This window comes from Martes martes (genome assembly GCF_963455335.1).
Source record: "Martes martes genome assembly, chromosome: 9".
Taxonomy (NCBI): domain Eukaryota; kingdom Metazoa; phylum Chordata; class Mammalia; order Carnivora; family Mustelidae; genus Martes; species Martes martes.
Genome location: NC_137896.1, coordinates 101,946,256 through 102,016,471, shown reverse-complemented (window position 1 = coordinate 102,016,471; position 70,216 = coordinate 101,946,256). Strand labels below are relative to the sequence as shown.

General features: G+C 48.2%; 2 protein-coding genes and 1 long non-coding RNA gene across 5 annotated transcripts in view; 2 read left to right on the top strand and 1 right to left on the bottom strand.

Annotated features, from left to right (window-relative positions):
- The window catches only part of IL1F10 (interleukin 1 family member 10), a gene marked incomplete at its 5' end in the record, with an annotated part of 7,041 nt that extends 3,348 nt beyond the window's left edge, over nucleotides 1–3,693 (top strand). Inside the window, 4 exons of the mRNA XM_080813885.1 lie at nucleotides 104–163; nucleotides 2,205–2,290; nucleotides 2,587–2,714; nucleotides 2,998–3,693. Coding sequence (XP_080670011.1) covers nucleotides 104–163; nucleotides 2,205–2,290; nucleotides 2,587–2,714; nucleotides 2,998–3,210 — 487 coding nt within the window. The 3' untranslated portion in view covers nucleotides 3,211–3,693. The remainder of the gene's footprint in view (nucleotides 1–103; nucleotides 164–2,204; nucleotides 2,291–2,586; nucleotides 2,715–2,997) is intronic.
- A 34,472-nt stretch (nucleotides 3,694–38,165) lies between these two features.
- On the top strand, nucleotides 38,166–51,543 carry IL1RN (interleukin 1 receptor antagonist). 3 transcript variants are annotated; one of them, XM_080813883.1, is made up of 5 exons: nucleotides 38,166–38,238; nucleotides 46,514–46,565; nucleotides 47,831–47,919; nucleotides 49,004–49,116; nucleotides 50,257–51,543. In XM_080813883.1, exons 1-5 carry the CDS (start codon nucleotides 38,229–38,231, stop codon nucleotides 50,467–50,469), a joined length of 477 nt encoding a protein of 158 aa, XP_080670009.1. In that variant the 5' UTR covers nucleotides 38,166–38,228; the 3' UTR covers nucleotides 50,470–51,543. The 3 variants fall into 3 exon arrangements, with proteins under 3 accessions (XP_080670009.1, XP_080670008.1, XP_080670007.1); XM_080813882.1 differs by lacking the exon at nucleotides 38,166–38,238 and adding an exon at nucleotides 46,231–46,371; XM_080813881.1 differs by lacking the exon at nucleotides 38,166–38,238 and having other exon boundaries at nucleotides 46,338–46,565.
- LOC308349285 lies at nucleotides 43,170–46,810 on the bottom strand. The gene is made up of 4 exons (XR_013967434.1): nucleotides 46,480–46,810; nucleotides 44,149–44,250; nucleotides 43,727–43,847; nucleotides 43,170–43,521 (listed from the first exon to the last, which is right to left on the bottom strand). It is a non-coding gene; the product is annotated as an uncharacterized lncRNA (long non-coding RNA).
- Nucleotides 51,544–70,216: the final 18,673 nt, after the last annotated feature.

Genomic DNA, 70,216 nt, shown 5'->3' with positions numbered 1-70,216 from the left:
GATTTTTCTACCCTGTGGTTTGGTGGTTTGGGGGTTCCCCAGGAGATCTGCCCCCCAGCTCTACCCACCCTTCTCTGATAGCCCTTCTCTCCTTCCCCCTCAGCAAGGACCAGTCGCCCACAACCACAGGAATGTGCTCCCTCCCCATGGCAAGATACTACACGTAAGTCTTCCTGGAGTCCTCACTTTCTGAACCAGGGGTCTGGGGATGATGTGGGAAGACAGAAAGAAGGCTGAGGGGAGGGAGGCGACTCCTTCTCATCAAGAAATCTCAAGTGTCCCATAATTAAGCTTAATCATCACCATCATAACAATAGCTCTCTTCCCTGACCATAGGCAGGATGCCAGCCTTTCTGTTACCTTGCCTCCCTCCTGAGTAACCTACAAGAGGGGCATGACTGAGTCCATTCAGATTTGGAAACCGAAGCTCAAAGGGGTTAAATAAATTACTGCATGTCACACAGAGCCAGGACTCACCCTCTGTGCTGCTCTGTCCTTTCCCCAAGAGCTCAGAAACAATTTTGAATCTCAGTGATGGCATTTATAGGTTGGCCTCTGTGGCCTTTCCTCCCTGTCTGCACTCCCAACTCTCCCTTTTACCTCATTTGACATTTGAGACTTTCCTTATAGGTTACACATTATTGCCTATGATTTTTTACTGTAAACTGCCTCCAGCCCTTTGAGAAATGAGCGAATAAAACAGGACTGACTTCTAGGCCACATTTCCTCAGCTCCTCCATGGGCCTGCCCTGTCCTAGACACCAGGGGGCCAGTCAGGGCCTCTGGAAGTTACAACGTGCCTGAGAGGACAAGACATGTGTGCACAGAACACCCACATGACGACAGATGTCAGCTTTTTGGGGTATCTCACTTGGGTTCTGGTCTCCAAAGAGAATGTTGCCCGCAGATGAATTTCCCCCAAGCCCTGGTTGTCCAGGTTGGAGAGGGAGGCCTGGCTAGTAAGCCCAGGCTCTTTCCAGATCTTTCTTTTTATTATACCAGTGAACCTACTTCACATACATACAGTCGTTAGCTAAGGGTAGTATAATTAGCTGTTACTGAGAGAGAAAAATCTCCTGGAGGCGATGGCGTTGACCCCAAGGTTCTGCCCTTGGGAGATCGGGAGGGCTCCCTAGGTCCTGAGAGCAGGTGACAGACATTTTGAAACCAGCCAAGCCACTGAGCTAATAACCTGCGTGACTTTGATGTTGCACACACTCTCCATGGTTTCCTCCCTGCTCCCAGCATGTATTTACCCTCCCAGGCTGATCGTTGGAACCACCGCCAGCCCCAAATGACTGTAATCATGCCCTGCTCTGGCTCTTCACCAACCTCCTAAACTTGGCACCCATAATGCAGGGCCGCCCCAGAACACACCTCACATGGAATGGGGTGGGGGCATGCTGGCACACCTGCTGTCACATAGGATATACTTTTTTCCTGATTTGTGGATTTTGTTCTATAGAAAAGCCTTTAAAATATTTGAAAAGCATACCACACTTTATTTTTTTCAAGATTTTATTCATTTATTTATGTTTTATTTATTTATTTTAGAGCAAGTAAGCGCACAAGGAAGGGGCAGAAGGAGAGGGAGAGAGGAACTGAGGCAGACTCTGTGCTAAGCACAGAGGCTGACATGGGGCTCGATCTCATGACTCTGAGATCAAGACTGGAGCCGAAATCATGAGTTGGACGCTTAGCTGACGGAGGCACCCAGGCACCCCACAAACCACACTTTATTATACATTCAAGTAATCCTCGTTGCTGAAGAAAATGAAACATTTTTGTGAAACTGGGTCAGGCCCAGAAAAACTGGGATAAGGCTCACTATATCCTAGAGACGTCTGAGCCTCATTAGGAAATTTCTCAGGAAGGTCACGAGAAGGGAGTAACACAATCAGGAAAACTCTGTCTGCCCATCAGTGAGAAGGTACTAGCTTTCCTCACTGCCCCGGGGGCCCTGACCAAGGCCAACGCTTGGTAAATGGAGCCTCTGAGAATTGCAAGTTCCAGAAGACCTTCCCTTGCCTTAGGGCTGACCTGGTTTCACTCGCTCTTGGGTGGGGTCATGCACCTACTTCTCACTTGTAGGAGAAGAACACCTGAGTGCTCTGTGTGGTACGCAAGAGCATGGAGGTGGGAAGACTTTGGGGCTTGGTGGTGCCTGATGGGAGCAGGCCATCAGCACCACTATCTTGTTACAGAATTAAGGATGTGGATCAGAAGGCTCTCTACTTAAGAGGTGACCAGCTCCTGGTGGGAGATCCCAGTGTGGACAATTGCTGTGCAGGTGAGCATGTGGGGTCCCCCTCCCCTCAGACACACCCATGCTCCACCTGCTGTCAGCTCTCCCCTTCCCTCCTGCCTCTGGTGACAGTAAGAAGAGGCAGGGAGCAGCTGAGGACCTCTCCTTCTGAGGGTGTCATGACCGCTGCAAGGGTCCCAGTCTGCCCAGCAGCCTCCATGCAGGGGCCAGGCCAGGTATGCCCTGGCGCAGCTCTTGTCTTCCCGGACTTAGCTCACTGAGAGCTTGCCATCTTGGTCAGTCCGTTATCTCCTGGCTCTCTTCTCTCTCTTTCCTCCCAGAGAAGATCTGCATACTTCCCAACAGAGGCCTGGACCGCACCAAAGTCCCCATCTTCCTGGGGATCCAGGGAGGCCGTCGCTGCCTAGCCTGTGTGGAGACAGAAGCGGGGCCTACCCTGCAGCTGGAGGTGAGAAACCACGTTGTGTTCTGGGGGGCCCCGTGGACATGGCCTGGCTTCCAGGGTGCTCTGGCCTCTCGGCACCCATTTGTGGACTCCCAGCCAGATCCACGCCTGCCTCCCCTTCCCTCTGCACCTAGTGCCGAGACCCCTGCCCTCCAGAACCTGCCGGAGGCACTGCCCTGGGTACAGACCCTCCCTGTAAAGTCCCTCATTGCCCCCCTCAGGGGGCTTCTAGGGCTGATATCTCAACCAGTGGCCTCATCCTGCAGCAGCCCCCTTACCCCCACAGGATGTGAACATCGAGGACCTGTACAAGGGTGGTGAAGAGGCCACACGCTTCACCTTCTTCCAGAGAAGCTTGGGCTCAGCCTTCAGGCTTGAGGCCGCTGCCTGGCCTGGCTGGTTTCTCTGTGGCCCAGCTGAGCCCCAGCAGCCAGTACAACTTGTCCAGGAGAGTGAGCCATTGGCCCGCACTGAGTTCTACTTTGAACAGAGTCGGTAGGGAGGCAGGAGGCTGAGTTCCAGGCTGATCCCTCAAAGCAACCTCCTCCTGCTCAGGATCTGTGTGGTAGGCAGAATAATGCCCCCAAAGATGTCCACATCCTAACCCTCAGAATCTGTGAATGCTTTACCTCACAAGGCAAAGGGAACTTGGCAAACGTGATTAAGGTAAGGATCTTGAGATGGGGAGACCATCCTGGATTATCCCAGTGGGCCCAGTGTAACCACAAGGGTCCTCATAAGAGTGAGACAGGAGGGTGAGAGCCAGAGACTAGAAAATGCTATGCTGCTAATTTCAAATGTAGTAGATGGGGGCTACCGGTCAGCGAATGCTGGTGGTTTCCAGAAGCTGGAAAAGGCAAGGGAAAAGATTCTCCCCGAGAGCTTCTATGAGAAACAATTGAATTTTAGTCCATTGAAACCCATTTCAGACACCAGACCTCCAGAGCTGTAAAATAATAAATGTGTGTTGCTTTAAGCCACCAAATTTGTGGTAATTTGTTACAGCAGCAGTAGAAAATTAGTACGAGGCCTTAGGAGGCTCCTGTGAACAGTGTTTAATGAAAGGTGCATGGGTCACTCGGTGTGTTCTTGGAAGGCTGCCCACAGCTTCTCCTGTAGCCCACCTGCTCCAGAGCTTCTAGAAGTAGCCAGAAGCTGCAGGAAGAACCCAGCTCTCCCCCACCCATCCATGCATGGACAACATCTCGGGCCGCTCACAATTGTAGTTCTAGTTCAAGTCTTGTGATTTACCTATCAGATATTTCACAGTGAATCTGTCATTCAGCCGATTGACCCATGCCACTGGTTGTCTGCTAGTGGACGTGTGAGGAGCAGTGAGGGAGAGATGGCGAGTTTGTCCTGGGCATGTTGAGTTTAAGGCTGTGGTGAGACTGATGGGCTCAGGTCAGGTGACTTGTCCCAGCCAGCAATACAGGGCTGGAACTCGGCTGAGAGTTTGAGAATAGGACTGACACTCGTCCTGGGAGCCTGAATCCCTCTCCATTTCACAGACAATTGGGGTCAGGAGCAGGCTAGGGCAGAGAGCCCATGATGTCAGTGCTCAGAGCAGTGGGCTGCCAGCCCTCTTCCTCCTTTGTGGGACTACTCTGCATCCATCCAACATGCCAGACCAGGCCAGGGGCCAGGCCGTTCAAGGACAGATTGTCTTCACCCTCAGAACCAGCCTGCACGGCAAGCCTTTTACCCATTTGACAGATGAGGACACTGAACTAGAAGGGGTGAAATAACTTAGGGAAGGTCGCATGATGGAACTCGAGGTCATCGTGGCCCATCTGACTGCAATATCATTCCGCACATTTTTATTCCACTCTTATTCTGAGAGTTGGGGACAGCCTGGCAAGTAAGAACAAGCTTCCTTGGAGGTGATAATGGAGCGGGAGAAACACTAAACAGGCAACTAACCAAAGAAGAAAACAAACAAGAGCAGTTTACATGATAGAGGGTGGGCGGGGTAGGTATGGAAAGACTTGGGAGAAGGTGGTCAGGGGAGGTGACTCTTCTTGGGGAGCTGACATCTGAGCTGAGGCTGAAGGACAGGAGGGAGTGGGCCTGGGAGTGACGAGGTGGAGGAATAGCAAGCCTGCACGCTCTGAGACAGAAGGGGCTTGGTGTGTCCAAACAGCAGTGGGAGGCAGGGGTGCTGGAGCCTGGAGAACAAGGGAGAGGGTTACGAGGTGAGCAAGACCAGCAGGGGCTGGGACATGGGGGCCTTAAAGGCAAAGTGAAGGCTTCAGGTTATCTTTACGTGTGAAGGGAGGCTACGGGAAGGGTTTTAGCAGAGGGGAGACATGCTGGCCTGATGCCTTTAGTAAGTGTAGATGCTTATCCTGCCTCCCCGTGGCCTGCATATGCCCTGATTCCTTTGTCACCTGGATTTCAGGTCATACCTGTGTGTTTATGTGTTGAGACGACTCTGTGCTTTTGGAGGGCATGTTAGGTTCAGTTTCAGGTCACCAGTACCCAGAGTAGATGCTGGAACACCAAAGGTGCTGAAGAGGTACAGAGTCTCGAATGGATTAGTGGATGATCACTTGGGTCTTGCCGATCATTCAGGATTATACAGTCTAAGGAGAGCCATGGTAGCAAGGTGGATGGTCCCCATTGTGGGACAGAGGCGGAGCTGGCAGAGAGGGCTGGACAGAGCTTCAAAAGCGAAAGGGCACTTAGTCTGGGCCTCAAGGAAAGAGTAGTTTCCCAGGCAGAAAATGTGGGCCTGGACATTTCTAGGCAGAGAGAATTACTTGGGAGGGCATGATGGAGAAGCACTCCTAGCACCTCTGGGATGTGATGAGGCATCACGTGCTGGGACTCAGGGCTTGTAGCTGAGGAGTTGTTGAAAATGAAGATGGGAAGTTAGGTGGGGCCTGGCTAGGAATGCCCTGTGCGGGAGGTTATCTTTATCCAGGAGACCTGGAGGAGTCATCCAAGTATTTCAAGCAGGACATGGATTTTAAGCCTGGGCCTCTAAGGTCAACTTTAGACCAACCCAGCTGCTACTAGGACCTCACCCATCTTCCTCTTCACTCCCCCTCTCGTCCCACCTGCCCTCTGTTTGGTAATGCCCTGGGATCAGCTTTGGTGCTTTGGTTCCAAGGTTTACTTAGCCCTGTCGCCTCCTCTTGCCTGCTCATCTCCTTCACTCATGGGAACTCAACTTGATCCAACGTGGTGCAGGGCCCGTGACTGGGAGGAGGACTGGGTCTGTCTGGGTGGTCATGAGCATGGTTCACAAGAGAAAGGTAAATTGGATCAAGTTCTCTATTTGAGTAAAAAAAAAAAAAATTATTTTTGAACATCTAATATATGCCAATCCTATGTTAGTGCTAGGGAGATGAAGAGGACACAGGAGGTTTAGGAGACACAGTACCTACCCTTTAAAGGTATAGATACTGTAGTGTGGGGAAACTAGATGTCAGAGATAACAGCCGACCTGTATTGACTGCTGCCTGCAGAATGACTAGAAGACACTTCAAACAGCAGTCAGGGAGCCTTGGACTCAAATTCTGCAGGGTTCTGTTCCGAATAATGATGGGATGTTCTGATGCTGGGATTTAAGAGTGGGAAATGAAAGTAACTTCTGACATATACAGCTCAGAGCTGCCAGGAATATTCTTCCTCCACCTCCCAAGACTTGTTTTTTAAATTCCTCCTCCTCCCTGGCAACTGCACCAAAGGTTTCATTCGGAAACCAGCCAATCAGAGCTGCGACTGTGTAAATTTCTGGGAGAGGCACAACTCAGGTCTCATTCACTATGTACAACTGGTAGTTGGGATCCAGAGATCAGTAAACAAGTGATTGGAAGACAGTGTCGTAACCTCTTATTCAGGCAGCATCAGGGAGGCGGGCTGGTGGGGAGGGCAAGCGGTCCCATCCAAAGGGGTTAGGTCCCAACCCAAGGGAGTTTAGAGGCAGTGAGGCATGCATGGGGGCCAGCCAAGTGAGGGGCAGGGGGAGCTCTGGGAGCAGGGCGAGACATTTCAGGCAGAAGAGGCAGCCACATGGCTGCAGGAAGTCCTGAGTGTGGCTGCATGTGTGTGTGTGTGTTAGTGTCCACGTGTATGTGTGTGCCTGCGAGCACGTACGTGTGCACACGTATGTATGGTGTGCCTGTGTGCGTGCATGAGCTGGTGTCTGCATGTGTGCCTATGTGCATTGTATGTATGCATGAATGTCTGGGTGTGTGTTCTCTGTGTATCTGCAAGAGGGGCCGGACAGCTAGGCAGCTGTTGATAAAGGACCTTGTCTTTATTCCAAGAAGGCTTGGAGCAATCTTAGACAAGAGAATAATGTGTTCAGGGTTTCCTGTAACCCATGTGCCGTTCCAACCAGGATTTAGCATCTAGTCACACTTACCTTTTGACCCCAGTTTTCATCTCATTCCACTCCTGCGTTTTATCACAGCCCCTACAAACCATGGCTCAAAACGTTGGACACAAACCCCAGGCTACACAACATATGGCAGTTCTAGGCACGTCTAAACCTGGATTCAGGGAGGGAAATAAAAGTGAGGAAGAAGTCTCTAACGGGAGCCAAGGGTTTCCTGGATACCATTCTGCTAACATGTACGACTGCTTCTTCAATGAGCACCACAGAAATGAACAAAAGTGAGCGTAGACAGAGAAGTGAACATCTCAGAAGCACTGGCATTTGAGTTATTTGATAACATTGCCGGTTGAATTTTACATTTGTGTAACTAAGAAGGTTCACTAGCGATTCTGCCAAAACAAAGTCTGTGTATCCTTAAAGCAAATTCCAAGTGCTGTCCCTAAAAGGCACAAACTCCAAGCAATCCCAGATCCGGTCCCCAGAGTCCATCTTCTGAGGCCAGCTGCCTGCAGTAAGGCCTTTGGGCTGCAGGTGGCAACAAAGATCAGCCTTCCTCACTGCCTTTTTGAAGCTTCGAACCGTGCATTTAATTCCTCCTGTGCTTGGTATCCCCTGTGTGTGAGCCCCTGCACACCAGATCTCTGCCTCCCTTCCAATAGATGCTTCCTTCTCAAACGATGTGTGAGCACAGATCCAAATCACGTGAAGACGTTATGGAGCTCCGCATGCTCCTTCCTTCTGACAAATTTCCTGACACCTTCTTCGTGCTCTAGGAGCGTGGAGCCTAGGAGGGAAGACAGATAGTAAATGCATACTCACTTCTACTCCCTGTGTATATATGGGAAGGAGTAAAACATGTATGCCTGATCCCTTCTCCCGGGGACACCGATGCCTCTCTCATACTCATCCACTCCATCCCCCTTGGGACTCCCCCCAAGTTCTGATCATAGAAGTAGAGCGACAAAGAAAGCTGGAAGCCTGGAGTTCTGGCAGAGGCTTCTCCCACTGACACTTTCTGAGGGCCCATTGCCAGAGGACCTGAGCTAAAAAAAAAAAAAAAAGGAAAAGAAAAAAGTCATGGTCCTGTGACCCTGTCTACTCAGAGGATTAGAGACTCAGGTATCTCCTAGCTAAGTATTTTCTAGACTTCTTCCAGGGAGCACTAGTCCAACAAATGCTCATGGGTTTATGGGGAAAAAGGTGTATTTTAATTCCATGTGCCAAATCAACTGAGCTAAGTAAAGCATTATTTCTGGGAGTGTCTGTGGGGAGTGTTTCTGGAAGAGATTAGCATTTGAATTGGTAGGATGAGTAAAGAAGATGGCCTTCATCCATGAGCTTCATCCAATCCACTGAGAGCCCCAATAGAAAAAGGAAGCAGAGGAAAGGTGAATATTCTCTTTCTTTTCTTGGGCCGGGATATCCATCTTCTCAAGCCCTTGGACGCTGGAGCTCCAGACTGTAGGGCCTTTGGACTCCAGACTGGGTTCTGCCATTGGCTTTCCTGGTTCTCCTACTTGTGGACGGCAGACTGTGGAACTTCCTGGCTTCCATAACTGTATGAGTGCATTCCTATAATAAATCTTTCCCTCTCTCTTTTTCTCTCTCTATAGATAAATATAGCTATTTATATCTCTGTATCTCTGTATTTCCATAACTATCTATCTATCAATCTATCTAATCTGTCCAATTGGTTCTGTTTCTCTGGAGAGCCATAATACAGTTATCTCTGATGTACTACCCTATATTCCTTTCTCTATTCACTCTCTGTTCAGCCACACCAGGCTCCTCACTGCTCTCCAAAGACAAACACTCCAGGTTTGATGCCACCCCAGGGCCTTTGCACTAGCCTTCTGTCTTTAAGTCTCAATTCCTCAATGAGGGCTACTCTGATCACTTCATTTAAAATAGCAACATGTACCCTTCTCCAAATCCCAGTACTCCCAAATCCTTTATAATACTATCATATTCTAGCATACTCTATGATTTAGTTTTTGTTTTACCTTTTTCCTTCTTGTTCCACTAGAATGCAAGTCACACAGAGCAGAAGTTTTAGTCTGTTTTGTTTGTTTATATATCATGAGCATTCAAAAGTGTTTATAGTGTGTCAGGTACTTAGCAACATTTGCTGCATGAATACAGTAAGTTGGGGGAATATTCATTATTCAGGTCGCTGTAGAACTCAATCCCCAGAAACTCAAGTACGATTTCTCCAAATGGTCCAATTTGGATATCAGAACCTAGGAAGAATAGCGCCAGGACACCTGTCCAGATTTGTTAGGAAGGACTGACAGTAGGTGGGAGTAGCGGAGAAAGGGTCTAGTTTCCAGGAGGGCTGGTATGGGTGGATGGGGTCTCAGGGCTTCCAGTCAGTGTCTGAAGTGCTTCTCATGGTACCTCAGTTACCTATTTCTGTGTAACAACCAACCGACACTTAGAAATTTTTTTGTTTTTTAAAGATTTTATTTATCTATTTGACAGGGAGACAGTGAGAGAGGGGATACAAGCAGGGGGAGTGGGAGAGGGAGAATCAGGCCTCTCATTGAGCAGGGAGCCCGATGAGGGGCTCGATCCCAGGACCCTGGGATCATGACCTGAGCTGAAGGCAGTCACTTAACCAACTGAGCCCCCCGGCACCCCAACCAAGACTTAGGAACTTAAAACAATAACAATTTATTATTTTTCAAGATTTTGTGTATTGGTTGGTGGGTCCTCTGCTGGTTTTTACTGGGTTCACACACATTCAGCTAAAGGTTATCTGGGCTAGAAGGTCCAAGATGGTCCCTTTCATATGTCTGACAGTGGATATGGACTGTTGGTTGGGAGCCTTGGCTCTCCTCTGTGTGTCCTCCAGCAGGCTAGAGTGATTTCCTTATGTGGCAATCTCAGGGAAGCTGTTCAAAAGGGGAAAGGTAGAAGCTATACACCCTCATGAAGCCTCGGCTCTAGAACTCACATTGTCACTCTTGCCATATTCTACTGGTCAAAGCAGCTCACAAGGCCAGCCCAGATTTAAGGGAATGGGGGTGGAGAAATAACTCCACTTTTTAATGGGAAGCCCTGCAAAAAATTTGTCCCCAAAGTCACTAGAGGAAAATAAGGGGTTAGATCCAGACTGAACGAACATTCTTGACCTTCCCATTACCCTGCCTTCGCAACAAATTCAATGGGCTGTGTAGGGCAGTAAACTCTTCATTCATTCATCCATTCACTCATTCATTCATTGACCACTACTGAGCACCCATGATGTAGTGTTGGCATGGCGGGATACAGAAATGAGTGGTGTCTAGCCCTTGGTACGTCTAAAGAAAATGGGAAAGCCACCTTGATCGAGTCCTCTCAGATGTTCTTCATTTTGCTTAGTGACTTTAAGGCTAACTGGGAACCCAAGGAAGAGTGTTAGCCCTTGGGACGATGTCCAGAGGAAAGTGAGATCCAGTTGGAGCCCTTGTCTATGGGAGGCAGACTGGTAGAAGGGAGGGTAGGATTTAAGGCATATCACTAAAGCTGGGGAGAAATAGACCTAAGAGAGAAGAGGAAAATCAAAAACCAAAGGGCCTGTGGCCCCAGCAATGGGTTCTGAAATAGGAAAATACTATGTGCTTTGAAGTCATTGACCTCTGGTGCCCTGGCAATATTATGATAAAGGTACGCATGCTGTTCTTTGATGTTTTCTTCCTCCTTTTTTTTCTTCCTTCCCTCTCTTCCATTTGTATTTACTGAATCCTACTTTAGATTCTGTTAGGAGGATATCTGTAAGTTTTTACTTCCTAGCCTTCTCAAGCTCATACTTTTCTCCTGCTCTCCCAAACCCTGAGTTCAGTGTTGAGCACATGGTGAGGACTTAGTCAACGGCTTGGGATGATTCTAAGTTGCAAAGGTAAACTGAGAGGAAGGTCAAAGAATATCTTCACAGATACCCTAAGAAGTAGGTGACCCTCATCCAAGACTATCTCCCCCTCACATCATACAGCTCCTAGAATACTGATCACCTTGTAGGTAGCACAGATTTGCATGTTTACTTTGTTCTCAGAGCACGAGGAGTTCTCCAAATCTCTTGACCACTTATATCAGGATCATCTAGTTAAAAATGAAGACTCCTAAGTCCCCCTCAAACCAACTGGTACAGAGTTGTGGGGCTAAGTCCAGAAACCTGAGTTTCAAGGGAGCCTGTGGGTGATTTTTCAGAAGTCTCTGAGGATCCCCAGTGTAAACGAAACTTCACTTCCTCCGCAACCAGCCCCATAGAAATAAATCCCATCAGGGCACGTGGCACTCCGTCTGTGTATATTTCCATGACAAAAAAGGGAATAACTGAAACAGGAAGTTGAGAATCAGAACATAACTCTCTAATAAAAAAAACATGTGCCATGATTGTGACCTAAAATGTCATTCTCTGCTCAGGCTCATTAGTCATAGAAGATCATGGAAAATCATCCTCATTACGAGGGGCTGCTTATTAGTTGTTACTTCCCCCAGACACCCTGTGAGAGAGGCAAAGTGGGTGCCCAGCGTGAAAGTTCAGGGAAGCATGGGTTCTGAGAATTCACTAGCACAGACTCTATTAGGGTAGGAGATGCTTTGCCTAGGATTGGCTAGTATGGGGGGTAGGAGCATGGTTTTTAGGTGAGGGGTCAAGGTTGATGTTACTACCTTTCTCATTCTGGAAGTTGGGTGTCTCTTCTAATTGTGTTATCCTTGGGTACACTTTTGCTTTACTTTGTAGGTGGCACTTCCTAGGCCTGACCAATCACCTAACTGTAGGGGTGGGAGCTCCTGCTCTGTAGAGGTCCTGACAAGAGAATATTGGAATAACAGAGCCCATACCACATACACTGCTGGTGGCAGGTGAATGCTTGACCCTTTATCAACATTATTATTAAAAAGCACCAGACTGTGAGCTTCTTAAAGGGCAGAGATTTGATATTTTTATTTCTATACATTCATAAATGAGCACAAAGTTTCTAACATCACCTCATATGGGCATGTAGGTTTTACACTGATTCTAGAGGACACCACTCACATTTTGATACCATTGACTTGAATATTTATTATGACAATGTTATGGTCATTGACAATAAAGTGACTGTATTAAAAAAACAACAACAGTATTTCTAATGCCTTTCTAGCTGATAAGAATAAAAAAATAAAGCTTTATGCCAATCCATTCCAAGGATGAGTGGTTTGAGCAGAGTACAAGGAAAGGGGTTTAGGCAAGAGATGTGGCTCACAGGAAAACAGGGGCCAGATCATGAAATTTATTAAGGCTATACAGAATGTGCAGAATGAAGGTGTAATTGTTGAGATTGATCAACAAATTTCTTTTTTTTGTCTATTGATGCACGTTTCTACTGATGGGTAGTGAATCTGGCTTTTTAAAAGATTTACTTATTTATTTATTTATTTGAGAGAGAGAGAGAGAGAGGTGGGGGAGGGGCAGAGGGAGAGAATCTTTAAGCAGATTCCCCACTGAGTGCAGAGCCTGGTGTGGGGCTAGATCCCATGATCCCAAGATCATGATGTGGGGCCCAAACCAAGAGTTGGTCACCCAACCATCTGAGCCACCGAGGTGCCCCCAGTAGGGAATCTATTGATGGATGGCAGTTTCATTCACTGACATAAGGACTGATGGAGAAGAAAGTGGCAGCTTTGGGAGAAAGATGATAAGCTTTGTTTTTGACTATGTTGAATTTTGAGGTATATATAAACTCCAGATAGAGGTGCTCAGTGGGCAGCTATCTATGTGGATCTGGTATTCAAGAGAGGAATCAGAAATGGAAGTTTAAATTTTGTATTTAGAGAGATATTTAGGAGATAATTGAACTTGTGGGGTGAATAAAATGGAAAGAAAGATTAGTTTAAAAGAGAAAATAGTCTAGGACAGAGACATGTTTGGTAGGTGGAGGACACAGAGCCTTCAGTGGAGGCTTGGAAGGAGAGGCTGAAGAGGCAAAAGGAAGATGTGGAGGCATGGAGTATGGAAGTCTAGAAAAGAAATGTTTTTTTTTTTTTAAATTTATTTATTTGTTAGAGAGAGAGAGAGAGCACAGGCAGACAGAGTGGTAGGCAGAGGCAGAGGGAGAAGCAGGCTCCCTGCCGAGCAAGGAGCCCGATGTGGGACTCGATCCCAGGACGCTGGGATCATGACCTGAGCCGAAGGCAGCCGCTTAACCAACTGAGCCACCCAGGCGTCCCAAGAAATGTTTTCAAAGTGAGAATCAACAGTGTCAAACACTAGCAGTACATTAAGGTCAAACACTAGCAGTACATTAAGGCTGGTAAAGTTTGAGAAGTGTACATTGGATCTAGGAGCTGGGTGACCCTAGAGCAAAAGTTGAAATAAGGGGTCTTCTGGAGTGAGTGGAGGGTGAGAACAGAGGGTCAGTGAGTAGAGATAATTTTTTAATAGATTTGTTTGTGAAGGGGAGAGAAAGGGGGGTATAGTTAGAGGGAGACATGTGGCTAAGGAAAGAATTTTTCAAGATGTGACAGATTTAAACAAGTGTAAAAGCTTCGAGGAAGACCCTAATGGAGAAGGATGGGTTGAAAGAAGCAGAGAGAGGTGGGTTTGTGGGTAAGTGTGTGGGCTCTGGAGTAAGTCTGGGCAACTCTAAATTTCTGTTCTGCTCTTTCTCCTGTGAGTAAACTGAATGAAATAGGCATACTCAAGTTATTTTTAAGATTATGTAGCAGAGTCATATGCTTTTTTCTTTCCATGATGCATCTGTGAGAAAAAAAAGTGCCAAGGATCTTCTTCAGATTTAACAAGAAATCTTTTAAGTCTTTATGCCATTTAAGGATATGGAAATGCTTTTTTCATCATTATTCCCAAGGCAACTGTTCCATTTATCTATTATGATGAAATAAAGTATCCAGAAACTTAGTAACTTAAAAAAAAAAAAAAGAAGACAATCTTATTTTGCATGTGAATCTGCAGTTGAACATGGCTCAGTCTTATCTCTGATCCACCCAGCATCACCTGCGGGGGGTCAAAGGGTAAGAGCTGGGGTCATCTGATGGCTCCTTTACTAACAGGTCTGAAGGTAATACTGGTTCTCTGGTGGGACGGTAGTGGGCTGTTGATCAAATCACCTTCACATGACCTCTCCACACAGAGTGGGCTTCTCCTCAACATGGTGACTGGGTTCCAAGAGTGATTGTCTTGAGAGAGAGAGAGCCAGGCAGAAGCTATATAATTTCAAAAATCATTCGGCATGGGGAGGGTATGTGCTATGATGAGTGCTGTGAAATGTGTAAACCTGGCGATTCACAGACCTGTACCCCTGGGGATAAAAATACATTATATGTTTATTAAAATAAATTAATTAATTAAAAAAAATCATTTGGCATCACTTTTGCCTTGTTCTGTTCATTATAAGTGTGTCACTAACGTCAGCCTGCATCAAAAAAGAGGGAAATTAGATTCCACCTCCTAATGAGAAAAGTGTCAAAGAATGTGTGGGCATGTTTTAAAACCACAACAGCAACACATTGCCAATTAAGACAAATTAAAACTATAGATTTCTTTTTCAGGGTTTCTTTTACAGGACATGACTTCTGAAGCCTTCAGTGTTTTATAAGACCCTTTTGTTCAAATAATACTTGCAAGGGTATATTTGTTTTAACTAAGAATAGAAAAGTTTGTGATAGTAATGAATATTCATACAGGTCCTCCTAATGCACAGAACAAGAGTGATAGTCTTATGGCTGTTCTTAATTTAATGTTGCTTAAAATGGATTCTTTGAACTAGTTTAGGCTGCAGAACCATATCTCTCTCACTGAAGCTGAAAGGAAGAGGGGATACCTCCCATATTGCTGGGATTTTTGTTTGTTTGTTTGTTAGTTATGAGGACTAGTACTGTAGGCAGTACTATTTGTATGATAAGCAAACAGTAGGCCCTTGGATTTAATTTTAACAGCAGAACGGAAAAAGAACTAAATAGGATTTTATTTAATGATAGTGGAATAAGGAACATAGAGAGTTTTTCTTCCATTTGATGTAAACTTGGGCAAATAAAGTGCATGTACACTAATGGTGACCACCACATCATAGCCTCATAACCTTTTGGGGGAGGACTGAGTAAGTTAATGCATGCTAAGCTCTTGGCATGGGGCCAGGCACACAGAGTGCTCACTTGATGATTGAGAATGGTAGGTGATGTCAGAACCTTGATGAGGCTGAATGTGCCAGTAAAGCTAAAGTGGTGGGACTAACCTTGGGTAAGAGCAGAACTATTGCTTCTGTTGGATGAGAGGGAATAAGGAAAGGATAAAGGTTCAATGGATTTTAATGTGGGCTGATGGGGAGTTGAGAAAGTCTACCAGCTTCTGTTACTTTGCTATAACTAAAGGAAGAGAAGGCTGGATAGGAGATTGAAGAAAGTAAGGAAGATTTGAAATATTTTCTGTGAAGATGGGACAGCTAGCAAATTATAGGAACAAGAAAAGGGTTCTAAGCTACTGTGAAAGCCAGCTGGTTGGCTATTGTCAAGGTGCCATTGTACAGATCTGCCATGTTTTCTTGAGCTTCTTGGTGACTTTGGTGTAGAATCCAAGGAGGAAAACATTGGACAGATCCAGAGCTTTGCCAAGAGGTGCAATGGGTGAACAGAGGGGCCTCATGGGGGTAATATCGGCAAAAGAATGGTTCAAGTAGGGATTGGAAAGAAGTGAAGATAGGAGGAGATGATAGAATGAACTTGAGTAGGTCAAAGGACTGGAGGTCTCTGGTGGTTGAAATATATAAGCAGCAGGGGAAAATGGACAGCGAGGGATGAGCAGAGGGAGAGAGAAAGAGAAAGGAGGAAAGGAGAAACAAGCCATAAAGTCTGTCTTTTGTGGTCAGAGCAGGATGTTTGAACTTTTCAGAAGTGAAGAGGTTATGGGAAATGATAAGTCATAGGGTATGGCCATGAGTGTTGGTAAAAAAAAGAGAGTAGATGGAGAGGAGAAGGGAGTTGAGGGAAATTGGAAGGGGAGGTGAACCATGAGAGACTATGGACGCTGAAAAACAACCTGAGGGTTTTGAAGGGGCGGGGTGGGAGGGTGGGGGAACCAGGTGGTGGGTATTAGGGAGGGCACAGATTGCATGGAGCACTGGGTGTGGTGAAAAAACAATGAATACTGTTACGCTGAAAATAAATAAAAAATTTAATTAAAAAAAAAAAGAGTAGAGATGCAAGTCACTGGAAGTGAGAAAGTTAAGAGACTGAGAGGTAATGGTGTAAGTCATCCAAATGGGTTTCAAGGTGCAAATGGAGTTTAGGGCAAAGAAAAGGACTTGGTTCCAGGTACCAGATATTTAATAAATGGAGGGGAATGATAAGGAGGTCAGTAGCTGAAAGCTACACTGAGAGTTACAGGATGGTATAAACTTCAAAGGATGGGGTTTGCATTTGTTTGTTTTCTTTGGTTGTTCATTTAACAAAGGTTACAGATGTTACAATATGATGTCAGTAGAGAGGTGACCCAATGTTGGCCCCAACTTCCTGGCCGTGAAATATCTGGGTGTATGAGATTGAGTTCTTTCTCCTTGAGAAAGTGGCAGGGAAAGCAGTGTCCGCCAAGGACAGTTGGGGCTCAGCCAACACAAGAACTGGGGGACTATTTAGAAAAGAGAATGGAAAGATAGCAGCTGCTATGGGTATGTTTTGGGCACTGGGATACATCCATGAATAAGACATATTAAAGAACTTACATGGGGCACCTGGGTGGCTCAGTCAGGTAAGCATCCAATTCTTAATTTTGGATCAGCTCGTGATCTGAGGCCCCCTGTTCAGTGGGGAGTCTCCTTGTTTCCTTCTCCCTCTGCCCCTTCCCTACCTCAAATAAATAAATAAATATTTTTTAAAAAGGAATTTACATTCTAGTAGCAAGAGACAGAGAAATAAACACCTGAGCAAATGCATACTCAATACAATTTTGGATAATGATACAGGATATGAAGGAGAAAAATAGGGCTATTAGATGGAAAGCAGAGGGTATGTGGAAGAAGTGGGGACTTATCTGTCACAAATTATGTCCTCCAAAGGGGATGGAGGGTGCAGTGGGAGTTGTGTCAACAGTAAGCCTAGATAGATTTTACAGAATGAGTGTTTGTTAGAATAAAGAGTTTGGTTGAATAGCAGTCAGAGGAAAGCACATTAGGGTTTGCAAACCATCACTGTGAGATGTGTGGTTTTGCAAAATAACTGCCGAGGTTTTTACAGCAATTCTTTCCCATTGTGGCCCCTTGGGAAATCTATGGCCATGGCGTGACCTTTCCTATCTTCTTGACCTCAAGGCCAAGGACAGACACTTGGGATTCCTGCCCACAGGCCCCACAGTTCCCACAGGTCACTGAACTACTGGAAACTAGAGCAGACGCTTACTGTGTGGGAATTGGAGGCAGCCTCTAGGGCAAGACAGTTTGCATGCAGCTCAGGAAGCCATGGTGTTCTTGATGTTGGACAAAGGGAAGTGGCTAGCCCATCAGACATGATATTCATCGAGGCTTAGAGGACACTTTCTTAGGACAAAGAAAAGGAAGTTTTCTTTTACTGGGGTTAATAAATATAGGAAATTTACTTTCTTAATGGATCTCTAAATAAAGATAGAGGAAGAACAGGAACAATACCTAGAGAAGAGAGCTGTAACGGATGGTTAATGAGAATGGGGGTTGAGAGGAAGCCTCCTCATTCCAGGTGGCCCCATGAGCAGCCTTGGGCTCTTGCCTTCCTCTCTGGTGCCCTGGTTGGCCAGGGCATTGGGAATGCCACTTGGGTCCAGATTGCTCTCACCTTGCCTGATTTTACTTTATTGAGAATCCTATAGTCTTGTATGTCCTCATGCTCTCTTCACCTGAGATCATGAAGATATATTTGTCTACCTACAGTTAAAACCCTTCCCTTTAAAAATGAGTAAATTGATGTATTGTTGACTCGCACGTTACTACCATTTGAGCTCTCACTATATTCAAGATAACTGTAGCAGAAAACAGAGACCCAGAGTTAAAAATGTGATCTTTCATAATGCAGCAGAGGGAACAAATTGTCTTTAAAAATGACATTACAAACTGGATAACTTTTATTTCTCTTTGTTGTCTGATTGCTGTTGCTAGGACTTCTAATACTATGTTGAACAAGAGTGGTGAGAGAGGGCATCCTTGTCGTGTTCCTGATCTCAACGGGAAGGCTGCAAGTTTTTTCCCATTGAGGAGGATATTTGCTGTGGGTCTTTCATAGATAGATTTTATGAAGTTCAGGAATGTTCCCTCTATCCCTATACTTTGAAGCGTTTTAATCAGGAACGGATGCTGGATTTTGTCAAATGCCTTTTTTGCATCAATTGAGAGGACCATGTGGTTCTTCTCTCTTCTCTTATTGATTTGTTCTGTCACATTGATTGATTTACGAATGTTGAACCATCCTTGTAACCCAGGGATGAATCCCACCTGGTCATGGTGGATAATCTTTTTAATGTGCTGTTGGATCCTGTTTGCTGGGATCTTGTTGAGAATCTTAGCATCCATATTCATCAGTGATATTGGTGTGAAATTCTCCTTTTTGGTGGGGTCTTTGCCTGGTTTGGGGATCAGGGTAATGCTGGCTTCATAAAAAGAGTCTGGAAGTTTTCCTTCTGCTTCAATTTTTTGAAACAGCTTCAGGAGAATAGGTGTTATTTCTTCTTTGAAAGTTTGGTAGAATTCCCCAGGGAATCCGTCAGGTCCTGGGCTCTTGTTTTTCGGGAGGTTTTTGATCACTGCTTCAATCTCGTTACTTGATATCGGTCTATTCAGGTTGTCAATTTCTTCCTGGTTCAATTTTGGGAGTTTATAGTTTTCCAGGAATGCATCCATTTCATCTAGGTTGCTTAGCTTATTGGCATATAACTGTTGATAATAACTTCTGATGATTGTTTCTACTTCCTTGGTGTTAGTTGTGATCTCTCCCTTTTCATTCATAATTTTATTCATTTGGGCTTTCTCTCTTTTCTTTTGGATTAGTGTGGCCAACGGTTTATCGATCTTATTGATTCTTTCAAAAAACCAGCTTCTAGTTTCATTGATACGTGCTACTGTATCTCTGGTTTCTACCTCATTGATCTCTGCTCTAATCTTGATTATTTCCCTTCTTGTGTGTGGAGTTGGTTTGATTTGTTGTTGATTCTCCAGTTCTTTAAGGTGTAGAGATAGCTGGTGTATTCTGGATTTTTCAATTTTTTTGAGGGAGGCTTGGATGGCTGTGTATTTCCCCCTTAGGACCGCCTTTGCTGTATCCCATAGGTTTTGGACCAAAGTGTCTTCATTCTCATTGGTTTCCATGAATTGTTTAAGTTCTTCTTTGATCTCCTGGTTGATCCAAGCATTCTTTAGCAAGGTGGTCTTTAGCTTCCAGGTGTTTGTGTTCCTTCCAAACTTTTCCTTGTGATTGAGCTCCAGTTTCAAAGCATTGTGATCTGAGAATATTCAGGGAATAATCTCAGTCTTTTGGTATCGGTTGAGTCCTGATTTGTGATCCAATATGTGGTCTATTCTGGAGAAGGTTCCATGTGCACTTGAGAAGAATGAGTATTCTGTTGTTTTAGGGTGGAATGTTCTGTATATATCTATGAGGTCCATCTGGTCCAATGTGTCATTCAATTCTCTGTGCTGAAGCATTGGTTTACCCTGCATGCTGCCCTCTCTCTTGCAGGCCTGTCTCAGGCTCCAACGATTATTTATAGATTTTTATCTTTAGAGCAGTCTCCTCTTCTAGCTTCCAAACCTGTGAGTCTACCTGCCAGCTGGACTTCCCTTGGGTGGGAAACACAAATGCAACCAAGCTACTTTAATAGTCTCCCCCCACTACCTCAGAAATAATTTGCCCCCCCCTTCTTCGTGTATCTCTATTCTTAGCACATGATTCTACTGTCTTTCCAGTTCCCAAAGTCCCTAAATAAGAATATCCTTGTCCTTGTTGTCCCTTGTCCACTCATCTGGGGGTGCTGAAGTGACCTCCCCACCAGCCGCCTTCCTACAGTTTTGCCTTGTCCTCAACTCTTGTCCACACTGCTGTATCTGGGTGCTCCAAGGCCTTTTCTTCCAAGTTTCGCATAGGATCTTAGCACAGACAAGATGCCTCATATGCAGGACCCTGCCAGTCCCCAGCTCATCTCCCAGTTACTCTCATAGCCCTGCACACATGCTGCACATTGTAGCCATGAGGAACCTCTGAAGCACCCCGCCCAAGCCCCCCAGGATGCTCTCTCTCACACACAAGATCTGTCCTTGCACATGCTGCTCTTTCTGTTCGGAAAATCATTCCCCTTTTGCTTCTCTGGATAAGTTTGCTCATACTGTGGAGCTCAACTAAGGACCTAGCCCCCCAGGGGAACAATGTGTTGCCCGGTGGCCAGATTGAACATCCCTTGTCTATGCTTCTAGGAGACTCTGGATCAACCCCGTCACAGCACTTACCAAACTACATTTTAATTGTGAGTCTCTGGTTAATCTGTAAACAACCTTTGGACAGAAGCTGTGCCATGCACACTTTTGTATCTCAGTGAGTGTCTTGTAGGAAATACTTAGTAAATGTGTGATACACGAGTAAGTGAATGAAATGAGAAAACCAATGAAAGGAAGGAATAAGGGAAAACTGGAGAGAGAGAGAGAGAGATATGGAGAGAGATGGGGAGAGAGAGAGAGAGAGATGGAGAAGAACAGGAACTAAACTGTACTGGAAATAGGCAGTGAAGGCTTCAAGGAAGAGGTGAGGTTTGAACCAATGTTGAAGCAGAAGTTAGGAGTTAGCCGGGCAGAGTCCGGGCAAGAGGACCACTACACATGGCCAAGAATACATCTTCAGGCACAGAGGCGAAGAAGACGGTGAGATGTTGGTTTATTTGTTTGGATTCAGTTGCAGGTGACAGGAAATCATGCCACTGATTTAATCAGGAAATGTTTTCATATCAAGAACTGGGTGCACACAGAATCAGCTGGACGACTAGGAGAACGAGCTTCAGGCTGGGCATTCAAGAATTCCCCCAGAACTGGCTTGCTGGGGGAGCCATCATCGCACAGAAATGCCCTGCGAAATGCGGTAGAGATGAGCCCAGGCTCTCTGAGGTCGCTCCTCCTGCTCCCCGGTCGCCTTGTCCAGTAGTCTGCAGGGCCCCAGGGCCAACCCCCTCTCATTCTTCTCGGCTGAAGCCTTCTTCTCTGGGTTGCCGCCTCCCAGCTTAGAGCCCAACCTAGAACGAGACTGTGTGTGAAGAGTGCTCTTGGGTTGCCTGATGATAACAAATGTGGCATTCCCCTCTGGGGGAGCGTGGGGGGCAGAGCGCTGAGCTGAAGGGAGGGTTGTGGGCAGAAGGTCCTGTCCCACAAGGAGATTTACTCTTCGATAGCTCTGTGGCCTTGGACAAATTATTTCAGTGTTCTGGGTCATGTTCAGTGCTTCGTGTCCTCCATGTGCTCAGCCATAAAGGGAGGAATTAGGATAACAGCTGCCACCACTGCCGGGAATGACAGAGTGCCTTGTGTGTCTGGGAGTCACTCTCTCAAAGCCAGAGTCCTCAGGAGGAGCATCTGCAGGCCTGTCTTTGACCAGGTGCCCACGCCCTCCTCAGGAGCTAGGGAAGAGGAGAGGTACTCCTCTCCTCCCCTGTTCGTTCTTCCCAGGTCAGAAATGGAAAGCAGAGCCCTACTTCCTACCGAGACATGACTGGGGTGGGGTTGGGGGGGGGCAGGGGGATTTATCCCCAATGGGAAGCATGTTTAGTTGGTGAATAGAAAACTGAAAAAGCCAGTACACTGTGGACACATTTTAAAAACAGGAATCATTTCCACTCGTGCCTCCGCCTGAGTACTGACACCGTTGCAATCGGAAGCTTTGTGTGCTGGCTGTATCTGTTTCTATCACAACCAAAACACAGTAACACTACTGAAATGTAAGAATATATTGGAATCTGAACTTGTCTCACGTATCACCGGGGATAGCCATCACACGCTGGGCATGTACACAGGGCACGTGAGGCGTTATTGTATTAGTGTCACAAGCCCATCCTGGTTGACAGAGCCATGCTTATCGGCCAGGGACTATAGGACAAGGAATGGAAGTGGACTCAGACCGGTTTTTTTTTTTAAAAAAAGATTTTGTTCATTTATTTATTCATTTATTTATTTTAGAGAAAGAAAGAGTGTGAACAGCCAAGAGGGGCAGAAGGGTAGGGAGAGAATCTCAAGCAGACTCCGTGCTGAGTGTGGAGCCCAGTGCAGGGCTTGATCCCACCACCCCAAGATCACAACCTGAGCAGAAATCAAGAGTTGGACACTCAACCGCTTGATCCACCCAGGTTCCTCTGGACTCAGACTGGTTCAAATAGAAAAATACTGGGGGCGCCTGGTTGGCTCAGCTGGTTAAGCATCTGCCTTCGATTCAGGTCATGATCCAGGGTCCTGGGATACAGCCTCACATAGGGCTCTCTGGTCAATTGGGAGCCTCCTTCTCTCTCTCCCTATGCCTGCTGCTCTCCCTGCTTGTGCTCTCTCTCTCCCTCTCTTTCTGTCAAATAAATAAATAAATAAAATCTTTAAAAAAAATAGAAAAATAATTTAGTGAAAAATATAATCTGGCGGTCCCCCAAATCCATGGGAAGGTTGCAGAGCTAGCTCAGAAAACAGGGAGAATTCAGGGGGCAGGAATGGGGTGGGCAGATTGAGGGGAAAAGAGCCAAGAAAGCATAGAGGAAAAGGCCACTCACAGGGGAAGGGGCATTTTGCTGCAGCTTTTTGTTCTTTCTTTTCTTTCTTTCTTTCTTTTTTTTTTTTTTTAGATTTTATTTATTCATTTGACAGATGGAGATCACAAGTAGGCAGAGAAGCAGGCAGAGAGAGAGGAGGAAGCAGGTTTCCTGCTGAGCAGAGAGCCCGATGCGGGGCTTAATCCCAGGACCCTGGGATCATGACCTGAGCCAAAGGCAGAGGCTTTAACCCACTGAGCCACCCAGGCGCCCCCTTTTTTTTCTCTCTTAAATGCTGGCAAAATGGAGAGTATTTTGTGGTTAGACATATCCGCATTCCCACAACAGGTGTCAGCTGAGTCCTGTCCCCAGAGAAGCAGAGAATGACAAGCTATAGTGTCAGGACAGGAGTAGGTTGGACCAAGAGCCGGACACTGGGGGTCACAGAAGGAGTGAGTCCTCTTTATTAAACCGGTGAAGGTGGTCTATGGTAAGCCTTGAAGGGTCATGCTGAGCACATACACAGGGGAGCCTCGTACCCCATCATCAAAAGGGAGCAAAGGAGGCTCAGAGAATTAAGTCACTTGCCTTAGTAAACAGCACAGACAAGATGCCAGTTCAGAACCTCCTGACTGAAAGTCGTGTTTGTAAACACTGGGCCTTCCTCCTCCTTCTTAAGAGAGTGTGCCTAAGAAGCTCAAACAAGCCAAGGTGTAGATGCCACAGGGAAGATTCAAAGAACCTACGAGGAGTTAGAGACAGCAAGCAGCTAGGAGATCCGGAAGGCTTCATGGAGGAAGCAGCATTCCATATGGGCTTTGAGGGCTCGCCAGGGTATCAGCAGGTGAATATGTGTAGGAAAGAGGATATGGCAGTTTGAGGGAGTGAACCAAGCCATGTGAACTAGGAGGGTTGGCGGGGGGTAGCTCTAGAGACAGTGAAGGGTCCATGTGATAGCATGTGGGAGTTCATGGAGGGAGAAGGAGCAGGTGGGGACCTGCTAGGGGACTCTCTTGTAACCTGGATGGGCATGAAGAGTGACACAATTTCCTTCCACAGGCAAGAGAGGCATTTTTATTTTTATTTGTTTGAATTACTTAAACTTATTTATTAAGTATGTGAGCCCATAGATTTAGAGGGGTTTTCGTTTGATTTGGTTTGGTTTCATTTTTTTCTTTTTCTTTCTTTTTTCTTTTCTTTTTTTTTTTTTTTTTTTTTTTTTTAGTTTCAGAGGTAGAGTTTAGTGATTCATTGGTTGCATATAACACCCAGGGCTCACTACATCAAGTGCCCTCCTTAATGCCTATCACCCAGTTACCCCATCCCCCCACCCATCTCCCCTCCAGCAACCTTATTTGTTTCCTAGAGTTAAGAGTCTCTTATGGTTTTCCCCCTCTCAATTTTCATCTTGTTTTATTTTTCCTTCCCCTTCCCTATGTTCATCTGTTTTGTTTCTTAAATTCCACATATGAATGAGATCATATGATATTTGTCTTTCCCTGACTGACTTATTTCACTTAGCCTAATATCCTCTAGCGCCCTCCATGTCATTGCAAATGGTAAGATTTCATTCTTTTTGATGGCTGAGTTTGCACCAACAGTGTAAGAGAGTTCCCCTTTCTCTGCATCCTTGCCAACATTTACTGTTTCCTGAGTTGTTAATTTTAGCCATTCTGACTGGTGTGAGGTAACATCTCATTGCTGTTTTGATTTGCACTAAGGGAGGGATTTTTAGATTGAGAGTGAGTTGGGGGAAGGAGGCCTGATATGCTCGATGATCAGAGCTGTGATTTAGAACAGTGATTCTCAGACTTTTGAATAACTGATACCAATAATTTGTTTTTCGCCAATATACATATAATTTAATTCAGGAAAACAGCTCTGCATTTTGACAAGGGCCTTAATAAAAAATAACACATCACATCACCACTACCTCATAAAAGAAAAGCCACTTTTTATTCTGTGGGCCCCTCCCAAAAGATATGATCTCAGAGGAAAAGACAGTCCTTCTCAAAAAAAAAAAGGGGGGGGGGAGTTGTCAACAGTCCCCCAATACACTTAAATATCAAGGGCTCTCACTTTCCTCATTTTATTTAGCCTGTTGTTATACTAGTGTGGCTCTAGGACCCCCATGTAGAAACCACAGCTCTGAAAGATCTGGTCATGTATAGAAGGCAGTTTGGTGCTGGGAGAGATCACAGGCAGAGCAAAGATTTCTGCTCTTAAGGGGCTACTGCAATACTTTGAACAAGCAGCTCAAATTGGGAGTGGGGAGGCCTGTGGGCATAGGAAGGAGAGATCGGATGTGGTAGATGCTGGGAGGGAGATGCAAAGTACTCATGCGTGTTCTGCCCTCTGATGACCACAGTGGACATGATTCATTGAACAGATCACTCTTTCCTAAGGGATCTAAGACACAGCCTCACAGTCCTCAGCACCATACCACACTCAGCCTGCCTCGGTGGATCAGAGGGGGTCTGTGACCCAAAACTCTTTGCTATAACTATACTGGGTGATATCCTATGAAGGGAGGTACAGATGGAGATGGAGATGGGAGTCACAAATGTTCCTGATGCTTCAGGGCTGGGATTTTGGAAGAAGTGTGGCTAGGTAGATTTATGTCTCCCAAAGATATCCACATTGATGAACATGGAATGCCCAGAATCTGTCAACATGTTACCTTATATGGAAAAGGTATTTTATACATGGAATAAGGATCTCAAAATTGTAAGAAAAAATGTTCCTGGATTTTCCTGGTGGGCTCAGTGTAACCTCAAGAATACTTGTAATAGGAAAGCAGGCATGTAAATCCAAGAAGATACATCAACAGAAAGAGAGGTCAAGGTGATGAAGTCATAAGTCAGAAGCAGGAAAAGGACCTTTCCCTAGAGCCTCCAGAAGGAACAGGCCATGATGTCACCTTGATTTTCTCCCAGTAACACCTGTGTCAGACTTCTAACCTATAGAACTATAAGATAATAAACCTGTGTTTTAGGTCATAAAGTTTGTGGTAACTTATTACAGTGGCAATAGGAAACTAATTCAAGAAAGTTGTGTCATCCACAGAAACAGAGTAGTCTGAAGGTTAGAGTGAGCAGGTAATGGATTCTGCTTGGAGCATTCTAGATGTCATGTATAAGGTGCATATTACTGGGAAGATGTCCATCCAACAGCTGGAACTCCAGAGACAGAAAAGAAGGAACAACAATATTTTAAAAGGAAGAGAAATGGATAATAACCAATTTGGGGGGGGGTGTACCTACAAGGTTTCTGGTTCTTTCACCAAGTTATTTTATTTAATCCTCATGACACCTTGAAGGTAAGTTTTTTTTTTTTTAACTTATTTTCACAAGTAAGCGGCTCAGGTAAATGGTCAAGGATCAGGAGATGTGTTAAAGTTTATTCGGCTAATAACAGGACTCACACCTGGTCCAATCTAATTCTAGACAGTGTGACTTTGATCATTATGGTTCTACTGCAGTTCTGAGAAGGAATTCAAGGGAATCTCTGACTTAAGTCCTGATTCTTCTCAGTAACACAGAAAATGAGGTCACCAATAAATAGTGCCAGGGTTAAGGGGTCACTTTGGAAGGTTAGAAGTAAAGTTTAGAGCAATGGTAGTAGGAGGGGAGACAAATCTTTGGCAACCTGCAGATGTTTCTCAGAAGGAAAGTTTCTTCACATCATGGGGTCACCAACTCCAAGATCAGTGGGTGTCATGGATGATGTCAGCAGTGACTCACTGTCTGTTGTTCCAGCAGAGGTATAGAGCAGGAGACTGGACAGTGGCCAGCAGATCTGATTCCTCCTGCTCATACAGTGATTTATTACTGGACTTCCTCACTGTGGGGGCAGGAGGAGGTGTGTGAAGGGATTTCCCCCATGTCTGAGGGCTCCAAGGGGAAGGAGAAGCAGCTGTTAATTTCCAGACCTACTTACGGTTGGATTCTTGTTGGCTCAAGGGGCTGGGGCCTTGTAGGTTTCCTATACCTTCCTCAGCCCATGTAGTGTGGTACCAGGCTTGAAGCCACACTGGTTTTATTCTCTTCCAGTGATCCATAAGCCTGGGTACATAGCTAACATTTATCGGACACTTAGCATATGCCAATAGCCTCATGAAGCAGGTTTTCTCTGACCCTATTGTTCTGGTAAAGGATCAGAAGTTCAGAGATATTCAGTAACTTGTCCAGGTCACAGAGCTAGTGAAAGGTGTGGCTAAAATTTAAGACCAGGTTTATCCAACTCTGAATCCCATACTTGACACATTTTGCTATGAATTAAATTCTCTGTCACAGTGGGGAAGTAGATGTAATCACAGTTTACCATAACACCGTGTAGTTATGGAACTAAATGTGGAACTAAAAAGAAGCACATGGATGGCCTGGGAGGAAGCCCCTTTACTGATAGGGAGACACATGGGGGTGGGGGGAGGCTTCTTGGAGGAGTGGCCTCAGAGCTCAGGGGTGAATGAGTTTCTGACCAGTAAAAGGGCATTCTGGGTAGAGCAAGAAACAGGCAAAGATGTGAAGATGGTGGCCATGTGTGGGAAGAATGAGTAGTCTGACAACCATGACCATGAGTCAAGAGTATGACATCAGGGGTTATTGTTGACACAGATTAAGACTGGAGGTTCTGTGAAAAACAAACCCTCAACACTTCCAGGTAAGTCCTAAAGCTAGGCTCAGTATACATCCTCCCTCAGGAGAGCCAAGGAGGTGAACATTTGGGCCTACTTACCATTCCGTTCAGTAATTATTATGTTGTTCATTGAGTACATGTCAGGGTAACATTTTTGGTGGGTTTGTTTGATCAGGATGTAAACTCTATATATGTAGACACAGGTTTCTCAGCTTGTTACTCAGACACTATGGTGATCTGATCATAAGCCACAGCCAGCTGTTCAGACTTCTTTAAAATAGAGGGAAATATATCCTCTGAGAACTGTCTGCCTCAAAAATCTGCAAGCTTTTCCTGAGCCTCAGCTGGGTGAGATGACACTGCCAGTGTGCGATAAGCATTTTCCGTGTTTGCTACTCGGTCTTTAAAATGGAACATTTCAGGGGCGCCTGGGTGGCTCAGTGGGTTAAAGCCTCTGCCTTTGGCTCAGGTCATGATCCCAGGGTCCTGGGATCGAATCGAGCCCCGCATTGGGCTCTCTGCTCAGCGAGGAGCATGCTTTCTCCTCTCTCTCTCTGCCTGCCTTTCTGCCTGCTTGTGATCTCTTTCTGTCAAATAAATAAATAAAATCTTTAAAGAAAAAATAAAATGGAACATTTCAAAGAACTGCATCATTTTCCATAAATGTGGCATTATTGACTAAATTTTCTTTTCTGCACGTTGAAGTTTCTTCTCATTTTTCCCTGTTTTCATCTATGCTGAAATAACCCTGTGGTTTTTTATCCTTTGGATGATTTTTCTATTCAAAAATTCCCTGAAATGGGATTAATGGGTCAAAGATGGATAACGTTTTTATGGCTTTTGATACACATTACACAATCACCTTCTGAAAAGCTTAAAACAATAGCCCATTGTTGGCATCAAATTTCAGTGCGAACTCATCAGTGTTGGGAAGTTCATTCATTCATTAGGTATAAATGCCTTATTTTAACTATGGTCTCTTCGTTAATGATGTCAGTTGAACATTTTCTACATTTCTATCTTCCATTTGACTTCAGCTTTTTGCAAAATTTCCTTTGTTCACTGGTCTGCTAGAATTTTGGTATTTTTCTTTTCAATTGGTAATGGAACTTGAATCCAAAATCACACATGGGAAAATAAATAAAGGTCTCTTTGGGAATTTACAGAAATGAAGGGATGGACTAAGAACTAGAACAGCAAAGGGCTATGAAAATAAAAAATAATAAATTCAAGTTTATTTTCATTTTTGAAGTTCCTCCAGTGTAGTGATTCTTTTTTTTTTTTTTTTTTTTAAGAGAGCTCACACTTAAGAGAGTGAGAATTGTAAGCAGGCCCATGCCCAGTGGGAGCCTAATGTGGGGCTCGATCTCACAACCCTGAGATTATGACCTGAGCAGAATTCAAGAGTCAGGTGCTTAATCAACTGAGCCACCCAGGTGCCCCCAGAGTGGTGATTCTTAACTTGTTTTTAGAATATATATCTTTTTGAGATATGAGTCCTTACCCCCAAAATGAACCTGACCTATTGCATAAAACTTAAATGAGTTCATGGCCCTTCTCAGGCCTCTCCACTGACACCTCTCAGCTTAAGAGCCTTTGTTCTGTAATAACTGCTTTATCTAAAAAGTTATTTTATTGCATTATTGCTCATTTTTGCCTGTCTTAACAAAAAGCTACATTGCTTTGTTTTGTGTCAGAACGTTAATGTTATGAATAAGTCATTGTATTTCTTTTCCTTTTTTTTTTCCCCAGAGTTTTGCGACTGTCACCAGTGGACTTCAGAATTCCCAGAGGGAATTTAACTTCATGACTCAGACCTCCAGCTTCAGGTATGACATGATCCCAGCAATGTGGGAACCTCAGAGTCTGAAACACAATTAACAGATTGAGGCCCCTACGACTTCAGACTTACCAGATTCAAAATTTTAAATAACATGTTTGAAATATTCAAAGAAAAAAATAAAAACCAACAAAACTATATCAAAATGTGAGCAAGAGAGAAAAATAACAAATGACCAGGCAGTTTGGAGAAAGAACTAAATTGAGTTTTTAGAAATCATCATTCTCTTCAAAGTGCTGAGAGAAAATAAACTGTTTTTTTTTTAATTTTTTTTTTCTGTTTTAATTTTTTTATTTTAATAAACATATAATGTATTTTTATCCCCAGGGGTACAGGTCTGTGAATTGTCTGGTTTACACATTTCACAGCACTCATCATAGCCCATACCCTCCCCAATGTCCATTTCCCCACCACCCTCTCCCGTCCCCCTTCCCCCCAGCAACCCTCAGTCTGTTTCTTGAGATTGAGTCTTTTATGGTTTGTCTCCCTCCCAATCCCATCTTTTCATTTTTTCTTTTCCTACCTCCCCCCAAACCCCCCCACCTTGCATCTCCCCTTCCTCATATCAAAGAGATCATATGATAGTTATATTTCTCCGATTGACTTATTTCGCTAAGCATGATACCCTCTAGTTCCATCCACGTCGTCGCAAATGGCAAGATTTCATGTCTTTTGATGGCTGCATAGTATTCCATTGTGTATATATACCACATCTTCTTTATCCATTCATCTGTTGATGGACATCTAGGCTCTTTGCACAGTTTGGCTATTGTGGACATTGCTGCTATAAACATTCGGGTGCACGTGCCCCTTCGGAGCACCACGTTTGTATCTTTAGGATATATACCCAGGAGTGCAATTGCTGGGTTGCAGGGTAGCTCTATTTTCAGTTTTTTGAGGAACCTCCACACTGTTTTCCAGAGTGGTTGCACCAGCTTGCATTCCCACCAACAGTGTAGGAGGGTTCCCCTCTCTCCGCATCCTCGCCAGCATCTGTCATTTCTTGACTTGTTAATTTTAGCCATTCTGACTGGTGTGAGGTGGTATCTCATTGTGGTTTTGATTTGTATTTCCCTGATGCCGAGTGATGTGGAGCATTTTTTCATGTGTCTGTTGGCCATCTGGATGTCTTCCTTGCAGAAATGTCTGTTCATGTCCTCTGCCCATTTCTTGACTGGATTATTTGTTCTTTGGGTATTGAGTTTGATAAGCTCTTTATAGATTTTGGATACGAGCCCTTTATCTGATATGTCATTTGCAAATATCTTCTCCCATTAAATAAACTGTTAATACAGAATCATATACCTATTAAAACTATCTACCAAGAAAAAGTAACCCAATAAGGATATTTACAGGTAAATAACAAATGAGTTTACCACCAACAAGCCTTCACTAAAAGAATAAAGAGTATTTTAAAAAGAAGGAAAATGATTCCAGACAGAAGGTATATTAGTTTTTTATTAGCTGTTGTAACAAATTGCCACTAATGTTGTGGCTCCGAACAACACAAAACTATCTCCCATTTCTTCAGGTCAGAACTCTGATCCAAGTCTCATTGTGTTAGAATCAAGGTGCCAGTCAACAGGGCTGCTGGAGGTTCAGGAGACAAACTGCTTCCTTGCTTTCACTACCTTCTAGAAGCTTCCTGCATTCCTTGACTGGTGGCCCCTTTCTCCATCTTCAAAGCCAGTAATGGATGCTGGGTCCTTGTCACATGATAGCACTCTGACTCCTTTTTTGTCTCCCTCTTCTACTTTGAAGGACCCTTGGGGTTACATTGAGCCCACTGAGATAATCCCGAAGAGTCTCCCTATTCTAAGGTCAGCTGATTAGCAACTTGCTGAGGTTTTCACTCTCTTCCACAGTTTGCACTTTTGGGCAGAAAGAGGTTCATGTGCTGGCCAGACAATAACGCTCCCGGTACTCCTGTGGCACTGGAGCAAGTTCTTCACCTGGTAGGAGGCTGACAGGTGTGCCCGAGAAAGCCACAGTCCTTCCCCTTCCTGGCTCTGTGTCCTTCCCCAGTTTCCCCCACCTTCGTTCGGACCTCTGATTGTCGATTGTCAAAAGCCTCTGGTTATTGAAGAGATGAAAACCTCACCTATATAAAGCATCTGGCATGATGCCCAACACAGGTGGCCATTTCACAAGCGTTCCCTCCTTCCAGCCCCTCTGGGGAAGTCTGTTTTCTCTTGACTGGGCTAGCTCTTGCTTCCATCATGTCATCAGATCCATACGAGGGCCCTGTTGGACATGCACTCTGGGAATTAATTCTTGGCCTCGATTCTGTCTATAGACTTCTCTGCCATTTACCTGCATCCCTCCATTTACCAAAAGGAGGTGATCGCATTGGCCCTCTACCAGCGGGAGTACCTGAAAGGTTTAGGTTTCCGGCCATCCTCCAAGATTGGGGGTGGTCTTATATCCTGCCATTTCTTAGATCCCATACTATTCTTCCTGTGTAATAAGAATTCCATCTGGGGGCGTCTGGATGGCTCAGTTGGTTAAGCGACTGCCTTTGGCTCAGGTCATGATCCTGGAGTCCTGGGATGGAGTCCCACATCAGGCTCCCTGCTCAGCAGAGAGTCTGCTTCTCCTGCTGACCTCTCTCCTCATGCTGTCTCTCTCTCATTAATAAATAAATAAAATGTTTAAAAAAATTCTACCTGTTATTTGTAGAGGGGTTAGCGATTCATAAAGCACATCCAGCAAAAGGTAGATCAAGTATAAGAATCCCCATTTTAGAGCTGGGAAAACTGAATCCCAGAAAGGAAGAAAGGCTCCTCTGGGAAACGGTAAGTGATTAGATGGCAAGTGAGGGTCTTCTGTGCTGAGATTTCCTGACTACCCATCCAGGGCTTTGCTTGGGAAGGAGACGTTATGGGGAAGCAGGGTCTGAGTCAGACAACTCTGAGCCTCAGTTTCCTCATCTGTAAAGTGAAGATAATAGTAAAACAGGCTGAAGTTGTGAAAATTCAGGCAGCTAGTCCCTTTGGTAGCATGGTGGCTGGCATTGGACACTGCCTGCTGTAGACGCTGGCGGGGCTGCCCAGGCCCACCCCTGCCCCAGAACAACGGCCTACACCTGCACAAATCACGTCTGCTCTCCAAGGGGAGCCCACATCCAATGACCTTTCAGTGTGGGGTGTGGAGACCCGGCTCTCTTGCCAGGCCCGCCCTAGCTCCAGACGTCTGAGGGCGAGGGCTGAGCCTCTGTTCTGACTGCTCAGCTTGCCAACTCCCTTGGCTTGGTCCTTCTTTATTCACACCATGCAGGGGCAGATCCTGAGCTAACTCCCCAGTTAAGTACCCTGTGCGCTAGTCTCTGTGTCGTGCTCAGCTCTGTGCGCATGCGTGAAAATCCGCCTCATCAGGTGTGAACCACAAAGGAGAGTGGGTTTGCATGGAACCATCCGCACAAAGTCCTCTTACCAGGGTTGCAGAGAAGCTGGCCTGGGTTAAGTGTGCGTCCCGTGTCCTTGCAACAGTCTAGGATGGGCAGGCTCTCCTGGGTCCTAAGTCCATGACCCTGGCCCCCCGTCCGGGGACCTGACAGCTGGGGAAGCCTCCAGGTCGGGGCAACCCCAGAATTTGGGCCGTTCTGTTCCTGGGCGCAACCTTCTTTCCCCAGTGATGCAACCCTTTGCAACAGACCACAGGGCAATCGCGTTCCTGTTACTGAGCACGGAGAGGCTTGCGGCTCGGTCTCTCCAGGAATTCTGACGCACCGCAAGTCCCTGTGGTTGGAATGCTTCTTTCCTCATAAAAGCCCCGGGCCTCAGAAAAGGAAGATTTCTCAGGGGACTAACATTTGAGGTAGGGCTTCCCAGGACCCAGCCACCCTGTTACACGAAACACCCAACAGAGAGATCCACTTTACCTCAAGTTATTTGGGGAGGGGGAATAGGACCCCTTAATTACCATCCGTTCCCCAACTTCTCCTCCCCCAGGTAAGCATACAGTGAAGGAGGGAAAATGCAAGTGGAACTCTTGCCAGTCTTTTCCCCACTTCTTTTTTTTTAAGTATTTTTTTTAAAGATTTTATTTATTTATTTGACAGACAGAGATGACAAGTAGGCAGAGAGGCAGGCCGAGGGTGGGGGGAAGCAGGCTCCCCGCTGAGCAGAGAGCCCGATGTGGGACTTGATCCCAAGACCCTGAGATCATGACTTGAGCTGAAGGCAGAGGCTTTAACCCACTGAGCCACCCAGGCACCCCATTTCTCCCACTTCTAACCAGACTGCCACCCCAGTGTCCCCTGTCAGAATTCTGAAGCCCCTAATGCTGCCCCAAATCTGAGCCCTTGATGACATGGATGGGCGAGTGCCCAGAGGCCAGGGGCTCTGTGACTCTACAGGCTGCTGCCGCTGCTCTTGCCCTCGAATGCTACCTCTCAGCTCTGCTTTGTCTAAACCCCTTTCACTGTGGAGCTCTTCTGCCTTCCTCCTCCCCTATCTGTCCCATCTCGCTCCCCTGGCTGCTCCCCCAAGCCTGATTAGGGTGCCCCTGCTCTGTGCTCCCACAATACCCTGTGCTTCTTGTATCCACGCACATACCACCCTGCGATGCAGTTTTCTGGGGGTGTGAACACTAAACCCGTGAAGACAAGGACACACCTGCCCCACTTACCTCTGTCCCCTCAGGATCTAACATAGCCCCTGGCAGTGGTAGGGGGGCGAGGGAGGGGGCAAATCTTCATGGAGTGGATGCACATTAGGTTTTGCTGTGATGGCTGGTTGTTTTCACAAGGGGCCAAATCCCACCTTGAACCTGCTGGCAGCTTCTACCGTTTGGCTGCTGTGAGAGCCAGAGGAATTTCTCCTCTCACTGAAGTTCAGCTTGAACAATGCCAGGAAGATTCCCATGTCCCAGGCACTGTGGCTGAGGAGGTCTGAAGAGTGGTGGTCTGGGAAAAGCAGAGGCAACTCAACACTATGAGGCGAGGGAGCTGGAAGACGAAACCTCAGGCCCTGGGAGCCCTGGACCCCCGTGGCAGAGCTGTGGGAACTGCTGTGTCCTGTGCACGGATCTGGGGAATGACTTCCCATTGTCAGCTGGTGCCTTGCTGGAGTCTGTCCCCTTGCATTTTTATATGGATCCACTCCTCAGGTCCCTTCTGTGTTGCTTGTTGGCTTTGATAGGATTGTTTCCTTGAAGGCTTTGGTCGCAGGAGGCAAACATGCTTGAGCTAGTGTCCACCGTCCCGGGGAGTGTGTGAGACGGGACGCCGTGGTAGGAAGTGCAGTCAGACCTCGTGAGAGACTCTACCGGGCGACAGGGAGGTGATGAGATGTGAAGCCAGCCACATTTAGCTGTCAGGCAAAGCACTCTGCCTTCTCACTGCCACATCTGTCTGCTTTATTCTTCCCTCCCCACAGAGCACCTTTCTCTCTGTGCATCTGCGGCAAGGGGCCACTCCAAAGCGTATGGAGCTTTCCCAGCTAGGAGCCTCTGTCTGAGAGCGTGTCGGCATGGCCAGGCCTCTCCGCATTTGAGATCCTGCCTCCTGCCAGTCAGCTGGTTGGAAGCAGCTGCTCACCACAAGTTCAATCAGCCATGGCCTGGGGACAAGGGCAGGTACATATTTATCTGTGCCTGGCCCCAAGAGTTGCGGTGGAGGTGACAGGGGTAGTTTGCAGAAGAGTGGATCATAGGATTAAGCAGAATCTGCATATCTTGACCTTGACTGATGTGAACTTGTGTGTTTCAGTGTGACTGTTTATGAGTGTCATGCTGGGAATCTTACTCTTTTATACAGATGTATGAGTGGGGTGTGTGTATATGAGAGAGAGAGAGGGAGAGAGAGGCGCCGTGTACATGAGTGGCGGCTTCCTATCCCTTCCTTTACTCATTTGTCCACATGGCAGGTTCTGTGCTGAGAGTCAGGATTATGATGGTGAACAGAACAGACACAATCCTTGCTGTGACCCACCAGGGAGATAGATGTCACACGGAGGGTCACATGAATAAAGCGCCCGAGCTGAGGTCTTCAGGGTGCGGTTAGTCTGCTAGTCGGAGGAATGGGGCAGGGAAAGGTGTTCCGTGTGGAGGACGAACATATGTGAAAGCCCCGAGGCAGGAGGAAGAGGTGATATTGAGAAATCAAGAGGCTTGTGTCGCTAGAGTTCAGGGAATAAGGGGGGTTGTTTTGCAAGCAGAGCCTGGGTTTTGTAGACTCTCACAGATCCTGCAAGGACTAGCATTTATCTAACATCATGGGAAACAGCTCAGTGCCGGTTCTCTTCTAAAGTCCCCTCCATTGCTCTGACCTCATGTACCTAAACTTGCAGGAAGTGGGCTGCCCTCTCAATGCCTCTTTCCCCTGGCTGCAGTGAGGAGCTCTCTGATGCTTTTAGTCTCCTCACAGTGCACAGGAACCCAGCCATCAAGCCCAGCACATGACTTCTGCTTGGGGACTTGACATCTCTCTTGTTAGGTGACCTCATCCACAGCTGTCTCAATCAGAGATACGGGTTCTGAATAACATTGAACCTAAGTATCTCATCCCCCCATTCCTGATGCCTGCTCTCCTTGTTACCTCCGGCCTCCACCCCGTCTTCTCTCTGTCCCCCACCCCCTTCTTCCTTGTGCAGCTGGCTGGCCCCGGGCAGGTTGGTGCTGGAATGAGTGCTCAGTCATTGTTGCTGGAGGTGGAGTAGCTCTGTGTTCTTCAGAAGCAGCCCTCCTCCACCACCAAGGGCTCCCAGCCACCAGGAATTCCCAAGGTCTCGAATGCCAGCTTTTTCCATAAACACAGTCTTCCCCATCTCCTGGGCGTTTTTGGCTCTGGGCTTCTCAGGGGCTCTGAGTGCTCCAGGCCGGGCCAGTTGGTCTATTAGATCTTTGTAGCTTTGGAGGAGAGGTGGTAAGCCTGGAGAGGAGAGTTCTGGAGTGGGCCAGGCTAGGGGGGTGGAGATGCCCTCCATCTTGGATGTGCTGCCCGGGGAATGCAAGCCCTGTGCACCGACCAACATGCCATCCCCGGCCCTGACTGGCAGCCTCATTTACCATCTCCTTACTGCCTGAAGACTGGCCAGGCCCTTAGCTCCCCAGGGAGAATTCAGACCCAGGCTCTGCAGAAGTAATAGGTAATGCTTGCATAACGCTTCCTGAACTCTAAGCACCCATACTTGTTAGCTCAGTCCTCACAACCACCCCACAAGCTGGGGAACAGTCTTGTTCTCATTTTACCAATGCTTCCAAGATCACCCAGACATGGTGCGTGAGGCCAGGACCTGAAACCGCAAGCACAAGAACCTGCCTCACAGAGTGGTCCTCCCGATGTTAACTGACTTGGCGGCATCTTGATGAGACGATGGCGGGTGAAGGCAGGTTCCCCTGCTGCCCAACTTTCCAGGTTTACAAAATTTACTTCCTGATTTGTTTGCAAATGGGCATTTCTCTACAAAAACTGCTTCAGAAATTCCCAGCCCAATCTGAGAGGCCTTGGCATTCTAGCTGATGAGCCAAGGCTGCAGAGAACAGGAAGTGAGGGCCCTGTGGGAAGTCCCAGCGGTCAGGAGTCCCCAGGGAAGGGCACCCTGCCCTCCTCTGGCTCTCTGCACCTCCCAGCCGACTTCAGGCCCTGTGTGTTGAGTGGAGGGACCCTGGGAACGAGCCCAGGCCCCAGAGACAGGGTTAGGGGAAAGCGAAGCCCTCCCCCAGGTCCCCCCTTGAGACCCCTTCTGCAAGTAAGCATGGTCTTCCCTTCTGCAACAGAAGAGATGGGTTTGAAGGTGGCCAGGAGGCTGGCCTGCCCCCTCACTTTCTTCTTCCCCTGTGCCCTTAAATCCCTTCTAGAGCAAAGGCCTGTTTCAATGCTACAACTTGTAATGCATTTTATAGTCTGCATGCTATGTCTTCCTCCAGCCTGCCCCTGCTCTAAGGGATACTTCTAGAGTCATACAGCTGGTTAGCTGCAGGCCTGAGGTCAAGATCTGGGACTTCTAGCTTGTCAAGGAAGCCCTGGCCACTGCTCCCCATGCATCAACCCAGACAGTCTTAAGGATCCCTGAGTTGTCTGCTTCCTGATGGCGGGATCCAGGGGCATGAAGCTGGAGAGCAAGTTCAGAAGGACAAAGAAGAGAAAGTTTAGGACGTAGGGTCTTGGAGAGAAGGTGGGGAGAGTATCCAGACTCGTGGACGGTGTCATGCCAGCTGCTGGGGTGGGGATCCTGAGGGTAACTGGAAGAAGGGTTGGACACCCCGCTGCTCCATTAGCCTTGTCCCCACTGTATGAGCCTCCACATGGTCCCCAAATAAACCAAGAAGATCCCCACCCAAGGGCCTTTGTGTTTGCTGTTCCCTGCCCTGGGATAATCTTCCCCTTCTTTGACATCACTCAGGTCTCAGTTCACGAGTCACCTTCTCAGACTGGCCTTCCCTTCCACGTTATGTAAAACATGCCCCCGTCCCTAAGCCCCTCAAAAACAGATCATGCTTCTGATTTCCCCTGGAGCACATACTGTCCTACGAAGTTAGTGTATTTGTTTACTAGTTTCTTGTCCGCCTTCCTCCATTAGACTATCAGGGACCTTATCTGGCTTTCCCCCAGTGCCCGGAAGAGTGCCTGGCACACAGGATTCAGTCATTCCACGTTGTCTGGATGAAGGAGCGCGGGCACGTGTGAATGGGCTGCAGTTGGCTTGAGCACAAAGTGGGGTGGGCACAAAGGTCCAGCCTTGCTAAGCCAGCCCAGTTCCTCGTGTGAGACCTCTGGCTTTACAGAGATAAGAACCCGTTTGGCTTCTGTTAGCCTGAGTCACCCTTTTGGAAGCTGGGCCTGGCGAGCCCTGCATGGGTGTGTGGAAGGCAGGCGCAGGCCCTTCCTCTTCCTCTCCACAGGTAATCAGGAGGGAAGGAGCGACTCCGCCCTGGGAGGTGTGGGTGGCGCAGGTAGCGCCCACTGCTTCTCCTTTCTGTGCAGCAGCTTGGTCTGGAGCCAGAGGCTGGAAGGTCTCAGAGGACCGTGGATTCTACCAGGCCCTTCCCATGGCTGCAGGTAAGTTTCTTTCACTTTTCCATCTGAAAAATGGTGGGGGAGGGAATAGCTACCATTCGTGTTTACCAAAAAGGCTCTCAGACTCTGAAGAGCAAGCTTCCAGGGAGACGTCAAGGGCAGGTAGCTCCAGGCCTGTCTGGGAGACCTGGCCGAGGGGGAGGCAGCAGCAGTCCCCACAGATGCTGTGGTGGGGCCAGGGACACCAGCCCAATGCCTGCCAGGCCCGCAGGTGACAGAGGGGACACACCTGCTGCAAGAAAAGTCCTGGAGCTCTTAGAGTCTGTTGGTCATTTTCCACTGGTGAGAGAGATGTGGAAATTGGGGATATATTTCTGTCCAATGGGAGAAAGAACCATGTGAACTCAATGAGAAACACTGACAGAATTGGGCACCAGGTCCCAAGATCTGAAGGGTCAGACGCAAGGGCAGGGACCATAATTCCGTGGCTACCCCTGATTCGTTCTAGCAGATGGTTGTCTCATGAGGGTGCAGGCTCAGGTGGTCAGAACTCCTCAATTTTCAGGAATAGTCAGATATTCCGATTTCCTTCAGAAGTATTTTGATTAAATGAAACAGCAGAGTGAGCAAAGAAAATATTCAACCTGTGGGCTGCTACTGGTTTGCAATCTCTGCTAAAGATCTGTGTGGGACAGAGAAAAGATCTTAAACCTGGGAGTCTGAAGACCTAGTTTCGAATTCCGTGCTCGACCTTGAATGGGTGAACTGTTTTCCTTTCTGGGTCTCCCTCTTCTCAGTATCAAGAGGAGGCTGGCCAACTCTCAGGGTCTCATGGGCACGGTCATAGCCAATTCTTCCATAAGCTTGCGGACCAGGTGCTTCGCTGAGCAATGAACATGGCCCATCTCTTCTAATCCTCACCACAATCCTATGAGGAAGCACTAATACTGTTCACTGTTTCATAAGTGGGAACTTGGACAGAGAGGTTAAGTAATTTGCCCAAGACCAGACAGCCACTCTAAGGGGAAGAGCTGGGGTCCGCTGCAGACGGTCTGTTCCAAACCACCCTATCGTGCTCTCGGGGTGCAGAGACTGAGTGAGCTCATGCAGGAAGAAGGACATTGTAAACCACAAACAGTTTTTCCAAGAGCAGCAAATCCTCCCCTTTCCCTCAGCAGGTGAGGCAGTTTCCAGTGGAGTGTGTTAAAATGTCAGCCCACGGTCTTACGCTTCTTTCAAATGTGTAAAGAGGATGCCATTCCCAGAGCCAGACAGTGATAGAATGTGAAGGAACCTTTATGCTTAAAAACAGTTCACTTTGAAGTATTTTCAACTGGCACATGGTAGGCGCTGAGTAAGTTTGAATTCAGGAGACGAGGGCTTGCAAGCCCAGTGAAGACACCATGTTTTCTGGGAGGCCAGGAGCAGGGCTCGGAGAAGGGAGACCATGGAGACCATGGGGAGATTTAGGGTTTGCCTCAAGGTCTGGGAGCTCGAGGACAGAGGATCAAGGACCAAGGTGGGTGTGCACCTGGGATGCCAAAATTCCCTCACTGGCCCTCTTCCTCCTCTCTAACGCCACTGACCTCACAGCTAAGGTGTGTGAAGAAGGTGAGGCAGGAGGAAGAGGATGTAAAGGTGGAGGCAGTGATAGTGATAGAGAAACTCATTTTTACAGCCTAAGTTTGAAACCAATGTGAAGCTACTAGAGGCGGACCTATCTTGATTAACATAGTTGGAGGAAGTGTGAATGGCTAAATTAAAAATTAACTTGATCCGAAGGGGAGTGATTGACCAACGTTGCATCTGCTGTGGTCTCTTTTCCTGAGTGGAAGGCTAAGGCTTTGGTTCTTGTGGGCTTTATCTACCTATGTATCTATCTACTAAAACAGACCACATCTCTGCTGGGCAGGACACAATGATGGGCAGCTAATCGTGCCTGCAATTTGCAGCACTAGCCACCAGATGGTATGAGCACCTTTTTAGGATTTGTATTATAGGGTGACCAATCATCTCAGCTTTCTGGAGATGCAGGACTTACCGTACTAACATTGGAAAGTTCTGGAAAAACCGGGCAAATGACTACCTTAGTCCAAAACCAGCTATAGAGCTTTCTTGTTAAGCTCCGTAAGGTTTCCAAATCATCCTTTATTTATTACCAAAAACCAAACTCCTAAAAGTTCCAAGCAATTGTGGAATAAATTGTTTCTCTAGAAGACATGAGTTCAAATCAAAAGGAACGTCATAAGAGCAAATATAATTGTTGCTTCTGTCCCCTGTGCAATGAAGCGGAGAGGAAAGAGGTCAGTTGCCTTTCTGGCAGGACTGGCGTATGGGAAGGAATGTAAGAGCTGGGTTCAAATCCTGCCTCAGCCATGATCTGGGGCAAGTGATTTAATCTTTCTGAGCCTTGATTTCTTATTCTGGGAGGTGAGTATAAGTATAAACCAGTCTTGAAAGTGGGTGTAAAAATGCCCATCTTGCACAGCGGTCATGAGAACAAAGTGAGAACCATGGGAAAGAATGAGCACACAGCCTGAGCCTGAAGCACAGAAGGTAAGAAACCCAGCTGTGCCCTCCCCCAGTTCCCGACCTGCTCCCTCTTTGTCTACCCTTGGAGAAGCTAGCTGCCTTATGATGCTGGTCACCAAAACCAAGAAGGCAGGAGCAAACATGTGCCTCTAAAAGGACCAGATAAGCAGATAAAGAAAGGCTTTCAGTTCAGATCCATATCAGACCTGGAACTGCTGGAGCAAAAACCATCTTAGAAGACTTGGAAACTTGTACGAGATCCACAGTAAGTTTGTTATTTAGACCAGGAGGAGGGCACGCTTCTTGTGAAGCCGTGATTGATAACAGTTGACTTTAAAGATTTTATTTATTTATTTGACAGAGAGAGAGATCACAAGTAGTCAGAGAAGCAGGCAGAGAGAGGGGGAAGCAGGCTCCCCACTGAGCAGAGAGCCAGATGTGGGGCTCAATCCCAGGACCCCGAGATTATGACCTGAGCTGAAGGCAGAGGCTCAAACCATTGAGCCACCCAGGTGCCCCAATAACAGTTGACTTTATATGCAATCTCCCAACCACCATTCCCAGGCCAGGAGGGCACTCAGGTCGGCTGAGACACCTGGGAGAACCTCTGTCTCCAAACCAGGCCTGTCGCCGTGCGCAGCTTCTCACAAGCTCCTGAGTTTGGTAAAAATCGACTTGGTTACGGGGCAGGGCTGGCTTGGTGGAAACTGACAAGAGAAGATGTAAGTTGGTATTTGCCCTTCCTCCTCCTATTTGTACTGATATATTTACTCAGCTCTTGGGAAGAGTAACCAGAGACTTTGTACCATTATCTTAGTAAAAATTTCCGAAGTTTGGGCATGTGTGCTGTGTGCTGTGCGCTGTGACGCTCACGTACGCAGGAGTTGGCTGAAGGATCTAAACGTGAGATCTAGGTGTTGCAACTTAAGGTGCACATCTGTCTGCCCAAAGCCGGCTGCTTGAATTTTGATGAATGTTGTTTGTGTGACCTGCCTGCGGGCCAGCAGACACAGCTGGAAATGTTTACACCAAGGTTCACTGAGGTGTCCTGGTGAACTGGATTTGTCGGGAGGGATCGCTTGCTGTAAGGGGGATGGGACCTGGGGGCTGAGCCGCTGGGCTCAGCAGGGAGAGACTGGAGAGACTGGAGACTGGAGTTGGGAATTAAGTTGGGAATTAAGATATTCTCTCCCAAGAAGGACCAAGAGCCTTCAGATCTCCCCACCTCTGTGGGGCGCTGGAACTGGCAGGATCGGCTTGTGAGCGTCTCTTCCCAGCTCTGCATTCAGCATGGTCCTGCTGGTGGCTTGGGATCATCCATGGAGAGAGTGTTTATCCCAGAGAAACCATCAAAAGCTACTAATAGGAACCTTTTCGGAGAAGCCAGCTGTCCGCATGGACCAGCACAGCACAGCCCTGCCTTCAGGCTCAGTGGCCCCAGATCACACACCAGGTCTCATCTATCTGCCCACGGGCCCCAGGATGATCTTAATGAAACAAATCTGACAGTGTCACCCTCTGATTCCAGGTTCTTTAAGATAAATTCCCTGCCCCTTGGTGCGGCATTAAAGGCCCTTTCTCCTCGGACTCCTGCCCAGACTTTTTCACCACTTCTGCCCCTTCCTCCAAATGCTGTTTGGACTCTGCCATCCTGAGAAATACAATTCAAAAAATATACATCGGGTTTCACATCTGGCCCAGGGCCAAAATTCCTGCTGTGATAACCAGCAAAGCTAGCAGAATGTATTTCGAAATAATCAGATGGCATCAAAGAATGACCAGGGCTTTGAAGAACTGCAGAGGCCCCGACAGGTGGAGGTCAGCCTGGGGGCCTTTTGGCCCGGGAAACATTTGCTGGTTTCAAAAGCCCCATCTGAGTTTTGGACAGTCTTATGGGGTTGGACAGGGGGTGGGAGAGGATAAAATTTGTGTTTTATCTCCCGCTGAGGAGAAGGGGCCCTGATAAACACCCCAGATCTGGGCTGGGACCCTAAAGGACCAGGACTGAACAGAAATGGAGTAGCCTGCCTAGTTCTTGATGCCCCAATGTGACTATTGGAAGCCTGCTGGGGGGGAAGGTCACCTGGAAGCACCCCCAGCCTCACTGCCCAGGGGAAGCAAAAGGAAATCATCTCTAGATAAAGACAATATGTCCAGAGCCTCAAATGACCTCTACAATGTTTGTTATACTACCGTACCCAGCAGTCAATAGAAAGCAGCCGGGCATACGCAAGACAACCTGTGCACCAGACAGAAGCGGATTCCAGAAGGACACGCAGCAGGGATTCAGATAACGCCTTGAGTGGGTGCAGGCTTTACAAGAACCATGAATACCATGTCCAAGGATTTAAAAGACAAGACTGAAACTTTTGGCAGAAACCATACCCCCCCCCAGAAAAGGAAGCAGATGGCAATCCCAGAACTGAGGGATGCAATTAGCTGAGATTGAGAAATAGCATTTATTGAACCCTTCCTATGTGGATGGTGCCCTAGAGGCACCAATGGCGGGCCAGGGCTTGGTCCCAGTACAGCCTGTCGAGTGTCACTCCGAGGACATGGTTGTCCTAGTTCCCTCTGAGTGGGCCTTTGTCATTTCTGCTGTCACCAGGGCAAGGCAGGCCTCAACATGTAGAAGGCACTCGATGTAGTTTGCTGCCTGAAGCTCACAGGGAGAGCACAAGGTCTGAGTGGGAAGGCAGGGTCCACGACGTGGTGTGGTCATTGAACTGAATTCGGGAACTGGAGTGAGGGGTTGAGCACCCGGAACCGAGAATAAGTTTAGTCAGAGATTTCCTGTGGGCAGAAATCATAGGGACACCAACTGTTTTTGATAAGACGGAACCAAGAGTGGAATTGTGGCCAGAAGCGTGAGGGGAGGGGAGGAGCCTCAGTCCCCCGCTCACTTCCTCCCCCAGTCCAGACGGTGAGGGCCTCCCCCTCTGGAGTCCAGCCCGGCGAGCCGAGCGGGGTGGATGGGGTTAGGGGCATTGTGACTGACCTTTCCCACTTTACGTGGGGGCGAAGAGGCAGACGCAATAGCTTTCCATTGTGTGAGTATCTGCTACGTGCCAGGGTCAGGGTTGAGTACACCGTGTGCAACATCTCAGTCCTCACGGAACCTGTGACAAGGCCTCAATTATCAGCCTGGTCTAATGGATAATGAAACTGCAGACAAGAGAACAGGGTGTGGGTGGCCCAGCTCCTAAGTGACATGGGAGAGGGCAGGCCCAGGTCAGCCTGACTTCTCAACCCGGCCCTAGGGACTCCCTCCTCTCCACCTGGAAAGGCCTGCTAGGCCACTTCTCCAGCAAAGGTGGAGAACCCAGGGTTCTGCTCTCTGGGAGAAATCTGTCTCTCTGAATTTGGGCTGGAGACAGGGGAGCATTTACCCAGGAGACACAGTGTGGGTGGGACCTTGACCTGGAATGCTGTCCGAGGGCAGGCAGGCAGGACGGAGCCCCTTGGGGTCCCCTGGGCAAGTCATCCTCCTCTTCAGTCTCCAGGGATGTTTTTCAAGGGGTGCTGAGGTGACATCGAGGAGGGCTTCAGAAGTGGCATCGGAAGACAAGTAGGAGAGAACTTACCACAGTGGGGGCTCGCTGCCTTCCATCTCAGCAGGGGTGGTGACCAGTTTAAGCCCCTGATGATTCGTAGGTGTTCCAGAAACTATAACCCCCAATTCAGCAAATGCTGAATGAATGTGGCAAATAATCAAGCAGGTTCTTACCCATCACATCCTCCAGCCAGCCCTCCCCCAAACCAACAGAACTCCCCCTTGGCCCTCAAAGGTAGATATTCTTTCTTGCCTGTGTTTCAAAGGCGAATGCCTTCCTCGAGGTCACTCATTTTGTAAGGACAGAGGGGACAAGTACAAGTCACTTTGTCCCTCAAAGTAATCACCCAGGGAAGTGATACAATTTGTGCAGAAATGTTCCATTTGCTCTGAAAGAAGAGTTCTTTAAAGATTTGAGAAATTCATCTGTAACCTTCATTTAAAAAAAATCTTTTTAAATTGAGGTGTAGTTGACATATAACATATTAATTTTTTAAAATTGAGATATAATTGACATATAATATTAAATTATATTTAATTAAAGTATAATTGACATATAACATTAGTGGTATACAACATAGCTGTTTTCATCTATCACCTGTTTTATATACATAGTCATAGAAGTATCTTTTTTCTTGTGATGAGAACTTTTACGATCAACTCTCTTAGCAACTTTCAACTATACAATGTAGCCATCCTCTTTGAAGGATTTTGCCCTCATTTGGACAATGATACTGATTTGTTGGTTAAAAATAAAGTCAGACTCATCAAGACCAGCTCTTGAACAGGATGACCACTGGCTGGGAGTCTGAAGACCGGATTCTTAGGTGTTTGCTGTTAATGCTCTGTGTGGCCTTGGACAGGTCCCTTTCCCTCTTTGGGTCTTTCTGAATGTTCTTCAAGACAGTGATAGGGTGGGTAAGATGACTGCTGAGCTCCCACCCAGTTCTCCAATGGTGTAATCTGTGCTTCTGCATTAACACTGGGCCCTCTGATCATGTAAAGCCCTGTCCATGCTCTTACCATCCATAAATGGGAATATGCGTACCTTTTTCCTAACTTCTAGAATGTAGTAAGAAAAGAAGTTAATGCTTATGTGTGCTCACTGCAGGCTAGAATTTCTTCCTTCCTCTCTCCCTTTCTCCCTTCCTTCCTACCTCCTCCTTCCTCCCTCTTTTCACCCATAGAGGAAGACATGACCAATCCCACTCTGGGCAATGAGGCAGAAGGGGCAGAGGCAGAGGCCCCGAGAAGTGAAGTGACGTGTTCAAGGTCACATGGGTAGCAAATGGCAAGTGGCAGAGGTGAAATCTGGATCCATTTCTGTCCAAGGGTTGAATTGACCCCATTTTCCCAAGACCATACTTGAAAGATGTGGATCCCATGGAGAGAGCTGAGTTCAAAGCACCTCTCAGGAAACTGACTCCACGGCAGGGGTCAGCGGACTTCAAGCCAAATGCAGCCAAAACCAACTTCATTTACAAAAACTCAAGCTGCCCTGTCCTACTCTGAAAAACGGAAATGCCCTGCTTTTGTAAATTAAGTTGTGTTGGAAGGTAACTGGCTTGTCATTTGCAGATCACCTATCACTGTTTAAGCGACAATAGCTGAGCTGAGAAATCATGACGGAGACAAACCCTAAAATGTTTACTATCTGGTCCTTTACAGAATGTTTGCTAGTCCCTGGTCCAGAGTCCAGCACAGCTGTCCATCCTTCAAAGAACACAAAGTGTCATGAGACTGTTCCGTGTGCTGAAGGGCCCCACCACTTGGCTTGTTAGAAAGGAGGATTTTTCTACTTAAATCTATTTTTTTTTCTTAAATCTATTTTTAAAAAGGTCAACAAACAGTCTCAGGATACCTGTCAGGCCAATGAGGGAGTTAGTTTTCATCGCGTTCTTCCCAGGAACTCAGTGAAGGGGAAATAGAAATCTTAATTTTGGGGAAATTGCACGGGGGAAAAGGGGAGGGAATCAGTTACGACACCCCGTTGCGACACTCAGCACGGTTGAAAGTGACAACAACAAGGGTTTCTCATTTTGGAAATATGAGGGCATTTCCGTTTCTCAGAGTAGGACAGGGCGGCTTGGGTGAGTGACTATTTTCTTTATAAGCGGCAACCCGGGGCCCGAAATGGCAGTGTCCTGTTGCCTCGCTGTGGCCGCAGGATGGACACCTACAAGTATCCCCTCAGTTACCTGATCTCTTTCCTCCTTTTCCTGTTCCATTCAGAGACAGCCTGCCATCCCTCGGGGAAGAGACCTTGCAGGATGCAAGTCTTCAGGTAAGGCCACCCCTGCGAAGGCCTGGTGGACAGACAGGCAAATGGAGCCACTACCGGCCGTGGGGGTGCCGCTGGCCTCCACGGTGACTGCCATCTGAGTTTGGGCTGGAAAGGGAGGTCCGTTATTCAGGAAAGGGGGGGCACACCCGTGGTCTTCAGGGAGTGTGTTTCAGAATATCTCAGATGGGCAGAACTTGGCCAGAGGCCTGGCTGATTGTCCCGGAGACTCTGGCAACTCAGTGAGTGACAGGTGTGGAGTCAGGCTGAGGCTCTTGGCTGGGCAAGGCGGCCGGAGGGAGGCCCGCTGCAGGCGGTGCACAGCCCGGAGGCCCAGACTGCTGGCCAGCCTTGCCGGTCCGTGTGGACATGGTGGAGGACCTCGCTCCTTTGTGGCCTCGGTTTCCCCGTCTGTGACATGGGGTTAAGGATAACCCCCTGCCTGCCTTACTGGGTTGTTGTGAAGATCAAAGAGCCCCTGAACACGACTGCGATTTTAAAAAATGGGGCCAGGAGTTTTGTGAGATGTCACCAACATTGTAACCAACAGCTGTGGCTCTGTCCCCATGGGCCCTCTGTCTTGTAACATCCCAGGACTAAGCCACATCAGGGTGACTTCACCCTCAAACTGAGTTTCTCTGGCGTGAGGCTGCAGTTCGGGATTCTATGCGTGTGTGTATGTGTGTGCATTTCTAGACATGGGAACTTCTTCATGGGCTTTGCCTCTGCCTCCTCCTACTGACTGGGGGCTCCAGGAGATGCACATCAAGGTCTCTAGTAGGAGACTCATCCAGGAGCTCAGAAGAATCTGGAAAGGTCCGATGCTCAACATGTGCAAAGACTTTTACATTTTGTTCAGCCATCCCTCACTGAGCTCAGGAGCTCCCCAAAGTCACCCGATGCCACGGGCATTGGTAGCCACACTTCACTTGTGAGGAGATGAGGCACAGGTCCAAGGTCATACGGGTGGGCAGCAAGGCACAGAGGGCCCTTGTTCAGGCTGGGGCTATGCAAGCCTGGCTCTCAGCCCTTCACCAAGGGCTCGATAGCCACATGTGGCTGGTGGCCACCATGGTAGAACGTGGGTACACTGCTTTCCAGAGGTGGCAGCTGGGCCTTCTCCATGCCAGGGCTGGGCTAAAGCACCACACCCCTGGCAGAAAGCTGAATGCAGGTTCAGTGAGCTCTAGGGGACACAGGAAGGGTGGGGGGCACAGGACTGGGCACACAGAGGTTGTTCACCATAGCGGGGGTGTTTCGCATTTCAGAATCTGGGATATTAACCAGAAGACCTTCTACCTGAGGAACAACCAGCTGGTCGCTGGGTACTTGCAAGGATCAAATACTAAATTGGAAGGTGAGTGGTTGCCAGGAGAGTGGATGCCGTGTGGGCCCCGGGTCACGTTGGCCTGGAGTCTGTGGCTTGCTCCCCGAAACCTTTGGTTCAAAGTCCTAATCCCCACTGGGTCTTTGTGGCTGAGTTGGAAGCTGGGGGAGACCTGGCCACACTCGAAGGCAGCCTCAAGAGGGTAGGAGGGTTACCTAGTTCTGGAGCCCCCACCCTGCTGGCACGGCGTCCAGGGCCACAGCTGGCAGGGAGAGGGCACAGAAGGCAAGGGGCTCCCTTTCCCTCCATAACTATGAAGGCTTCCATGTTCCTACGTTGTTCAGATCCTAACTACCACCCAAAACGAACGCACCACATCTAAGTCTGGGTTCTGTCCCTTATCCACGGACACCACGTCAGCCATGTTCCGGTCCTTGTTCTAAACAAGCTCCATGAGCTTGGGCAGGCTTCCCCCACTCCATCCCTCAGTTTTTCCTTCAGGGAAATGAGGCCAGCATGATGGCACCATGAGAGAGTCTCTGAGCATGAGCTTCCTGGGATGTTTTCACGTCCTTGTTGGCTGACTTGGTACAATGGGATGGCTCCTACCCTGCCCCGTCCCCTTGTTCTCAGCTCCCTGCCTCGCCCTAAAAGAGTGTGAGACTGGCCTTTTCTGTCCTTCTGTTAATTCTCCTGATGAACACGCCAAAGCACAGGAAGGCTGAGGTTTTCATTGCTGTGTGAGGGCTCAGAGACTACCAAGGCCAAGAGACAGGTTCAAAGTCACCCAGGTGCCTGTAGACCAAGCCCTAGGGCCCAGTGTGCTATTTTCCTGCACCCCTGGGGACCTGGAGCACAGGTGTCCTGGGGAGAAGGAAGGACAGGAACCACACAGAGCAGAATCTAGGCGACACAGTCCTTGAAGAGTAACTCAGAGACTACTTGGTTTGATCTTCTGTTTGAATGTAGACCAGGAAGATGGGGCTTTCCTGTCCTTCTGACCTTCGGGTTTTAGTTGGTGGGTGGGCGGGGGGAGACAGAAAAATCTCCTGGGAGAGTCTGGGCTGCCTCCTTCTCTTTCTGCAACCTGACCCTGCCTTCTGCTCTTCCCCAGAGAAGTTAGATGTGTTGCCCATCGAGCCTCATACCGTGTTCCTGGGGATCCATGGGGGGAAGCTGTGTCTGTCCTGCGTCAAGTCTGGCGATGAGACCAGGCTCCAGCTCGAGGTAAGGACCCATCTCAGATAACAACCACCCCAAACCCCATAGCTGGGACAATGGCAGTAGGCTCTTTCTCGGGACTTGGGGTTGATGAGGCAGGTGCAGCGGGCCTTGCGCTCCGCTTGGCGTGGCTCCCGTCCCTCCCACAGCGGCATCAGCGGGGCGTTCTGCTGGGGGTGGGGGGCGATGATGGCTTCTCACTCCCCAGGCTGCGGTTCCGCATGCTCTCAGAGCACTGAGGTCAGCGTGGGCCTCCTTACAGCATGGCTGCTGGCTTCCAAGCCAGATTATTCCACAAAGACAAGCCTCCATGTGCAGATGTGTATCAAATCCTCACTGACATCGTTCAGCTCACGTCCCACTGGCTGAAGCCAGGCATGGGGCTAAGTCTAGTCTCGAGAAGGGAGAGGGCTGGGAAGGATGGTTGCCTTGGAGGTCCCCTTCTCTGTGTGCCACTCTCCTGCCCGAGGGCCCCCGACCCACTTGGACTCGCCCTCATCCGAGGAAGCGAAGCTTCAAGACCTTTCTCTTCTAATTCTTTTCTGCTCAAACCCACCCATTGGCATCCCACCCCTGTGCTCCTTGCTCCCCGCAGTATGAATGGGAAGAGATGGCTTTGCCTCAGGGGCTTGTGGGTCAGGATCTTTACTCAGTGTGAGTGGCTGTAACTAACTGGGGCACCGTCCCTTCTCCCAACCGCAGGACAGGGACATTCCTTCAGAGGGCGACTACTCCGTGTGGAGGGGGGATGAGGAGGACGTTGTGTGTACCGTGCCGAACGTGCTGCGGTGACCTCTGCCCACCCCCGTCCCCATGCCCTCTTGCCAGAGGCGCAGGCCAGGAGAGAACTCCGGCCTCCGTGTGCACTGCCCTCTGCTGAAGATGCCATGTGTTTACCAAACATCCTGGCCCAAGGCTAGAGTGGCCAGATTCCCAAAGTCAAGGCGTGACTGTGGGACAGCCTCTTTGTGTCACTGCTGTCCCAGACAGCCCGGGACATGTGGCCGGCTGCAGGGGTCCCCGGTCAGTGTTTCTCTAGCTCCTTCTCTAGGCCAGCCAGGGGCCAAGTATGGATGGGCAAGGGGAGGGAGGCAGCACGGGATCTCTGGGCTCCCCAGCCCTCACTGCTCCTGTCTTGGCGTCCAGGCTGTTAACATCACCGACCTGAGTAAGAACAAGGATCAAGACAAGCGTTTCACCTTCATCCTCTCGGACAGTGGCCCCACCACCCGCTTCGAGTCTGCCGCCTGCCCCGGCTGGTTCCTCTGCACAGCACTCGAGGCTGACCGGCCCGTCGGCTTCACCAACACACCCGAGGAGGCCATGACGGTCACCAAGTTCTACTTCCAGAAGGACTAGTGGTGGGTCCAAGCCACACTTCCTCCATGCCTAGCACATCGATGACTCCAGAGATGCCTCTCCACGCTGCCCGCAGCCTCCTGGCTGTCTTGCGGGCTGGGAAGGGCAGCCTTGGTGGGATGGGCCCTCGGAAGGATGGCCAAGAGCCCCCGTGACAGGACTCTGTCGCCAGCCCCTCAGCTAAGTGACCTCGATGCTGCCTCCATGGTAGTCTTTCTAACGTGCAGCTCAAGCCACAGCCCTGCTCCAGGCCTTCCAATGGGGCCTGTGCCTTCCGGACGGAAGCCAGGCTGCTCGGCCAGCTGGCCCTCCGCTCTGCCTGCCATGACTCCTTGTCCTCCTCCCTCGCCCTTCGCCTGTCCGCATCCCGGATCCCTCATGCCCCACGCTGCCTCCCAAACCTTGTTTTGCAAACTGAGGCTGTTCTGTGAGGAGAACTCACAGAGTCTGTGCCACAATGGAAGACAAGGATTTCCTTTTTCTTTTAAGCCAACTGCATCCAGTCTGAAGGAGAGTCCTTTATTTAGAGACTGTGGCCTTTCTGGAAAGGGAGCGGGGGAGGGGGAAAGGAGCTCTCCCTTTTGGTTTCCCTGTCTTATTTTTGTAACACCCTAACCTGCAAAAATAAGAAATTAGTTATGTCGGTCCCTAGTTTTTCTCTTTCTGTCGTGTTCCTCAAGTCTGGCCCCCACTGCCCAGGCCGGCACCATCTCCACTCCAGGCCTTGTACAGCGGTCCCCCATTTTCCTTCCCCAGCCCGCCCATCAGAAGCTCCCAGCTCCCAGGGTGCACAACTTTGGCTCCCCTGGGGCCAAGTCTCCTGGGAGGGAGGAATTGTTCTTGGACTATTTTAGCACTTCGGACACTCTGAGACTTTTTCAAGGACCGTTGTGCCTCCGTCTGTCTCCCACCCCAGAGCCCCAGACTGTGAGCTCCTGAGAGCAGGGAGCATGACCTGGGTGGGTTTCGGGCCTGGCCCTCGGCATATGCTCATTGAATGTGTGTTATGTGTGTAGAGTAGAAAGTCTGCTACTCCCTGTGACTGAAGCTCTGTTTTACAATAAAATCTTGAGCTACTTTGCTGGCTGTGTCTCTGGCCTCACCAGGCTTGGTGCGTGGAGAGCTCGGGAAACGAGGAAGCCAAGGGGCCTTTCTCACGCCGGGGGCTAGGCCTGGCTGCCTCTCTTCTGAGAGTCGTTTCCTCCTTGGGCCTCACTCTCTCTGGATATGTGAGAGCGGATCTCCCTGCCAGGAAGGTGGGTAGCACCACTGTCCACAATAGCCGCCAACAGAAAACAATCCAAACACCTACCACCAAGGAATGAATACAGACATCATGTATGTTCATACAAAGCACAGAAAGCGGGTGGACGGCAGTCGGCTGCACGCCACAGACAGGTGCACCTTGACCACATGACGCGGGCTGTGGGAGTCACAAAAGCACTCCTGGAGCGCGAGTCCGTGGACATAAAGCTAAAACAGGACAAACTGAGCCGTTGCAGGAAGCGGTGTGCAGATGGGGGGTGCAAACAGAGAGAAGCAGGGATGGGCTGTGTCTGAAAGTGGGGCGGCTGGGTGACCCCCTGGGAGACAGAGGGTCAGGTGGGAGCACCTGGAGGTTTTTAGGATCCAGGCAACACTCTATTTCTTGGCTGCGGTTAGGCGGTTTTCTGGGTGTATGCTATATTTCACAATTTTGAAATCTAAAAAAAGAAAAGCCTTGCCCCTCTGGGGAGTGAGGAAAGGGAGCACTGGGAAATGGTGAGATTGCAGGGTAGACTTTTGAATTTGGCCCCTCGAGGTAGGAGCGTAATTTCATCCTCAGACTTGGCTTGGCTACCAGCCAGGCCAGCAGCCAAAGTGGTCCCTCCTCCCTCCCGGGTTCTGCTGACTTCTGGACTTGGTCTCTGGAGCCCTCAAGTCAGGTCTGATTGGGTGCCCTCCATCCTTGAGGCCTGCTGCTCCTTGTTCCCAGAGAGAGCTGACCAAGACAGGGTTTGCAAACAGCCCTCCCGGCACTTGTCTCCAAGGTCCGGGAAACAGAACTCAACAAAGCTAGGCCACGAGGAGGGGCTGCAGGTCTCGAACCTGGCTTTGGCCGAGCCCTCTTCTCCTCTCCCCTTCCCCAACTGGACTTCACGCACCACTTGGCTAGAAGAGGAGATTTCACTGCTAATAACTAAGTTCAATGGGTTAAAAGGCCATCGATTGGAGAAAATCTTTACTATCTTTAGATCTCAGCTTCTCAGAGAAGGCCACCCTTGGGTTAGCCGTCTCTTACTCCCGTGGAAGATGGAAGAAGCCACACACCTGCTCCCTGGGGACCACGTGGGATAAAATGAGCCGGTATGGGAGCGGTGCTATGCGTCAGGGAAGGATCCCGGCAGCTGGTAGATTTTTAGTCCCCGAGAAGGGGGATGTTCAGGGCAGAAAACCCTTCAGGGCTTAACGGCAACAATAGCAACAACACATGTGGGGCCCTACCGCCATCCCGCCCTCTGCTGACAGAAGGGAAACTTGAAGTTCCAACTCTTCATGTGATCAGATCAAGCAGCCGGTCGATCATAGCTAAGTAACAGGCGAGGGATCGGACAATCAAGTGCACGGGCTCTTGAGTGTTCTGGCTCTCCCATTGGGAACATGCACTCCCACACAAGCGAGTTCATGTCTTGGAGGCTCTGTTTCCTCCTCTCTAAATGCAGGTGATAGCGAAAGCCTGGGGCTGACTTACTGAAGCTTTGCCATATTACTGTGGTTGTATTACTGTCACTTGTTTTCTAAGAGTCAGGGCTCAAGGGAATCTGCTTCAAAGCCTTGCTGCTCCAGGTGTGGTTCCGAGATCAGTATCATCATCATCATCAGCAGCAGCAGCAGCAGCATTTGGGAGTAAAATGCAGAGCCCCAGGCCGCATGCCAGTCTTCCTAACTTAGGATCTTCCTCTGAAGCAGGTCCCCTGGTGACTCGGTGCAGGGTGAAGTTTAAGAAGGTCTCCTTCAAAGTGCAGTGCTCATGTGGTGTAGGAACTCAGGAACATTTGTTAAACCAACTCTCATGATTATAAAACCAACTCATGTCCTCAACATCCCTCCCGCTAGCTCACTGATGATACTCAAAACTCCCCTCTTAAGACCTCCTTACTCTGGCTTCAAGGTTTCTTTAAGAGAGGAAAAGCTTTAGGGTGCCTGAGTGGCTCAGTCATTGAAGCGTCTGACTCTTGGTTTCTGCTCAGGTCATGATCTCAGGGTCCTGAGATCGAGCCCTGTGTTGGGCTTGGCGATCAGCATGGAGTCCACTTGTCCCTCTCTCTCATAAATAAACAAAGTCTTTAAAAAGAGAGAGAGAATAAAAGCTTTAAGCCCCTTCTAGAACATCACTAGCTCACTCAGGGATTTTGATCTGTCGTGTTCTACGAGTATCCCAAGTCCCTCAAGCAACACTTGGAATGTCCAATGTGGTCAATCAATATTGGATTAAGCAGTGAATTGGCCATTGATATATCAGTAGGAACTCATGTATTACATGGGCCAGAAAATTTGGGAAGTCAGGGAACTTAGGCCACGGAAGTTTTAGAAAGAAGCCTAGAAAAAGGGAAAAACCCTGGGCGTTGCAGGTTGCAGATTTTGGGGGCACATCAAAGAAAAAGAAACAGCCACAAGGTGGCAGCAGCGCACCCGCGCTTTACTGGGCGGGGCCTTGACAGGTGCGCTTCCTTCCCCCAGAAGCCTCTCCGGAGGCTGCTCAGTAGGGAGTTGCTACTTAGGAGGACATAGGGTGCGGGGGTGGGGGGGGAGGGGACTCATGTGTCTAGGTGATGTCACTCAGCAGCACAGTGAGGAATTTCTGGGTCAGAGAGTTCTGAAGCACAGCGGCAGCTTGGGGTCTTTATGGCCTGGGGCTTATCCCCGGCTTGCAGATGTTGGGAGCAGTTTCAAGCCAGCAAAGCAGGCTGGCCATAAATGGCTACAAATTTGCTTATTTGGGTGATGTTTAAAGCAACTGGTTGTGGAGGCATTTGAGTTTGGTCTCCGGTGGGCTTTGGAGCTAACAGGTCACGGTCTGCTGTGAACAAATCAACCGCCTAGGGCTCAGGACAGGCTGGCCTGGGCAGCATGTGAAAGTGACATATCTGTGCTTGAGGCAGTCAGGGTGACTGGGAGGTGGGAGGCTTGGCTGGGAGAACAAAGTTGGGGGCGGGGGGGAAGATGGGCAAGCTTCGGAGAGGACTGTGGCCTTTTCTGTCTCTTGGAGGCCTGCCTGTGCTGTCAGACCTCAGGAGCAGGGAAGAGTTCATTTGAAACTTCGAACCTGAAAGTACAGGGCTCCAGTCTTTAAGGCTTTCTCAGTCTAGTCAGAATTTCCCTGCTAACTAGCTGGGTGACCTCGGCCAAGCACCCTCTCCTCTCTGGGCCGAGGTGTTCTCACTTTACAAAAGGAGCGGGTGACACTAGGTCCATGGTTCTCATTCAGCTCACCTGTGGAGCTTTAAAAAAAACTGACCCCACCCCCAGAGACTGGTTTGCGGTCGTCTGGGCATGTCCAGGTCAAGACCCCCTGGACCAGAAGGTTCCTGAATTCAAGTCCTCCCAGCTGCTCCCTCAGAGGGAGCCTCATCTGGCGGCATCTGGAAATGCAAAGGAGGGAGATGGTTCTTACCTTCAGGGAGAGGCTCTTTACCAACTCAGCGGTATATTTTGACTATATTTCAATTTGAGTTGAAGGTAGAAGAAGGTTTTCTACTTTCTCAGTTTGGTTAAGACACACTTTGAACTTCATTTTTGGGGGCATAAATTATGCTAATAGTAGATGTTAAATTGGCATAAAATTTCTGCAGATCTCAGGGAAACCAAATAATTTTGTGTTTTCTCTTCATAAAATTATGAAATCCCTAATCATAGCAGAAAATCTTAGCATGTTTGATATTAAACCCAACTCTCAGAAAAATTTGGGGAGATAGTGAAGTATGTGTTTTGGGGTTCATATCCTCAAACCTGATGAAGCCTAAAGAGAGGGACGTTCAGAGCTTATCAAACTCAATACCCAAAGAACAAATAATCCAGTCAAGAAATGGGCAGAGGACATGAACAGACATTTCTGCAAGGAAGACATCCAGATGGCCAACAGACACATGAAAAAATGCTCCACATCCCTCGGCATCAGGGAAATACAAATCAAAACCACAATGAGATACCACCTCACACCAGTCAGAATGGCTAAAATTAACAAGTCAAGAAATGATAAATGCTGGCGAGGATGTGGAGAGAGGGGAACCCTCCTACACTGCTGGTGGGAATGCAAGCTGGTGCAACCACTCTGGAAAACAGTGTGGAGGTTCCTCAAAAAACTGAAAATAGAGCTACCCTACGACCCAGCAATTGCACTCCTGGGTATATATCCTAAAGATACAAACGTGGTGCTCCGAAGGGGCACGTGCACCCCAATGTTTATAGCAGCAATGTCCACAATAGCCAAACTGTGGAAAGCGCCTAGATGTCCATCAACAGATGAATGGATAAAGAAGATGTGGTATATATACACAATGGAATACTATGTAGCCATCAAAAGACATGAAATCTTGCCATTTGCAATGATGTGGATGGAACTAGAGGGTATCATGCTTAGCGAAATAAGTCAATCGGAGAAAGACAACTATCATATGATCTCTTTGATATGAGGAGGTGGAGATGCAAGGCGGCGGGGGGGGGGTTTGGGGGGAGGTAGGAAAAGAAAAAGTGAAAAGATGGGATTGGGAGGGAGACAAACCATAAAAGACTCAATCTCAAGAAACAGACTGGGGGTTGCGGGGGGGAGGGGGGACGGGAGAGGGTGGTGGGGAAATGGACATTGGGGAGGGTATGGGCTATGATGAGTGCTGCGAAATGTGTAAACCTGACGATTCACAGACCTGTATCCCTGGGGATAAAAATACATTATATGTTTATTAAAATAAAAAAATTAAAAAAAAAAGAGAGGGACGTTCAACTTTCAAAAGAATGTTTTGCCTCTGGGACTTCTGCTGTGTCAAGTATATGGGGGTTTAAAAACAACAACAACAACAACAACAACAACAACAACAACAACAACCACCCCAAACCAAAAAGCAAACCAAACCAAACCAAAAAACAGTTCAAGAAATGTCCACCAGAGGTCAGCATTTTACTGAAGAGACTCCGGTACGCTTACCTTCCATCTTCGTTCTGGAAAGAACCTTGAGAAGGCCAATAACTTGTTCAGTTCATGCTCTCAGGCTGGTGAAAGTTAGGTTTTTTTAATAAAAATTCTCTGAGAAATAGCTGGATTTCACGCCAAGGGAAGTATATTCTCACTCAGCCTCTCAATCAAGCTGTGGTCCTAGTTTGAGCTATTTGCCTCTTGAAGTGCAAGAAATATGCAGCGCGGAAGGTGTCTGTCATGGATGTCTATCGTGCAAAGGGTGAGACTCAGGAAGCTCCACAGGTCTTCTAGTATCTGCTTGAAAATCCCACTCCTGTGGTTCTGTTTCCAGCTGAGGGCCTGGTAGCAGACTGATTGACATATGGAACTACCTCCACCCCCTCCCTGGGAAGAATGTGCCCCTGCCTCACCAGAACTCAAGGCAGGAGCCCCAGTGGCATGCCTGCGAGGGACATGTGCCCTTTTTTATGTGCTGGAAAAGGGTTAATGGAGCTCACAAAAGACAGATAAACAAAAAGGCCTAGACACTTACTATAATGAGGAGTGGATCCAGATCCAGGGAGGGAACAGCCTGGCCTCTATCCTCTCCCCAGGGAGAGCCGACACACAGTCAGCGACTCGGAGTCAGAGCAGAGGTCCCAGATCCTAGTGACCAGTGACCTCAAGCTGCCACACCTTGTTATCCACCTCTGTTCAGAGGGTCTCCCTGCCAAGGGATGGGAACGGCCAATTCTTAGAGTCAAGGCACACTCTTCCTTGGGCCTTGATGGAATCATTGGGAACCTTCTTTCTTCTTGGCAGTATTACTGATTAGTCGTGGAAGTTTCTTTCCTTTCATGGAAGGCCTGTGGCGGAAGCAAAGGGATGGGGAGAGGTAGGCAGGGGTTAGATCCCACCGGGCCTGGCTGGTGATGGTCAGTGTCACAGTCTCTGTCCTGAGGCATAAACAGGCAGCTTGGAAGCTTGGAAACTTGGAAGCTCTGAAACTTACCGTGTCAGCACCCCAGGTCCAATTTTGGGGTGCACCCTCTCTTCCTCAGCACCACCAAATTCCTAGTCAACCTTCATACCCAGGCTCCTGGGCCATGTTTTCTGTGAAGCCGCCGAGGACCATATGTGCCAGTCCTCCATACCCTGCTCTCTTGACATCTCCCCCTGGGACTTGGAGCCCTGACTGCATAGTACTGATGAGGCCCTTCCAAAAGTGCATGTTTTAACCGTCCCCTGAATGCCTAAAGGTGGGGACAAAAGCATATTGCATTTTGCAACCTCCAGAGCACTCGGCTACTTCTGTGAAACTGATGAAAACTTATTGCAAACAAATTCCCAAGCATATTCATGTCCTATGCACGTCCTATTTACTCCTCCCTCTTCTTCCAGCGCTCTACTCCAGAGATCCCCTGGGCTGCTTTCCTCTTCTTCCCTGAGGCTTCTGCATGAATGGCACCTTATTGGGTCTTTTATGGCCCCCCATCTAAGACAGCATTCTACCCCCTACCCCCATCCCCCAAAGCCACCTGCATCACCCTTACTTGCTGTCCCTGAACACCTGGCTTTATTTTTCTTTTTGACCACGATTATCTTCTGACATGTTACATATTTGTTTGTTTGCTCACTTAAATCGATCGCCCTACCACATTTTAAGCTTCATTAAGGCAGGAACATCTCCCCACGTAGGTGCCTGATTAGTAATTCAATGGTCTTCTTCATCAAGCACCTGCTCTATGTCAGTTCCTCATGCTGGAGAAGACAGCCAGCGTGCTCCCCAGCAAGTCCGGCCAGGAGTAGAAACCCGCTCAAATATATGCTGGTAACGGGGAGTAGTTTTACCTGGATAGAACTTGTCTTCTAGTTTTTCTCTCCTTTCTCTTGTGGCATGAAACAACTATTCCTTCTCCTGGGGTAGATATGGGGGCCCAAGGGTACTAATGGCATCTCTATGTCCTTGTTCTGAGAGCCACAAAAGTCTCAGGGGTGTGATGGAATCATATGAGGAGAAAAAGAAGGGTTTGGATAGTGAATGGAGGGTCACAGCAGAGACAGCATGAGCCACGACGGGAACTGAGTGAGAGACACCACAGTCCTAGACATTCACGGGCCTCTCCACCCCACAGGGCAGGATCCCAAGGCCTGGCCAAACGCAATGTTCTTGGCCTTCTTTCTGTAAAGACCCTTCCCCACCACTCTCCAGCTGCCGGCCCCCAGTGCTCGCATTTCTGCAAAGGAGCTTTCATCTCCTGACCTCTCTCCACCGCAAGTGGGTCCAGGGCTTACCTTTGCGTTTCCAAACAGACCAAAGAGCTCCACTAAGCACAGGGGCCATGAGTTCTAGAAGGGGCAGAGCTTTCAATTTATGGTTGTCTGTAACATCAAATTCTTGGGCAGAGGTTCCATTGCTTTCAGACCAGAGCAAAGGACCTGGGGACCCTCCTGGGCTTCTCTACCCACTCCAGACGCCCTCCGTCAGGAGGCGGGGCGTGCAGTCAGCGGAGGGGCGGAGCCGGCCGCAAGTGGGCGGGGGATGGGGAGGCAGGTGCGCCACTTTCCCCGCGGAGAGGGTCGCCTAGCAACAGGAAGCCCAGACCTGAAGTCAGAAGGCTCAGGGAGGTCCAGCTCCACCCTATCACAGCTGGAGAATTCTGAGCAGGCTACTGAAGCTTCCTGAAGCTCGTTTGATTCATTTGAAAAACCGAGATCATAATACTTGGCAGAGTTGTTTTGATGATTAAATAACGTATTTAAAAGTACTCTATCAAAGCTCTCTGTAAAACCCGGCTTTATAATGTGATAACCCAAGTGTCTCCAGATGTCTCCAGGCTGCGGAAACAAGGCAAATCATATGATCCGGGCGTCCGGTCCCCGTTCCAGCTTCCCCCAAAGCCCCTTGCTGCCCCCGGCAGGACTGCTGGGCTGACCCAGTAAGGGGTCCGCACTGGTGTCTGTCAGAACCTCAGCCCCAAACCTTCGATCACTTACTTCCCTCCTCTCCTTATGCAACAGCGTCTGTACCAAGAGCAACCTCTCCAGATAATCCCAGAGCGTCCAGTTCTCAAAAAGCGTCCAAGCGGGTTCCAAAGGGAGAGAACATGGATTTCTCCAGCGCTGGTACCGCTAGGTGGCACTTGTCTCCCCGAAAACCACTCAGTGAGGCTTTTCAGGTCCCAATGAAAAACTTGACCTGTGATCTGTTCCTTCTCTAAGATACAGATTCACCAGAAGCAGCAGCAACAACATTTTGTAGGCACAGGGAAGTCTGATCCTGACTTGGGAAGGAAACATAAGGAAGCAGTGTACAGGGTCCTTCCTCTCCAGTTCACTTTGCCCACAGAACCATTCTCCAAGGCCTCCTCTTTTGGAGGATGGTTTCTGCTTGGCAAATGCATAATCAAATGGCCCCTTTCTGCACCCAGAACGAGAGACCTTGCCTGCCCCAAATGCCTTTCCAAGTGTTCATTTTTCCCTGAAAAGAAATGGCTTGCTGCTTTGTAATGACAATTTCTCATTCAACACAATGCTTCTGAGAGTCATCCATGTGCTGTGGGCAATCAGTAGAATGTATCTTCTCATTTGCTGAGCACTATTCCAACTGATGAATAAATCACAACTGTTTATTCCTGGGCTTTGAGGTCATTTCCAGTTTTCGCATTTGATAAATGAACTCGTTGTGAATACTCCTTTGTACAAGTCTTCTCACGGACACTTATTTTTCATTCTCTTGGGTAAGTTGCTAGGAGCAATGTGTCTGAGTTCGGTGGCAGGTGTGTGTTTCATTTTATCAGAAATTGACAAATTGCTTTCCAAAGAGGTTGCACATTTTTTACCGGTTGTTTTAATTTCTCGCTGATATTTGGGATTATGAGTATTCAAATTTTAGCCATTCTTGGAGGGGTGATGTGGTATCTCGTTGTGGTTTATTTTGCATGAATGATATCGAGCATCATTTTGTGAGCTTATTGGTAATTTATCTTTCAGTGTAAAGTGGCTGTTCAAGTCTGTTGGCCTTTATTTTAATTGAGTGGTCTGATTTTTACTACTGATATACAGACTGTAACCTGGATATAATTCTTCTGTCAGATATATGTGTTGTCGATGTTTTCTCCCCATCTGGAACTTGCTTGTTCATTTCTCTAACAGGGTATTTTGATGAACAGAATTAAACAAAAATTTAAATCCAATTATTGTTGTACGGAATCTTGGCCTCTTACAGAGTTGCAAAAATTGTCTCCTTATTTTCTTCTGGATATTTTATAGCTTCAGTTTTTATAGTTAGGTCTATGATCCATTTTGAATTAATTTTTATGTGTAATGTGAGGCGAGACACGGGTTTTTTTTTTCTTTTGTAATTGCTTTGTTGGATATCATCTTTCACATGCCACACAGTTCAACCACTTAAAGTGTACAATCTAATGGTTTGTGGTACTGTCATGATGAATTTTATGTGTTGGTGGAGCTGAGAGATACCCAGGTAGCTGGTAAAATGTTATTTTGGGGTGTGTCTATGAGGGCATTTCTGGAAGATGTTAGCTCATGCTGGTAGACATGATCCAATCCATTGAAAAGCACATAATGGCAGAGGAAGGATGAATTTCTTCCTCTTCTCCTGCTCTGGCACATTAGCTGCCCTGGGCTTTGGGGCTCAGACTGGGGCTTACACCACCAGTGATGCTGGTTTTCTAGCCTGTAGACAGCAGATTGGGGGCTAATTCCTATAATAAATCTCTTGTTTTGTAGAAATCTCTCTCTAGAACCTGTCGGTCCTAGCTGTCTGGAGAACTCGAAAACAAGCATCTGTGTAGTGTTGTGCAACAAATACCAAAATCAATTTCATCCTTTTATCACCCCAAACACATGCTCCATATTTTTAGCAGTCACTGCTCATTTCCACTTTTCCCTTGTCCCGGCAATGGCGAATCTACTTTCTGTCCCTGTAGATTTGCCTAGTTTGAGCATTTTATACAAATGGAATCATGCAATATGTGGTCTTTTGTGACTGTGACTGTTCTTTCACTTAGCAAAATGCTTTTGAAATTAAATCTGGGGCACCTGGGTGGCTCAGTCGTTAAGTGGCTGCCTTCAGCTCAGGTCATGATCCCGGGGTCCAAGGATCGAGCCCTGCCTTGGGCTCCCTGCTCGGTGGGGAGCCTGCTTCTCCCTCTCCCACTGCCCTCTTCCTCCCCCAACTCGTGTTCTCTCTCTCTCTCAAATACATGAAATCTGTAAAAGAAAAAAGAAAAGAAATCAAATACATGAAATCTGTAAAAGAAAAAGAAAAGAAATTAAATCCATATTGTATCATGGATCCGATAGGACAAATAATATTCCACTGATGCATAAGCTAAATTTTCTTAATTCATTCATCAGTTGATTGACATTTGGGTTGCCCTACTCTTGGCTACTATGAATAACACTGCTATAAATATTCCCGGACAAATTTTTGTGTGGGGATATATTTTCATTTCTCTTGGGTATATACCAGAAAGTGGAATTGCTAGGTCATATGGTACTTCCATGTTTAAACTTTGAGGGACTGTCAAACTGTTTCCCAAAAGCTGCAAGATCATTTTATAATTTTATAATCCCACCAACAGTACATGAGGGTTTCACTTTCTCAACAGAAAGATTAACTGTCTTTTTTGTTGTAGTCAGCCCAGTGTGTGAAGGCGTATCTCATGATGGTTTTGATTTGCATTTCTCTGATGGCTAATGATGTTGAACATCTTTTTTTGTGCTTGTTAGCCATTTGTGTATCTTTTTTTGGAGAAATGTTTATTCAGATCCTTTGCCCTTCTTTTAGTTGGGCTATTTGTCTTTTTATTATTGAATTGAAAGATTTCTTTCTTTACTCTGGATACAAGTCCCAAGGTTCACACTTTACCATGTGGATTTCTAGGTGTTCCGGAACAATCTGTGGAAAGACTTTTCTTTCTCCACTGGAACACCTTGACGATTTTGTGAAATTGCTCAGATGTGTGTGGATCTGTGTTTGAACAGTCTGATTCTGCTACATTGATCTGCTTCTCTGTCTTTATGCCATTTTGGTTTGAAGTGCTTTCTGTTTCCCTGCGATGTCCTTTTTGACCCATGGGTTGTCTAGAGGTATCTTACTTGATTTGGCATTTTCCAGATAAAACACTGTTGTTGATTTGTAGCTTAATTCCACTGAGATGGAGAAGATACCATGTCCATGAGTGGACTCACTGAAATTCAGGGGTTGTTCAACATTCTGTACTGTCAGTCTTCATCCTTTATCCCATAGCGCCTAGTCAATGCCTAATGTATGTGCTGCTGGTTCACAAGGAATGTTTGTAGAGCGAATCGATAAATTAATAAGTTATGGGATGGCTGATGTAGCATCACAGGCCCCTCTAAAAACGACAAAGCATCAGCCCTGCCTGGTAATGTAGATCATGAACTCTAGGTCCTTCGGCCTGTGTGACCTTGGTCAGGCTACTTACCTCTCTGTGTCTCTGTTTCTTTATTACATGAAAAGCTTCCTACCTCGTTGGGTTGTTGTGAGGATTACATGCATTAAGACAGGTAGGGAACTATTGGCTGGCACCTGGTTAACAGAATAACCATTAGCTGTCCTCCCTCTTCCTCGTAAAGAGCCTAGTCAGCCCCATTTTAGGCAGCATTAGATAAAGAGACGGGTTTCTCCAGGTTGCAGTCTCTAGGAGAGCTACAGATCACTGGCTATGTTGGAAATACCAATCACTTAACTTGGATTTTCACACACGGAGCCTTACATAGCTACAGAAATAGAGACCAGATAGTGCCATCAGGTGGGTTCCTGAAAAAGAAAAGCTGCTTGCACATGTCAACCAATGTCTGCGGATATATTTGCTCAACTGTGCTCGTTTCAAAACGCAACTATTTGCTATCATGCCATCAGTCCCCAAAGCAGCCAAGCAGCTAGTTAGCCCCGTAAGTCGACAGTCACAGACAGCTGAAATTCTGGACTCCAAGAACGCAGTTGTTCTCGCGCCCACGAAATACAAGCAATGGGTTTGCAGGGACCCGGAGCAGCGCCCCGCTCCAGGCGTGCACACACATCTGGGTCTGGCCTCAGTTTCCGGTTTCTGGGCCGAGAGACGAAGCAGAGGGCCCGGCCGGCCGTGGACGGCTGGGCCCGGGAGAACGCAGGCGGACGGCCCAGCCCGCGCCGCCGCCGTCAGACCAGTCGGACGGCTTCGCCCCCAGCCCGCCCCTCCCCGGCCGCGCCGCCGCCCGCCCTCCCTCCCGGAAACCCAGTCCCTCCCGCCGGCGCCCCAGCAGGACGCGCCCGGCCCCGCGCAGCCGCCGCCCGCAGCCCTGCGCTCCCGGCCAGCGCCCGGGCGCCGGGCCATGGGGCAGCCGGGCCGGCGGGAGGCCGGAGCAGGAGCCCGGCGGGAAGTTGGTAAGGGCACGCGGGAAGGCCGGGCCGGGGCGCCCCCGCCGCCCTCGACAGTGACTGTGTGCCGGGCGCGGGGCGTGCCGAGCCGGGGAGCACCTGCGCGGGGCTGCGGGGCCTTGCGTTGAGGTCGAGGGCGCCTGCGGACGGGGAGAGCGGGAAGAGGCCGCAGGAGGGTGGAGAGCAAGCTCGGGCCCTCGGATTCCAACCTAATCTGGTGAGAGGGACGGCACACGGTGGCGACTGTGCCCCACTGGGAGAGTCAGCCAGGGCCTGGGCTGCGGTGGTTCCACAGGCTTCTCCAGCTGGACCCGCTGGATCTGGGCTCCAGTATTAGAACTGGGTGACAGCGAGGGGTTCGCTGCCCCTGTCTGTCTCTCTGTCCTGCAGTGGCCCCTGGCATCCTCCCTGCCCACTTGGATGTTGGCCCCTCTGCTTGGACCCCCTGGGTGTGTCTGGGCAGAAGACACCAGAGATTCCTGAGAAGTGAACAGTGTCTGCTCAGCTAACAAACTCACATTCCCTCTAGGGTCCCATTCTGGTCCTAGAATGGAATCTAGCTTGTCCTTTCAGTAGGATGGGGGAGCCAGGGATGTGCCTTCTTTGCTGTTTTTTTTCCATGCTGCAAGATGGATTTTGCTGCTCTGGTCAGTGCCGTCACCCAGACCCCTGTGTCAGTGGCCTGCATGCTAGGTCAGGAGGCCAGTATCAAAGTGAGGGCCCCCCGGCAGCTTGGGGCTCCACCTGCCCTTGAACCTCATTAGCCCAGTCCTTTCTCCAGCCCAGTGCTGATTGAATGTAATTAGCAACTAATTGGATATCTGTGAGCCCCTCTGCATGAGATATACACCAAGGTCAAGGTTAGAGAGCAGAGAGTGCTGAGTGATTCATTCTTTTCTTTCAGACACTGTATTTTCTCTTCGTGGGGCCTATGAAGAAGAGCCATTCATTCATTCATTCATTCAACTCAGGTGTTCACTGAGTGCTAACTACTAATCAGGCAGGTAGGCATTGGAAATACAACTGCTTGTTTACACATGAATTGTATCAGAGAGAAAATAAGCAAGTAAGCAGGTGAATCGCATTATTTCAGAGAGTGATAAATGCTGTAAAAACAAAAGAAACCGGCTGGTGAAGGGCAGGGTGGTGAGACAGGAGAAATTGGCCCTTAGACAAGGTACGAGCTTTCTGAATGAGGGGGGAGGGTAGTATGATTTTCAGGCCCCCGAACTCTGGGGGCTGAGAATAGGATGTCCCCTGTTTCCATGAGGGGGGACTACTGAGCTGCCCCGGAGGGGGTCAATGAGCAGTGAGTGGGTGGTGAGTAGCTCCTCTCTGGAGTCCTTGGGGTACACCTGTTGGGGGCCTTCCATCAAGGCGGAACCCTAAGCTTCCCCAGAAGACAGGCTCTGTGGGTTCACTTGCCTGGTTGTTCATTCAACAAATGCTTACTGAGGGCCGGGTCATTCCAGGCACTATTCTAGGTGTTAAGGACATGATCAGTAAACAATACAGTCTTTCCCCTCATGGAGCTTATATTCTGGTGGGGAGAAACGGACAATAAACAACAATAACAGCGACTTTAAGGTCATATCTGATAAATGCTATGAAGAGCCAGAAAGTAGCTTAAGGGGTTAGAAGGTGATGGGCTATGGTGTTTAATAGAGTGGTCAGGACAGGTTGTGCTGAGGAGATGAAATTTGAGTGGAGACCTGAATGTAGATAAGATATAGGCATGCAATGCTCTGAGAGAAGAACATGCCAGGCAGTGGGAATAGCAAGTGCAAAGGCCCTGAGGCATAAATAAGGTTTGAGCATGCTGGGCATGCCGGACATGCCAGAGGAACAGGAAAGAGACCGGTGTGACTCTGGGAGGTGAGCAGGCATTTCAGAGGCTCTCCTTGGATGGGGCCTCAGCCTGAGGACCAGAGGCATCCCGGGAGAGGAGAGGATTCTCCCTGCTGCTGTGGCAGGAAGACTCATAGGCTCCCCGACAAACCCAGAGTTTGGATATGGGGCAGAAAAACTAGCCTTCTAGGAAGATTCTTACTATCTTTCATTCATTTTTTAAAAAAGATTTTATTTATTTATTTGACAGAGAGACATAGTGAGAGAGGGAACACAAGCAGGGGGAGTGGGAGAGGGAGAAAGCAGGCTTCCTGCTGAGCAGGGAGCCTGATGGGGGGCTCGATCCCAGGATCATGACCTGAGCCAAAGGCAGACACTTAATGACTGACCCACGCAGGCACCCTTCATTTTTCATTCTTTAATTAGGTGATCTCAGTAGACTGAAAAGGAAAACAGAAGAGTATATCATAATTGACATGTATTGAACAATTGAACACGTACTATATGCCAGGCTGTCCTTTGAGCACCTTATGTGCAAACACAAATCCTTGGGGCACCTGGGTGGCTCAGTGGGTTAAAGCCTCTGCCTTTGGCTCAGGTCATGATCCCAGGATCCTGGGATTGAGCCCGAGTCCTGCGTTGGGCTCTCTGCTCAGCAGGGACCCTGCTTCCCCCCCCCCCACCTCTGCCTGCCTCTCTGCCTACTTGTGATCTCTGTCTGTCAAATAAATAAATAAAATCTTAAAAAAAAACCCACCAAAAACCAAAAAAAACCCCACAAATCCTCACAGTAAGTCTGTGAGGTGTGGTACTGTCCCATTTCATAGATGAGAAAACTAAGACCCAGGGAGTAGGAAAGCTGCCCCCTTTCACACAGCCAGTAAGTGAAGAATGGAGTTACAATCAAGTGGTACAGTCAAGCGCTGAGAGACAGAGACAGGGCAGGGGAGGTTTTGGCTGAAGGGATGTTTGTTCTCAAAGGAGAGGAATCCAGTGGAAAAGGGATCCTAGTACCTAACAGCAGGGGGTGGTTAGAGAAGACAGTAGGGGTTAGGAGCACATTCCACTTCTTTTGTTCTTTTGAAGATAATATCTGCATGGGTTAAAAATTCTTCAGAGAGTATTTTTAAAGGTACTACTTGTATGTGTTAAAAATCTTTTTATAAATGTTAATTGAAACAGCTCTTAAGGTACACAGTGAAAAATCTACCCCTCTGACCCCTGCTCCTGTGCTCTCAATTCCCCTCTTTAGAGCTGATTTCTAGAGAATATTTCCAAAGAGATAGGTTCTGCTTGTAAAGGAGCATGTAAGTGTGTATAACTTTCTTTTTCTACACAAATAGTGATGGCACTCAGTTCTGTACTTATTACGATTATGATTATCGTTTTACCTAAGATATTTATTCTGATTCAGGACATACAGAAATAATTCATCCTTTCTCAAATAAATGTGTCATGGCTCTCTGAGTGGGGTGTTTATTTAGCTAGGCCCCTATGGGCTTTGAGGTGGTTCTCTGCCTTGTTGTGTGTGTGCTTGCTGTGACGGACAGTGACGCGTTAAGCATTCGTGGGCCTGTGTACCCGCTCACTTCTGTGACCGTTTCAGCAGGACAAATTCCTGAACCCAGAATGACTGACTTCAACACCACGAGGATTTTAGGGGTCGGTGACTGGTGCCGGCCGGCCTTCTAGAGCCTCAGTGTGACTTAGAGCTTCTGAGTTTCCCTGCCGCTCCCTGAGCTTGGTGGGTTCTCAACCTTCTGCTTTTGCCAGTGTGACAGATAAAAACAGCGGGCACCACGTTGTGGTTTTCCTATGAACTTACAGTGAGCGCTGTTAGGAGCCTCGTACATGGTTTTAGCTCTTTGTCTTTCTCCTTCTGTGGACTCGTCATGTCCTTGGCCTGGAGTTTACATTGGATTTTCGTCTTGTGGTTTGTTGTGATTGAATTATCCGAGGTCTTACTAGGATTTCTTCTCCACCCCTCAAATCTAGTCCCGTCGACTGCCCCCTCCCCATCTCCCCCTACCCTGCCTGTGAGCAGCCTTCCTTCTGGTGTATTTCTGGTGGGTTTATCCTGGGATGGGGACGTATTCTAGAGAAAGAGATGGTGTTGATTTCTGTATGTGTGTATGGTAGACTTACATAAACTGTGTTGTTTATGCAACTCCTGCTCTTCTTACTTTTTAAACCCGATGCTGTTTTTTAAAAAGATGGGTCTGACTGCCGTGTTGAGCCCGTGGTTTGTCGCTCCCGAGTCTGCCCCGCATTCCCCAGCTGGGATTGTAGAATTCCCGTAACAGTTGATTCTTAGTGGCTTGGTCTACAAAGACTGTTTGGAGAAATGGCTTTATGGGGACAGCCTTGGAGGGCGAGGAGGATTTGAAAGATGCGTTGGAGAGTGGGGAAAGGAACAGAGATGACCCAGAGCGCCAAAGTACCAGGAACACTGAGGCCCCGAGACTCTCCTAGACTTCAGGGTCATGCTCCAGGGTGTGGATGCGTGGTCCTGGGAGAGGCTGGGGGGCTCCCATGCCAGTGTTGGGCCTTCCCTGATGGCAACATGGGTGAGGCAGGGGGTGGGAGTCAGTGGGAAGTATTTTCAGGGGGCAGGAGGGATCCCCTGGAGAACTAGGGCCTTCTGCTGGCATGAACCCGAGGAGCAGGAGGTCCCTGCCACTCTCCTGGTGGGGGGGGGAGGGATCTGGGCGAGGGGGGAGGAGCGTCCCCTGCCGGGGAGTGAGCCGCCGCAGGATGGGGCACTGGGGTCAGGAAGGGTCTGGGCTAGCATTGGGGCTGTTAACCTGGGAGACGGGGCGGTTGTGACATGGCAGACAGGACCCAGGAGGGGTGGGCCCGTGCTCGGGGATGGGAAGGTGTGTTCACGGGCACGCGGACATCCAACAGGGCATGCTGCTAAATTTAAGTCCTGCTTATCCGGCTAGAGGATTCCTGCAGGCAGTTAGGACCCTGGGTGTCAGTGAGCATGTGGGACAGGAACCTGTGGGGTGAGGGAGGTCACCCCGGGGAGAGAGTATAGGGCAAGAGCGCCTGGGCAGGGCAGAGCCTGAGGCGGGCAAGGGAGGAGAAGCGGATAGACAGGCTGAGCGGGCCAGGGAGGCTGGGTGCACTCTGGAACTCTCCCTTTGCTGGCTCCATGACCTCAGAGAGGCCTCGTGTCAGCATGGGAGCCAGGGCAGGCGTGGGGTTTGGGGGCTCTGCCTTCCTGGGGTCTCCCGGTGCTGCCTCCGAGGAGGCATAGACAGGAGCAAGAGGGGTCAGGTGGTGCAGGTGTGCGGGCTTTCTTCCCGGGAATGAGCTGTGAGGCCCCAGCGCTGTTCCCGCCAGCAGCTGCCACCCCAGGCCGCCCCTTATCCCTGCAGGTGACTGCAGAGAGAGGACAGATCAACTCCTCCTGGCACAGAGAGGGCATGAGAAGCCCAGGGCTTTGCTGCCATGGGCAGGGTAAGCCTGGGCACCCGCAGGGAAGTCCGGGGCCTTTCAGGAGACCCCAGGAAGTGCCTTGCTCTAAGTGTTGTCTTCCTCCTTCCCTAGCTCAGAGTGTACCTGTTCTGTTTTATGTAACACGGGAGCCTTGCATTCCTGCTCATTATAAGCCTGAATTTCTATTCAGCAGCTAACGGCTGGTCAAGGCCAATTAGCATTATCATATTATATGTAATTCCCAGTTCTTTCTTTAAAGTAAATGCTCGAAGATTAGAGTCAGCTGTAGGTGGTGTCTACTCATTTATTTTTCTTGTCATGATTTTTGACAGAAGAGTTTTCTACCTATACAATTTTATTTCATAGTTTTCCTTGACGACACACAGTTTGAAAATAAAGAAGCCACTGTGTCCTTCCACGTGGTCCTAAGAATAACATCTATGAGAGCACAGGTTTGTTTTGTCAGTTATATTTTTTTAAATGCGTATTCAAATAAATACTCAACCATTAAAAATGTTCATTATGTGTACCATGTACCTACTTAGGTAGACATAGCCTTAGATTCATGAAGTCCTGGAGGAGGTCATCTTTGCCAGGTAGGAGAGGGGAAAAAGACTCTTTGTCTACCCTCTTAGATTCAGTTCCTGAGACAGGCAAATTAAACTGATGAAAGAGTAGCAGTAGAAAGAGGTTTCATTGGCATGCACCTGAGAGCCAACCAGAGAAATAGCTGGCTTGTGAAATGGTTAAAAGGGTATATACCTAACTTCATAGGGGAATTGGGGGCAGAGAGAAAAGGGCTTGTATGGGAAGAACCGATAGGTTTCTTTAGGAAAGACAGATGGGTTTTTAGAACAAACGAGAGATGACAAAGTTTGTGATAATGTTTGTCT

What these genes read in the sequence shown, in the direction of transcription:
- IL1RN (XM_080813881.1), top strand. Translation starts at nt 46,450, where the DNA reads ATGGACACCTACAAGTATCCCCTCAGTTACCTGATCTCTTTCCTCCTT. An exon ending in TGCAGGATGCAAGTCTTCAG is followed by an intron (nt 46,566 to 47,830) that starts GTAAGGCCACCC and finishes TTCGCATTTCAG; the next exon opens with AATCTGGGATATTAACCAGA. An exon ending in ATCAAATACTAAATTGGAAG is followed by an intron (nt 47,920 to 49,003) that starts GTGAGTGGTTGC and finishes GCTCTTCCCCAG; the next exon opens with AGAAGTTAGATGTGTTGCCC.